The 56,891-nt window shown below is 31.5% G+C and overlaps 2 protein-coding genes across 4 annotated transcripts; one reads left to right on the forward strand and one right to left on the reverse strand.

The window, feature by feature from the left end:
• Positions 1–3,800: 3,800 nt before the first annotated feature.
• On the reverse strand, positions 3,801–19,124 carry LOC127278902 (synaptic vesicle glycoprotein 2B-like). The gene is made up of 10 exons (XM_051300843.1): positions 18,909–19,124; positions 12,116–12,175; positions 9,921–10,082; positions 9,512–9,674; positions 9,312–9,433; positions 8,860–9,098; positions 8,531–8,715; positions 8,109–8,377; positions 4,380–4,667; positions 3,801–4,296 (listed from the first exon to the last, which is right to left on the reverse strand). Exons 1-10 carry the CDS (start codon positions 18,943–18,945, stop codon positions 4,253–4,255), a joined length of 1,569 nt encoding a protein of 522 aa, XP_051156800.1. The 5' UTR covers positions 18,946–19,124; the 3' UTR covers positions 3,801–4,252.
• A 14,639-nt stretch (positions 19,125–33,763) lies between these two features.
• On the forward strand, positions 33,764–37,900 carry LOC127278903 (glutathione S-transferase 1-like). 3 transcript variants are annotated; one of them, XM_051300845.1, is made up of 7 exons: positions 33,764–33,813; positions 34,183–34,755; positions 35,499–35,646; positions 36,404–36,462; positions 36,760–36,901; positions 37,165–37,282; positions 37,539–37,900. In XM_051300845.1, exons 3-7 carry the CDS (start codon positions 35,512–35,514, stop codon positions 37,778–37,780), a joined length of 696 nt encoding a protein of 231 aa, XP_051156802.1. In that variant the 5' UTR covers positions 33,764–33,813; positions 34,183–34,755; positions 35,499–35,511; the 3' UTR covers positions 37,781–37,900. The 3 variants fall into 3 exon arrangements, with proteins under 3 accessions (XP_051156802.1, XP_051156803.1, XP_051156801.1); XM_051300846.1 differs by lacking the exon at positions 34,183–34,755 and having other exon boundaries at positions 33,794–33,813; XM_051300844.1 differs by lacking the exons at positions 33,764–33,813; positions 34,183–34,755 and adding an exon at positions 34,766–34,912.
• The last annotated feature ends 18,991 nt before the right edge of the window (positions 37,901–56,891 follow it).

Consider the following 56,891-nt stretch of genomic DNA (forward strand, 5'->3'; position numbering starts at 1 on the left):
TTCCTCAGGATAACATAAAACACATTTTGGGAACGCGAGTATACAATTTTTATATTAATCAAAATAATACGAGAGTGATTCGACGAGTTGGCAGGCTTAATTTATTATTTTACTTTAATTTTATTAATACAATCAAATAATTATTTATTTTCTCTAATCTCTTATTTTATTCATTTTAGGAAAAGGAAGATTCCCATTTTGATGGAGTGATTTTTAAATAATTTAATTATTGTGTGTGGCAAAATGCCACGTCACACAGTATATTACACACAATACCGAGCTAGTTTTCCTCTCAGCTACACTACACATACACAGTGTCGAGTTGGTTTTCCTCTCACACATCACTACTATATCGAGTTGGTTTTCCTCTCAATAGTAGTATATTGTACGACATAATACCGAGCTGGTTTTCCTCTCGGAACACTACACATACACGGTGTCGAGTTGGTTTTCCTCTCACACATCACTACTATATCGAGTTGGTTTTCCTCTCAATAGTAGTATATTGTGCGACATAGTACCGAGCTGGTTTCCCTCTTGGATACATTACACACCTACATTACCGAGCTGGTTTTCCTCTCGGCTACACTACAGATACACATAATCGAGTTGGTTTCCTCTCGATATTGGAATACAAACTACTTTCTCTTTTTTTTAAATTAAACAATCAAACAATCGCTCTTCTCTTTCTCTTTACCCAACTTTAATGAATTTAAAGTTACTTTGCCACTATTTCGCTGTACCTTTGAAAAACTCCCCATTGGCTATGAAGCAAAATAGATTTGGCCGTTGCCCAGTTACTCCCTCTACAGTGACCGGTGTCAGTATTTATTTGTTTTTAATATTAAATATTTTTATATTTAATATATAAACCACCTCAGATACATTTGCATTTGAATGTCACATCTAGCAGACGATATTTTAGAGGAAAATTCCATGTTCCTCCTTTCAACGTTACGAGCGCTAGTGTTGCTAACGCAACGCATTCGCAAAGAGAAAAGAAAATCCAGCTTCAACTTTTTTTCCCAAGAGGGAGCTCCTTATACTACTTCGTGTTTAAAACACTTGTTTATATTTTCCTAACCTTCAATTTGCTTTGGATTATTCTGACAGCTATTTTCGACATTAGCGCCTCCTAGTTGAATCTATTTAAAGTGAGTGTTTATTCACTGGATCAAAAGATAAAAACTGTTTGCACCAGTGAATGAACAGTGGCTATTTACTGAATCATTGAAAAAAATGTACCAGTGTTTGAACAGTTTAAAACTTTCAGTAATATAAATATTTCTTTGTAAAAAAATCGCATACAATTCGCCAGAGATATCACAATTTTTTCATAAATCATATATATATATATATATATATATATATATATATATAAACACTAATTTACCTTTATTTTTCACTTTTATATCATTTTTTTAACAATTTATCGATAAATTTTCACTCTTTCACTCCGCCAGCGTTTCAACTGACAATGAGACGTGAAATTCAATAAGGTTACGTTTTCTATGTCAAATTGAATAAAAAACGATTTTACATTTTAATTTTTTTCTCTGAATCCACTGAAAAGTCCATTATAATTTTTGGATGGAAGAAATTAGTGAATCTAAGCTTTAGAACTTAAAAGTTTGTTTTTACAAAGAAGTAAGGAAAATATTGCATTTCACAGGTATAATGGTTGAATTGGTACTGGAAAATTGAAACTGAGATCTCAGTACCAACTCAGTACTAATTTGGTGCATTTTGGTACTGAAATGGAACTGGGAAATTTACCTGCGAAAAGGGTCGAGTTACCGTTAATACCCTCATAAAAGTGAAAAGCGACTAGCATTTTCTCGGCATTTTCAATATGTTTAAACTAAAACTTTATATTTATTTCAATATTATATTTGTTTTTCATGGATTTATATTATTTTCATACATTATTATGCATATGATATTTCCTTTGTCAGCAAAATTCAAAAATGATATCCATTTTTTTATCAAACTTAAGGTATACGAGATAAATTATAACTTTTTTAAATGTAATTATTTTATGATAAATTTTAGATATTCATAATCTAGAAATATTAACGAATCTCAATATATATTTTTTAAAGTTGAGTTGTTAAAATTACAAATTTTTTAAGCAATAAAACTCGGATTAAAATTGTAATCCTTCAACAAAGGACCTGGGAGTCTATTGTTCAAGGAGGGATTGCAATATAATTTCCAAACTTAACTGAAATTTTCTACAAACTATTATGTTTTTTTGCTGTTTTACACGGATATCGTGAGAGACGTTTTGCTGTTCTAACATACCTTTAAAACTATTGTTAAAGTACTTTAAAAATGTCTTCTTATGGGTTATCAGGTAGTGGTACTGAAGTGGAACTCAAGCCAAGTCCAATTCAGTACCATTCCAGTACCACTCTTTCGGTAGGGTTTTGCAAGTGGTACGGTTTGAAATAGAATGCCCCATAAACAGTCCCCCTCAAACAATAAGCAATGACATTTTCTAAAATCCTCTACTTTTAGAACATCTAAAAAGTGAATTTGTTTGTTAATAAGATCAATTAAGCAATAAAAAAATTTTTTTATTCACTTTTTAGATATTCTAAAAGTTGAGGATATAAGCTTTAAAAGAGATTATTGTTTATTGTTTTATCTTTATTTGAAACAAAAATATAAAATTTGTAACACACCTAAAATTTTGTAGGGTGGACAAAAATAATAATAACAGCCGAAACATTAAAAAGGACAATTTAACTTCTACCAATATAAAAAACCATCCGTTTAAACCCAGCTAAAAGTTCCTGTACAGGATCCTTAAAAGATCCTTAGAGGTTCCTACATAGGATCCTTAAAAGTTCCCTGAGAGATCCTGATAAGAATTCTACGCATGATCTCACTAGGATCTCTTGCAGGATATTAGAATACGGATCCTATACAGGAACCTGTTATTGAAGAAAGATATGTACTTCTACAAAGTTCACGATCTTACTTCTCAAAGAAATGAATTTAACTTAGAAAAATTCCAATAGCTTTTATCTTCAGCAGTTTCTAAGTCCAAGTTGAACTTAGAAAATAACATTACCTACTAATGAAAATTTTTCTATTTTCAAAATTTTAAAAAAGACGTCTTTAAGACATCTTAAAGAAATCTAATGACCAAGAAATAGAACATTCTTATTGGGATCAGAAATCACGCGAAACTGACCCACCCCTGAGCCTTCTTGTGACAACCATCTTGGTTTTTTATCTCTTTCTTTTGTATTTGTTAGAGAAACACGGAATGAAAACATGGCCACCACAACAAGGCTCACACCAGATGGCGTATCGCAGTATTTCAGATCCCAATAGGGAATCTTTTATCACAAGTTCAAAAGACGTCCACAAAAAAAATCTTTAGGACGTTTTTTGAATAATTTTTCTTACTGGGTGGTTAATGTTTTGCCTCAAATACAATCTTTAATGTTTTAAATGTTTAGTATTCAATAGTTATTAACATCGCGATTCAATAACTACAATTTACTTTTGAAAAGTTTCTTTTAATTAATGTATAAATTTTGAAATTGTCCCCGGGAAAAACTGGGCCTAGTTTCCATTAATGTTTCAGCATTCTGTTTAATGTTTATGATATAAATTTATTAATTAATTTTATGTAAAATTTAATATAGTTAATTAACAAAATTTTTGTTCGAATTGGCGTAGTACCACATACCTGTCGATTAATAGTACCACATTGAGGCGAATACGTCAAATACTGTAAATAATTGTCATTGATTTTTTTAAAACCTAAAGTTCACATAAAAAAATTTCAATAATGATAAAGTATTTATTGTTGTAATTGTTTTGTACGATAATAATTATTAATAACTTGTAGACAATTGTATTATTAACTGAAACATTTTAATAACTAAAAATCATTTTGGGTAATCTGTCCAAAATTAAAATACAATAATAAATAGCTATCTTGTCACATAAATGTTGATAATATGAGAAATGAAGTACGCTAAGTGAAAGTGTATGAGAATTTACATATAAGTTATTCTAATATTAGTCTGAGAGTATCACAAATATTCTTCTACAACAAATTATTATTTTAGGCACTGTTTTTTTGTGTTATATGATATTCAAACAATACTTTTGTATTATCAAGTCTAAACATCAATGAAATCAGACTTTTAAGTCATGTTCTGTAGCTAACAGATTCTTCTCTTCACATTGTCGACGTCCCAAAAATATTTAAAAATGTCGAGGGCTATATTCAACTTTTGGATTGAGGAATCAGGAATCCCAGAAAACCACCAACTGTGTTTGATAAATATAAAAGATTAATATCAATAATTAAAGAAATATTATGATTAAAATAAAAGTGGATTTTCTTTACTTACGTAGGACCATAGACGCAACCAAGAAAATTGGAATATCACAACTAATGTCCAGGAGCATTCCAAAAATTAAATTACTAACTATTGCACCTATTCTGCCAAAACAGACGGATAAACAAATAGCCATTGCTCCAACATGAGTTGGAAAAATATCAACAACAGCACCACTTAGGGCAAAATTTGCTGTTGCAATTGCAAGAGAAAATATGCAAGATACAATGAGATTTTGTAGAGATGTTCTTACAAAATAAATTGCTAAACTAGCAATGCCAGCTACTAACATTGTCGTCACTAAAAATTAAAGCAAAATTTTATTAAATAGGAAGAAAAAAATTATGTAAGTATATTTTTATTGATAAAATGTCCTCTTACAGCAAGCTTGCAAAGCAAACTTGGCGCAAGTGTGCTGCAAGTTAGCAAAACTTGACACGATGCGCAGCCCGGTTTAAAATAACTTGTACAGGATCGTGTACACGATATTTAGCATGACCGTGGCCCGATATTACACATGTTCATTCACTAGGTTATGAACAAGTGCAACAAGTGAACATGTGAAAAGAATTGGAACAATGATCTTGTACAAGAACATACATATGAGGCATTTCATATGAGAATACGGGGTCATGTCTCGGATTTTTCTCAAAATTCGGTAAATTGTAGTGATAATGCTGCTAAATAAGTGTACAAATTTTGAATTTGAAATTTTTAATATTTTTCGAGATATTTACAATAACAAATTTGAGCAATATTTTTTTGAAAAAAAAACCTTACAGTAACCTTAAAGGAAGCTTACAACTACCTTACCGTGTAAGCTTACCACAACCTTACCATGTAAACTTACCACGACCTTACTGTGTAAGCTTACCTTAGCTTTACTGTGTAAGCTTACTGTAAGGCGGAAGTTTTAAGATGGCCTCAAGTTTACTGCAGGCTTACACAGTAACCTTACAAACCCTACAGATATCCTTACAGTAACCTCACAGCAAGAAGTCGTGCTATGTGGGAACTATTTCTAATAAACGGGTTTTAAATTAATAATTAATAATAAAAATTATTTAAATAATTAATAACATTTGAAGAAATAAAAATAAATCGTCAATTCTTTTTTTATTTGGAAGATCATCTAATTCTGTGTCAGATAAAACCAGTGTAAATAGCATTTTTAACAATCCAAATTAGTAACAGATGATTATTGAAAATCGTTGTTTCAGAACCCCACGGCACAACTCGTCAGAGTTTGCCTACCTACTAGGCATGGTATCTTTCAGTCTTTCTTTAAATAACATTTTATAATTAATTTTCGATTCTTAGTAATACCTAATATTCTTTTTTTGACTTAGAATTTGATGATCTTCCAAATAAAAAAAGAATAGACGATTTATCTTCATTTCATCAAATGTTATTAATTATTTAAATAATTTTTATTATTAATTATTAATTTAACACCCGTTTATCCAAAATAGTTCATATAGGGTTTGTTGGATGCGGATTTCGATATAATATAATTTTTTTCTAAAAGTTTAAGGTCTTCTGCGTAAAAAACATTTACAACATTTTTCTCTATTTTTAATAGGAAAAAAGTTATAAGTAAAGCAAAAAAATATTGCTCAAATTTGTTATTGTAAATATCTCGAAAAATATTAAAAATTTCAAATTCAAAATTTGTACACTTATTTAGCAGCACTATCACTCATCGATTGAGGGCAGAAACACGCCAATTCAGGCGAATGTTGAGAAACATGACAATCTAAAAAATATTAGGGAAACCTGCCATTCCAGTGAAGATTTCAAAAACATGCCATTTCAGATGTCAAATTTTTGTTGATTGTTTTAGGTTGGTAATACTTTCTTGAGAATGTTATATTATACTGCCCTACAACGGAAGAACACACATAAGCCACATTGTCGCTTTGGTCGAGTTCTGTATATAAACACTGCGAAAGAGCGACTGAAGCGACAATGTGGCTTATGTGTTTTCTTTCGTTGTAGAGCAGTATAGTTAACAAAATTTTATTCTTGAAATCAATATTAAAAATTAAGAAAAGTATAATTATTAATAATAAAATTATTAAAGGTTCTACCGACTTAACCATCAATATTCAACAAAATATTAATTATTTTGACTCATCAATTTTTCGTTTACAGTGTTACCAACCTAAAACAATAAACAAAAATTTGACATCTGAGATGGCATGTTTTTGAAATCTTCAAATTGGCGTGTTTCTGCCCTCAATCGACGCACTACAATTTACCGAATTTTGAGAAAAGCCGAGACATGACCCCGTATTCTCATATGAAATGCCTCATATGTTTATTCATGGTAACTAAAGAAATCAAGCTCTCGAGTCCATGCTCGTGTACTTGTATAAGATCGTGCGCAAGTTCATGTACATGATATTTTAAATGTTTTTAATTTTTGCAAAATTTATGGAAATTTTGAACATTGTTCATCAAGACTCTTTGTTCATACATGCGAAAAACAACTGCGCAGCCTTTAAAGATTTTGATTATAAACTGTATAAGGGAAAACTCAAGATCATGTACATGAACTTAGGCACGATCTTATATAAGCACACGAGCATGGACTCGAGAACTTGATTTCTTTAGTTACCATGAATAAACATATGCATTTTCTTGTACATATTCTTGTACATGTCCTTGTACAAGATAGTTGTTCCAATTCTTTTTACATGTTCACTTGCTGCTCTTATACATGACCTGGTGAATGAACATGTACAAGATCGGTGCACGATCGGGCACAAGATCGTGTACACGATCCTGTACAAGTTTTTTCAACCGGGAGTTGTAAACAGAAGTTCTTACGACTGCGCAATAAATTTTTTTAATGGTACACTCCAAAGCAGAATGCCCTTTATGTTTATTTAGAAACAAAGTGTTTGTAACAAAATTTTTTTTAATATTATACAAGCTTGCTTAACTACTTTGCAGTGAGAGGACATTTTGTTACTTGCACCACCCAGATAGCACATAAACTTGCAACAACCTTGCGGAAAGCTTGCCGCGCAATATTGCCAACCTTGTATGGCAAACTTACCGCAAGCTTCAAGTGTCTCACCTGGCTAAAGCTTGCATGGTAAGCTTACCGAAAGTTTGCTCAGTAATCCTATGGAAATATTGCAGTGTAAGGTTACTACAAGATTCACTGAAAAAAAATTCTAGTTAGAATAACCAGAATTCTAGTTAGAATAACCAGAATTCTGGTTAGGGTATATTTAACATTTTGATTCTGGTTAGGTTAACCAGAATTCTGGTTATTTTAACGAGAATTCTAGTTAATTTAACTAAAATTCTGGTTAACATAACTAGAAAGTAATGTTAAATATAGCCTAACCAGAATTTTTTTTTCAGTGTTGCTCAGTAAACTTGCACGGTAAGCTTGTAGCAAGGTTGCTGCAAGCTTACGTGCTATCTGGGCAGACTTGATGCATGTTTACACTGCAATCTTGCACAACTTGCACGGCAAGCTTCCAGCAAGTTTGCGTGCTGATTAGGATCAAACAAATAATTTTTAATTGTAGTAAGAAATAAAAATTTTATATTTTTAAAAAAATCATTTAGGAGTTTTTTAGCTCGTTTGGATTTTTAAATAAATTAATAAACTATTTTTGAACTAAAAAATTGGAGTTTAGAAATTTTTATAAAGACAATACTTATTCTCAACATGAAGAATTAATATCAATAAAATTAAATCAATTACTACAGATAATATACCTGGTATTGTACGCCGTCCTACTCGATCAGCGAGAAAGCCAGAAGTTATATTTCCCAATAAACAAATTGCGTTGATAATTAATGTATTTACAAACACCTGCTCATTCATTCCGGTGCAAGAAAGGTCTCGTTTACTCAGATTTAAAACATCACTTTTATTTGCGTTATTTATTAATTCGCAAACAGTTACGGAAATATTTGGATGATGTTTATAATGCGACTCAAAACGATTAAACAATTCAGGTAACCAAAGACCAAGACCATAATAACTGTAATAAAAATATAAAAAATAAAAACTGAAGAAATGTATGAGCACAAAAAATAATTTATAAAAAAATTCAAAAACTACAACTTCATTATTTTAATTTATTATTTTCATTATATTATTATTACTAAATATATTATAATATAAACTAACTTACCCAAACATGTTTAAGAAAAATATTAAACAACTAAGAAAAATATATTTTAATAGTGGAGGGCTACACAAAGCTCTAATTTGTTTCCAAATGTTCTTCAAAAATTTTGTTAAATTAAATTCTTCCTCTTCGGATTCTTTTCCTTTTGTATTTAAAATTAAACCGTCATCATTAATAAGATACTTTACCTATTTTTAACAAGAAAACACAATTTATTTATTCTTTTAAAAAAATAGATTAAAGACTTTTAATGAAAAAAAAGTATAAAAAACATTTTTGACAAAAATTTGATAGATACTGTTAATACTCCTATATGTTAAAATAATTCTTACTGGATAATCACTTTCATCGCGACCAGTGTTTCCAGCATAGATTTTTCTTAACACTCTAAGAGCTTCTTCGGGTTTATTTTTTGCCAGCAAAAACTTAGGACTTTCCGGATAATTCATACCTATGAAAGATATAATAAATGAGGGTATGCCAGTTAATAGTAGAAATAGCCGCCACGAGTTAAAAATATATCCATAAACCTTCAGTGAAAATGTTAATGGAATAATTATCCATGCTAAACCTGAAAAGAAAACAATAAAATATTAAACCTGAATTTATTATGGAAATTAAAGTTAACATTGTCCTTGTCAGTTAATAATTGAAAAACGATTTACACAGTATAGGAAGTTTAAATTTCATGTTATAAAGATTTTATTTTTTTAATAAATATTGACAATTTCAATTTTATTATTATTTATATATATATATATATATATATATAAAGCTTACTAACCAGGTAATATTAACCAAGAAATAGTCCAAAAAAATCCAACGTAACAAATGCTTTTTGAACGTTGTTTTTCTGAATGAAACTCTCCCAAGTAGGCAAATACAAGGGCACCAGGCGCACCAATGCTAAAAACAAAATTAAATTGTATATTTTTATTGTTCTCTAAGAGCATTAAAATGTATGAGTTTGATTTATTGACTCACGTGAATCCACTGATTGTTCTAAAACACAGAAGCATTGTGAAACTCTGTGACAAGCTTGCCATCAAGCAAACAAAACTGTCAGCCATTAATGTTCCTAAAAGTATATTTTTTCGTCCGTATACGTCTGAAGCTATACCCCAAACTAATGAACTGACCACACCACCTATTGACAAATGTTATGTTAAAAATTAAATTTTCAATAAATAATTTAAATATGTTTACTTTTATCATTTTGTTTTAAATTAAGTGGAAAATACATATAAATTTTCCATGAAAATTTTTTTAATTTTTAATTTAGTCTGAAAAAGGATTTGGTGAAAAGTTTAGAAACTATATATACTTCATCTTGAAGATTATATTAAAAGCAAGTTAACAAAGTAGATTTTAGAAAAATTATAAAGATACTAACCAACTAAGAACGCTACATTTAAAAATCCTTTTTCTTCAGACGATAGTTGTAAATCACATCCTGCTGCCGGTAAAATATAGGCGTTTACACCATTTTGAAGTCCAGCAGAAAGAAACATAATTCCGCACACAAAAACAAATTTGTAATGAAAGCTTCCATATCCTACAAGAAAAAAATTTATTACACAGGATCACAAAAAGAATTGAAATTTTTACAAAACAAGTATGAATATGATTTTCTGACGTGTCAGGATTTCTTTCTAACCTTAAAAATATATATGTTCAATCGAAGACGTGTCACAAAATTCTCTTGAAGTTGATATCAGAGGAATTTTTAGGGTCGTACGATACTAATTCTTTACCATTTGAAATTCGAAAAATTTGATCTGACATTTTGAATTTTTTTAAAACCTACCTCAGATTCGTAATCAGCGACCTCGAAAACCCCCGAGTAACGATTATCGAGTGGATTTGATGAATTTTTAACGATTTCGACGGACATATTGGATCCACCATTTTGAGTTTTTGAAAATCGTCCTCAGATTCGTAATCAGCGACCCCAAAAACCCCGTGTAACGACTTTCGAGTGAATTCAATGAGTTTTTAAATTTTTTGAAACTAGATGCATATTTGTTATTAAAAATTAAACTTTAATCGACAATATTGTTGCGCCATTTTGATTTTTTTTTAAATCTAGGTCACCATATCAAAGATCAGACATTTTTGACGCGATATTTGTACTTAGACAAAATATTTTAAAATGGTACATTATCTAAAAATATTATAAAGTAAAAAAAATCTTGAGAATTCATGTTTTTTATTAAATAATTGTCTGTCCCCAAGTAGCACGATATATCAACCAGATGTCACGGTGATATCACCGGGGAATGTCACCGTGACATCAGGAAAATGTCAAAATGTCCGCCTTACGGTGATATCACACGGTGACATCGAGGTGATATCATGGTGACATCAAGGTGATATTACAGTCATATCACGGTGATATCATGGTGATATCACCGTGATATCATGTTGATATTTTACAGGGACTTAAAATTTTTAATAATTTAAAAAATAATAATAAATAAAAAAAATAATAAAAATAGTAAAAAATAATAATTTTTAAAAAATTTTAAATCCCTGTAAAATATCAACATGATATCACGGTGATATCACCATGATATCACCGTGATATGACTGTGATATCACCTTGATGTCACCATGATATCACCTCGATATCACCGTGTGCCCTGTTGAAAATTCCTATGTGAGAACACATATGGGATCCCATCCAGGATCTCTTGTGAGTTCTTATGTGGGTTCCCATACAGGTTCACACATAAGATCCTGTATGAAAAGGTTCCTGGGATGAACTTGCGTGAGATCAAGCGCACGATCTTACGTCTCTGTAAAAGCAATAACACAGGATCCCATGAGGTTTCCTGTGTAGGTTCCTATATGAACAACACGATAAATAGGAACACACATGGGATCTTATCCGAGATCTTGTATGAGTTCTTACATAGGTTCTCACATATAAGAAGATTAATAGCAGCTTAATAAGATTTTATAGAATGCTTTTATATATATGCTATTAATCTTCTTATATGTGAGAACCTATGTAAGAACTCATACAAGATCTCGGATAAGATCCCATGTGTGTTCCTATTTATCGTGTTGTTCATATAGGAACCTACACAGGAAACCTCATGGGATCCTGTGTTATTGCTTTTACAGAGACATAAGATCGTGCGCTTGATCTCACGCAAGTTCATCCCAGGAACCTTTTCATACAGGATCTTATGTGTGAACCTGTATGGGAACCCACATAAGAACTCACAAGAGATCCTGGATGGGATCCCATATGTGTTCTCACATAGGAATTTTCAACAGGGTGATATCACCGTAAGGCGGACATTTTGACATTTTCCTGATGTCACGGTGACATTCCCCGGTGATATCACCGTGACATCTGGTTGATATATCGTGCTACTTGGGTCTATTGTTTATTTTTTAATTTACGGATTTTTCTGATGCACCATTTGAAAGAGCGCTTCCGGGGCCATAAAAAATATATATTGCTATTTTTTTATATTGCGGTTTGTTAGTTTAAAAAATTGCCAAACTTTAAGTTAAATTTTTGTACATTTCGTCCTTAAAGAGTTAACTTCAATTAATTACATATAATAGACTTACCACAAAGTTTTAATGCTTTTTCATAATCGGCTGTCTCTTCTTTTGAATGAGAATTATTTTCTGAAAAAGAAAAAATTTTTATTTATTTATTTTCTTTTGAATCATCAGTGTTTAATGAAGACTCTTTAGAAAGCCACCACATTCAATGGAGGTCTTTATCACAACCCGGAAGATTTTCTACTCATATAACATTTTACTGATAAAACGATTTAGTATACATTACTGCCTTGAAAACGTGAGTAAATCAGATATGCATCTCGAATGAACTTTTATAATTTAACATATATTTTATATTTTTGTATCATTTTGAAAACAGTATTATCAATTTAATTTCCTTCCCTAATTCTTTCACTCATCTTTCTTTGACTTAATATATTTTCATAATATTGTAATCACATTACAAAAAACGATTTTAAATAGATAAAAACGACAATTTTTTTCAAAAAGATATACTATTTAACTTTTAAAATGCTTTAGCGGTCTGTGGGGCCGCTATCTAAAATTATTTCGCTTATTACTTTTTTTCAAAATACAATAGAAGTTTGAGCTTTTCAGTAGCTTCTTTTTTTATAAAAAGCTATTACATGACAATTGTTTAAAAATTAAAAAAAATGGAAAAAACAGTATTGTAACAAATAAAAATAAAAAAAATTGCAACAAAATATTATAGAAGTAGTATTTTTAATGTAAAACAGACCGCTGAAAGCACTAAGCATGGTTTTATCCCAGGGTGCATTTTAAAGGTTAAACATGGATGTAAAATACTTCAAGAAAGTACTCTATAATTTTAAACAGTTTACGAGTGTATTTGGAAGTATTTTTGAAAATTATTCATAATTTTTACAAAGTACTTAACACTTTTAAAATATTGAGTAGAATTTAATAATCTATGCAAGAATAATTTATTTTAAATCCAAACAAGTAATATTAATTAATTGCGAGAATTATATGGAAACAATGTTCAATAGCGAAATTTTGTGTTGTTGTGTTATTGTTTGTTAGTTGTTTGGTAGAAAAATTGTTAGAATTGGGTTGTTAACACAATTTGTTTTGTTAGTTAATAAATTCAAAAATTATTTTTTTCATAAAAATTTTTTTCCGTATTTCATAAACTGTAATCGTTTATTATTTAATTAAAACTTAATTTATTATCCCCGATATAAAATCGTGTAGCACAACGTATATAAATTGGATTTGGTTCTCTGTTTGGTTTAAAAGAGCACCTTATTATCGTTAAAATAAAATTTTTGACAATATTCGCTGAACTAAAAAACTTTAAAAATGTATTTTTTAAATCAATAATATTTAATAGGTTAACATACTACTTAAAATTACTATATTTAAAACCAATTAATACGAATTGAATCGAATTTTAAAAGGCCGCATTTCTCTTTACCTAAATTTTATAAATTACAATTTCCAATTAACCGTTATATCATACTAGTTTTGTAATTATAAATTTTATCAAATACCAATTTTTTAAACAAATTTCTAATAAATAAAATATTTTTTATATTTCAAAAACCATAAACCTTTTTATTTATCATATAATAAGTGTGTGCTTCTTTCTTTAATCAGTAGTCGCAGAAATATTCATATATAGGATATAAGTGTATTTTTTGATAAAATGCATTTCGCATTTTTTACTTTTCTATTGTTCAATTGAATTAGTTTACAATTCGAAAATAGTTCTTACAATATTAATTTTATTACTTTGTCTAAGGCGGAAAATCGAAACTATTGTTTTCTCACTATTTGGAAACTTCCAGTAAATTCTTATCTTCACAATTCAACACCATGTTGAGAAATCAAAGATTAAATTGAAAAATTATAGCATTAGAATATTTTAAAAGCACAATTGTTAAGAATTATTGTTATTTAATGTTAATGATAAATTATTGATGGATATTTTAAAGGAATTACTTTAATTATTTTTAATTTTAAAAAAATCGGACAAGTGCGAGTTACACTCGAATTAAAAATACGCATGTATACCAAATATGAACTGTCTTGGTCAAATTGTGTGTGCGCTAGGAGGATTAAACAATTTTTTTCAAAATTTTTTATTTTTCCTTGACAACGCTATGTAAATCGATCCGAATCATGTTCGCTATATTTTTCCTGTAATTTTCACGTAAAAATGCATAAGTGTACCAAATTTGAGATCTCTATGTGAAAAGATGTAGCCACCAGTTGGGGGGTACATAGTCATTTTTAGGGGTTTTTCGTCAAAATTCATGGTTTTTCCTTGACAACGCTATGATAATCAATTCCTATGAGATTCGCTATATTTTTCCTGTAATGTACACGCCAAAATATATATGTGGACCAAATTTCAGCCCTCTAGATAAATTCGTGTGGCCGTTAGGGGGGGGGGGTACATGCCTTGCTTCACTAGTCTCATTAATAGGGTTCCCCCTTCGGGTACGGAACCCTAAAAAAATTGAATAAATTTCAAAATTTTATTAAGGACCCCTAATAGTTTTCTCAATTTATATATAGTAGCCCACTTAGTATTTTGCAGAATTTTCATTAAACCGATTTTCTATATTACAGAAATTTATATAACCGAAAATTCACTTCACATAATTTTTTTTTGTTCGAATTTTTATTTAACATAATAGGCATTTTAAAGAATTTTAATTGGGAAGAATTTCATTGAATTATTATTTTATATAATTTCCATATAACTAATTTTTCATACTACAGAATTATCACTTAACCGAAAAATCATTTAACAGAATTTCTAATTGATAGAATTTTCATTTGTCCAAAATTGGAAATGGCTGAGCAAACAATGGACAGAAAGATTTCGGTGCAATTTTTAAAATCAACCAATCAAAAATTACACAGAAAATTAAAAGGCATTAAAATAAGCTGCAACGCTTATTATTTTAATCCAATTTTGCTTATTTTAATCCATTTTGGTATTAAAATAAGCAACATTGGATTAAAATAAGAAGCGTTGCAGCTTATTTTAATGCCTTTTAATTTTCTGTGTAAGCATAAAATTGTGATTGATTGATTTTAAAAATCCAGTCGAAATCTTTCTGTCGATTGTTTGTTCGGCCATTTGTAATTTCGGACAAATGAAAATTCTATCAATTAGAAATTCTGTTAAATGATTAATTTTCAGTAAAGTAAAAATTCTGTAGTATGGAAAATTGGTTATATGGAAATTATATCAAATAATAATAATTCGAACAAATGAAAACCCAATTAAAATTCTTTAAAATGCCTATTATGTTAAATGAAAATTCGAGTAAATTTTTTCTAACCTCAAAAAACCTGACCAATTTTATGCGAAGGACACAATTTTTTTAAAATATTGACAGATTTACTTTAATTTATGTATCTAAAGGTTTTTGGGCTCACTGATTACGAATTTGAAATAAAATTTTTAGTATCCAAAATTGTGGATTTAATATGGTAGTAGAATTTTTAAAATAGTGAAACGACAGTTCCCATATTTAACTATATCTATATATATAAAAAACGTAACGCATGTTATTTGTTTTGGGCTTTAAAAAAGTTAAATAAGCTTGGTACCAAGAAAAATATTGAAAATATTATTTTGCACGAAATTTTGAATATGAATAATCTTGTACTGAAATTTCGGTAAAAATCATATTGCACAGGAAATTCAATAAGAATTATTTTGCACTGGTATTTCAATAAGCACTATATCAAATGGAAGCATCCATGTACAAATAATATAAGTATATATACACATATTATATAAATAAATAATACATTGTTTGTTTTTCTGCTTTGTAATATAAATCTTCATTTAAGAAAACAGTTATAGTGACATTTTCCAGATAATAAGAATAATTATATCGTAAATTACAAGAGTAACTTATATACTAACGTCAGTTTCGTTTTTGTCAGTTAGTCATGTGAGTTATATAGTTACGAAATTAAATTGTTTCGTGAAGATATTATTTTTACATACGTCAATTTTTACGCAATAATTTTCTTGTGATTGTTACTATCTTAATTAAAAATTGCACGTGCTAAAAAAGAAAAGACATTAAATATTGATATTAAATGTAGTATAAAACTTATCAAAAATTCCTGAAAATTATCTGAAAAACTGTATGGATATTGCATTATAAAAATAATATTTTGATAATTTTTATCTACATTGTAAACGAAATATTATTATATACATATTTAATTTATTTGATTTTTGATTTATAAAATTTTTCTGATGTAGACAATTTAATTTTTTTTAAATTAACTTTTTTGAAATTTAAAATGATACTTATACTCTAAAAATCGGAATTAATAGAAAACTTTAACAGCTAGTTGGAATAGTAACATTCTACTATAGCATATTAGTGAAATACAGTTAATTCCGTTTTACTATTGTTTCAGTAATGTTTCTACTAATAATTAGAAACATATCTAATTAAATATTCAGTTATTTTTCAGTATTAATCACTGTTTGTGTTTGCTGATTATATTATTTTATATTTGTTATTATTCTATATACCAGTTACACTGTGGAAAACATTTTGCTTTCACAGCAAAACATTTGGTTGATACTTGTGTAAAAAAACTTGTTTTATTTATTTTATTTTTGATTGCAACAGAGTAAAAAAAAAATTTTCGTTATAGTTGATTAAAATTTTGGACTTGCAGAAAATAAAATTTTTATTCATGTTTCTAAACTTTGGTTGAGCGACATGTAAATTTTTGTTAAGGTAATAACAACTAAATGTTTTGTTGTTTCAGACAAATATTTTTCTCAATGTATCATTAAAATTGTAATTAAAAAAAACAGCTTCTTGAAGTATAGTACAATAAGTAAGGATGTTAATAAAATCATCTGCTCTCTTATGTTACAATAGATTGTCGTATTATTGTGTATTGTGCAAGCAGACGCAAACGATTCTGTGACAATTTTATCATATTTACTGTCAAAGCTAGTAATTAAATTTAAAAAGACGTACTCCACACACGTATTATGCTGTACAATACATTAATGTAATTCATAATGGGTAAACAGACTTTTCAATTTATATATATATAACATTAAACCGTTTTATAATTTTTTATAAATATATCATGTTACCTTCACGGAAAGTCATATTGTATAAAAAAAATAATTTATTGTTAGTTTGTTTACAATATTAAATAATTCAACAATATAAGGAATTAAATTAACTATAGATTCTTCAGGATATTCAAAATTAAAGATTATAATTATTATTTTCATCTTCTATTTATATATAAAATATATAAAAGAGAAATTTACTTAAAATTTATATAAAACAGCTAAATATAAATAAATAAATACATAAATGAATGTAAATTCAATTTGCAGAAAATCTGTAAAATTTGTAGCAGACTTTTATCAGACTACTGTCTGAAGAAAGTCTTCAGAGAGAAATTATTGCATACGTTCTGACAAAATTATGGTTATTCAAAAATAATATAAAAAACATTTGTTTAAAGAAATTATATAATCAACTGTTTTTAATTTAAGTATAAACCTCACTGGAAAATTTAATTAATACAATTATTATTATTATTATCAATAATAATACTATAATATAATAATTAAAAAAATACAAAATTTTGGGGAAAATTCTTCTGATTTACCTAATTTCTGTTAATGTACTAGTAATTTCTGGCATACGCGTCAGGTAAAATCGAAATAATTTTAATAAATTTTTTTTTACGTGCATGAAGCGTTTTACAGAATACAAAAGTCTAAGAAAATTACAAAATGAACAAATTTTAAATAATGTATGAACAAATTGAATAGACACAATTCGTAATTTATTTTTTTACAGAAATTAAAAACAATCATTTTTATTATAATTTATAGACCAATTATAAATAGTCTATAAACTGGAATAAATATTCTCTCCTATACAGAAAAAGATTTAGAGAAATATGCATTATGAAAATTAAACTTGTATTTTAGAAAAATTCTCTATTAAATGAAGGTATACTCTTTAAAGTTGCAAGTTTTGAATTTTTTAGGCCTAAAAAGAACAACTATTTTCAAACAACAATTTTCGTTTTATACCTTATAACATAAATTTATTTTTACGGGTTTTAATATTTTCGATCGTCGGCTTTAGCTCATGAGAAAAATTGTCAGTCTATGAAATTTTTTAGAAAAGTACATCAATTATTTTAAAAAAAAAAATGATTGCGTATAAACCAATCTATCAGTATAAATTTTGTGAACTACATTTCACAAACATTTTTATTAGCTAAAATTGTTTCTAAAATTACTATTACAAAGTATTGAAGTATTGAATGTCAAATTTTTAAACTAAATAAATTAATTCACTTTCAAGAAAAATCTAAACTGTGTTATTAATATCTTAAAAGAAAATCTTTATTTCAACATAAATTCATTAAAAAAATGTTTAAAAATACAATTTAATAATGTAATGCATTTTTTTTATTAATCAACTTAAAAATTTGAAATGATTTGGAAAAAAAATATTGAAATTTCCTTCTAAAAGATACTTTCTATATTAATCGATAAAAAATGGAAATAATTTGAAAAAGAAACTTTTTTTTAATTATCCGAAAGATTTTCACTTTTCTCATTAGTCATTATAATGTTTAATGTTTTCAAGAAAGTATCGAACACAAAATTAATTTTATGCTTTGTTCTTTTATAAGTATTATATGAAATAAATTCGGTATATTTTATAAAAAGTTTTTCTAAAAAGAAATTTTTAAAACTTTTAATTGAAATTATTTAAAAACAATATAAATTGCGTTAAAATGTTCGAAAATAAAATTATATTTTTTTATTTACCAATGCTAAAAGAGATGGACGTAACTTGATTGACCATAATGCTTGTCTTAAAATTATTATCCCCTGAGATCTGAATGTATTGCAAAGGCACTATTTTATCACAAAACAAAAAAAAAATTAAAATTAATTGACAGATGCGTTCGTTCCGGAGCTTTGCTTGTATCAAACAAGTCGGCTTCTGTCAGTGAATATCGTTTAAATATTATGTCATGCGCGCTCAACATCTTTAGCATTATAAGAACCTGGGTGGGTATCAACCAGGTATCCAAAGTATGAATTCCCCTCTTTTTCTCAACTACCAACTTTCTTACAATTTATGTCTTCTTCAGTAAAGGGCGTTAATTGGACGCGACAAAATGACTTTCTTCGTTTATTAATACACTGAGAAAAAAAATTTAGTGTTTGCAACAAAATTGTTTGGTTAGGCAATTTTGGTTCTTGTAAACAAATTTTGGTTGGCTGAAACAAAGTCGTAGTTGGTTAGGCCAACAAAATTATTTGGTTGAACATTTTTAAATTCCAATCAAAATTTGGTGACAACCAAATAATTTGATTCGCTCTCAGCTCATAGCTTAAGAGAACAGTTAGTTTCAATCTCTCACAAGAATGGGTAGTCCAGTGGTCAGAGCTCCCGACCTTCAGTTTTAAAACAGAGGTTCGATCCCAGACGGAGATGAGATTTTTCAAAGTCCACAAATATTTCAATGGGATAAATATAAATTCAATGTTAAATTGATAATAAATATATAAAAAAGATAAAAAGAAAAGAGATAAGGTAGAATAAAATTTTTAATTTTACAAAAAAAACTGTTTGTTTGATCAACCAAACAGTTTTTTGACCTAACAAAAAAAACTGTTGGTTTGATCAACCAAACATTTTTGTTATGCCAACAAAAAACACTCAACCAAATTTTTTGGTTGACTCAAACAAATAGTTTGGTTGCTTAAATACCAACAAAAATTTTTTGTTGGTCCAACCAAATTTTGGTTGCTCTGACTAAACATTTTTCTCAGTGTATTGTCTGAACATCAGTATAAACTAATATGTTATTGTAATATATAATAATTTCAAAAAAATGTGTGCAGAATGCATCTTTATATAACAGCAGTGCGCGTAAAGTATTTACTTTATGTACTGCTAGCAATGCGTAAAGTGAATACTTTCCGCATTGTTATAATTGTTTAATTAAAGAGGAAGGTTAGAGGGCTACAAACTTATAATTTTAATACACATTTCTTCTAATTCAATGTTTTCAAACTTTTAATTTTAAAATTCCTCTACTCCACCTAAACCCAGGTGCGAATTAGGGTCGGCAGCCAGAGTTGGTCGGTCGGGCCATGGACGGCACATCTACGGCTGCCAAGACGTCGGCAGCCAAAGTTGTCCCTACTTTGGTTACTACTTTCACCCAAAGTTGGGCCGATTGTGGCTACCAAGGTTTAAAATCCAGAATTTTCAATGGTCGGGCCGACTCTGGCCAAAGTCGGGCCGATGGTCGGTTAAACTGCGGCAGCCGAAGTTCAAAATTCAGAATTTCCAATGGTTGGGCCGACTCTGGCCAAAGTCGGGCCGATGGTCGGTTAAACTGCGGCAGCCGGAGTTCAAAAATTAGAATTTCCAATGGTCGGGCCGACTCTAGCCAAAGTCGGGCCGCAGTTGGGCCGACCATCATATTCGTAAAGTAAATTTCTTTACATTCATGGCCAAAATAAAAAATTTTTGTGACATTTTATTTAACTAAAATGGATTAACTAAAAAATTACAAGGATTATCTGATTTATTTTTCATCATGAATTACAAACTGGATTTTTCTGAAGTTGGAGCTTATGAAATCATTTTTGTCCGTAGACTTTCATGTAAGCGTGGCGTAATGGATAGCGTGTTAGACTTCGGTGCGTTAGGTTGCGGGTTCGATCCTTGCGAGCGATAAATATTTTTAAAATGTATGTATGTATGTATAAGATTGTCTTAAATGTTAATGTGTATGCAATAAATAAATGATGAATTTCAGACTATACCCAATATATGTTAATTATATAATTAATAATTTTTACATTTTTTCCAAAGGAAAGTCTGAATTTCAGACTATACCCAATATATGTTAATTAATATAATTAATAATTTTTACATTTTTTCCAAAGGTCGGCCTAACTTTGGCAGCCATAGTTGGCCCGACTCTTTTAGCCATTGGTCGGTCCAACCATTTCTACCAAAGGTGGGCCAACAATGGTTACCAATGTGAAGCCGACCTTCATTGTTTGCCGACATGGTCGGCAAAACTTTGGCGTCCATGGATGGTCCGTCTTTGGTACCAATGGTCGGTCCAACTTTGTCAGCCATTGGTCGGCGGATGTTATCAATTCGCTAGTTCGGCCGACCATCGGCTGCCAAAGTCGGACCGAACATTCACATGGTTGGCCCGACCATGGCCCAACCGACAATTCGCACCTGGGAATTGGCATCTTCAAGTTTAGGTGATTTAGTGTTGCAAAAAATATTGTATGACACTCGTATAATCAATGATTTAACGCACTTGTATTACATAGAAAAAAAAGTTAGCTATTAGCTAACCCCATAATTGTTATTACATGGATAGCAATCATTGTTAGCTAATGCAGCTAACAATTAGCTTCCAAAGCTAATATGTTTTGCTGTCACAGCTAAACATTACCTATACGCCTATACCAAAGCTAAAAAATTAGCTATTCATATATATAATAGCAAACTCATAATTCTCTATGTACTGTAGACTTCAAATTGCTAATTAACCCCTTGACAGTCCAGGGCCCATATGTGGCCAGAAAAAGTCGTGCCACCTTTGTGCAAGTGGCCATATATGGCCATCGCAAAAAAATAATACTAAATTTAATTTGATTCGCCTGAAATTTGTTACTCGGGGATTTTTGGGGTCGCTGAATCCAAATTTGAAGTCAGATTTCAAAAAAACAAAATGGCGGACCCAAAATGGCGACCATGAAAACTTAAAATTTATCAGATTTACATGAAACTCGTTGCTCAGGGGTTTTCGGGGTCTCTGATTACGAATCTGAGGTCGGTTTTTCAAAATTCAAAATGGCGGATCCAATATGGCAACCCAATATGGCGGATAATTTAAAAATTAATGCGTTTTGACCACAAATTGTTACTCGGGGGTTTTCGTAGTCGCTGAATTCGAATTTGAGGTCAGTTTTTCAAAATTCAAAATGGCGGATCCAATATGGCGGACAAATTTTTAAAAAATCAAACCGATTTGCCTGAAATTTGTTACTCAGGGGTTTTTGTGGTCGCTGAATTCGAATTTGAGGTCAGTTTTTCAAAATTCAAAATAGCGGATCCAATATGGCGGACAAATTTTTATAATTTTTTTTTAAAATTTGTCCGCCATTTTGAATCCGCTATTTTGAATTTTGAAAAACTGACCTCAAATTCGAATTCAGCGACCACAAAAACCCCTGAGTAACAAATTTCAGGCAAATCGGTTTGATTTTTTAAAAATTTGTCCGCCATATTGGATCCGCCATTTTGAATTTTGAAAAACTGACCTCAAATTTGAATTTAGCGACCCCAAAAACCCCCGAGTAACAAATTTCAGGCAAATTGGATTGATTTTTTAAAAATTTGTCCGCCATATTGGATGCGCCATTTTGAATTTTGAAAAACTGACCTCAAATTCGAATTCAGCGACCACAAAAACCTTAAATATGATGAAGTCATATTTTTTTGGAAACTTTTTTTTCGGACCGTTTTAGGCCTACCAGCGATTTTTAACTGGACTGCGAAGGGGTTAATTACCACACCGAAAAAAGGTATGAAATTAATTATTTTATTAATAAATTTTGATAGTTAATTTTTTATGCTTGAATTATCTAAATTTTGAATAATAATTATGTTTAGAGAGTTATTGAACTTAAGTTATTGAAATTAATATGTCGCAGTACCTACTTTTTGGTTCAGATCTATCTATCTTTGTTAGTAAAATGTTTATTCCTGCGCAATTACACAGACAAATTGTAGAATTGCTTATGTTTCACGACGTGTCAATTTCATGTTCTGTTTAGTGGTGAATTCTCAAATTAAATCAGTAAAACTTGAAGTAAGGATGAGGGTCAATAAGGCCGTTTTTTGGGCCCTTCTCAAATCGGTTGATATTATGAAAAATTTGATCTCCTTAATATGCCAGATAGACAATCTCCCTAAACCGATTTTTGATTTATCAAAAAATACCGGAAATAACTCATCCTAAAAAATTGTAAAATACATATGGGATTTAGTATAACTTATAACAGTTAAGTGCCACAAAGAAGCACAAGTGGGAAATGAAACAAATGAATGACTACACAACTTATATTTTTTTCAACATATTAAATCCGCCATTTTGAATTTTGAAAATTTTGCATATCTGACACCAAATTCGTAATCAGCGACCCCTAAAACCCCCAAGTAACAATTTTGCAGCGAATTGGATTCGATTTTCAAAAATTCAATCTCCATATTGGATATTTTCTTTACTACATAATACAAAGTTTTTGGAAAGTTAAGTGACCGGGGCTTTTCAATGACAAATTAAAATTAACTAATCTTTGCTAAGATGTACTGATTCTCATATGTATTTTACAATTTTTAAGGATGAGTTATTTCCGGTATTTTTTGATAAATCAAAAAACGGTTTAGAGAGATTGTCTATCTGGCATACTAAGGAGATCAAATTTTTCATAATATCAACCGATTTGAGAAGGGCCCAAAAACGGCCTTATTGAACCTCATTCTTTTATTGAAAATTAAATAGTAGTACTTAGGAGACTTAGTGAAATTAGCTATATTCATATATACCTATACATATATAGTAAATATATTGTTTTCTATTCATCTTCTAAAGTTTTATAAACGCAAGTGTGTGATTAGAATCAATAAATACGCAAATTATTATTATAAAAGTTTCTAAAACTAACTTTCAAAAAACTATTCACTTGTGCTTTTTGCACATTACGTTTGATGTAATGAAGTTATTGAAAATATTTAAAGATAATATGAAATACTATGTTTCGTGACTTATCAAAAGAATTTTAATTTCAAGACAACATATGTAAAGAAAAATTAGAAATTGCGTCAGTGAAAAGTCACATTTTAAATAATTATTGCAGTGAAGTTAGTTAATTTCTAATCAATAAACAACTGTAGCAATTTTTTAAATTTTAAAAAAAATTTGTTTCCTGTAATAATAAAATAATATCGCGGTTTATATAATATGTAAATGTTTATAAAATATATAATTATTTAAATAGAATTTTTGTAAAAAAAGTTTCTAAAATCAATCTTTTATTCTATATTATCTTCTAAAAATAATGGTTTGTATGATTATCATTGCGACATTTTTTAAAAGAAAATGTACAATAATATATATTTTTGAATTAATAATGAACTATTAAAAAATAAGTATAGTTACAAATATAAATTTTTAATTAATTTCATTAAATAAAACACTATTAATAATAATGCAATTTTAAGTGCTGTGGAAATGATGATAAAGTTTAATAAATTGAAAATAAATAATAGTCAAAATTTTTTATTTTAATAAAAGATTTACATAAATTATAGTGTATAAGAATACGCAGTATAATTTTGAATAATTTTCTAAAAGAAATTGGTAAAAGTTTTATATATTTAGGTTAGTGAAACTTAGGATAGAAAATTTATTTCTTGTTGAAAATGATATAATAATTTATAGAATATATAATTATAAATTATAATTTAGTAAAGAAATTTTTTCAAAATTCTAGTAATGAGTTTTCAGGAATAGAATATATTATCACGTCTCCACATGACTTATTAAAAAAATATTATTATAATTATAAACAGATTCATTTAAGCTACTCTCTAAATTTGAATAAGTGAAAATTCACGTAGAAATGCACATTTAAACAATTACTAATTAAATTATTTGAGATCAAATTTTTTCCCTCGCCGTAATTGAAACATTTTTAATACTTCCATTGACTCCAATTTCGACGGGCAAATTATCTTCAAAATACACGTAATTTTGGTCACCGAAACTGATACAAACGCGCCACAATACACGGAGAGAAAAATCATACTATATTCACATGAGCCACTGTTGCTTTTTTCACATAACACTATTTCATGTAAAAATCGTTTATCACGCAAGATATTTTTTCATGAAATCTTGTGTTTATTGCATGAATAAACGTTGTGTGAAATTAGAAAGACATGTATACTAATTCTGATTGATCTGTAAACTATAAACGCTTAAGAAACATGATAAAATTGCCTTCCTTCTCTCTATATAAAATTTGCTTGAAATCCATGCGCTTTTCGGATGGATTTCAAGTAAATTTCGCATTGAGTAGAGGGGAGTATTTACTACATGGACTTGAAGCAAATATAGTACATGTTCCATACTTTTCTTGCATAGAAATCTACGACCCAATAAACACATGAATTTTGTGTAAAAAAAGCACGTCACAGGTGATGTGAATAATGAGTGACACAACCCATGTGAATATAGTATGATTTTTCTCTCCGTGTAGAAAATTACGGTATTTGTTTTAATTTCTCATATTTGTTTAAATAATCGATTTTTATAAAGTTAAACATTATTTTTTAAATCTAAATAACATAACCTTTTAGTTTAATAAATCTTAAATTGAGTTTATACAATAGAAGTGTCGAATTTTCTATTTCAAAGGTGTTTTGACTCGAATCGCGCCGCAATTAGTGCATTTACCCTACTTATAAAAGAAAATAATAATTTTCTCTTTTTTAAAACGTAAATAACTATTATTTCAAATGTTTAGGTGTAATTACAGGTGCAGATATCTTACTGTACTCAATTTTTTTTTACTTATTCCGATAAGGTAGCTAAAAGCTAAAATTCGGCTAATTACTAAAGAACTATCTACTGATTTGATTCTGTAAACATTCGATACCGCCACCTATGGCAAAGTTGCTATACTATAGCATCAACTCCCGCGCTACATTTGAACAAGTGTTTAAAATTTTTACTTATATTTTTAACATTTTTTGGTTTAATTTTTAAAAAAAATTTTAAAGTATTACACCATAATACCACAATATTACAAGTATTACACAGTATTACATGGTATTACACAATAATACTTATTATTACAAGACATTACAAAGTATTACAGCTATTACTGAGTATTACCAGGCAAGTGTACACTTGACTACCAGAGTAAATTCTCCCTCGGTGAAAACAAATTTTCTTCTATATAGAAACATGTTATATGAGATCCTGATCAATTATGATTCGCACTCAGCTCATAGCTTAAGAGAACAGTAAGTTTCAATCTCTTACAAGAATGGGTAGTCCAGTGGTCAGAGCTCCTGACCTTCAGTTTTAAAACAGAGGTTCGATCCCAGGCGGAGATGAGATTTTTCAAAGTCCATAAATATTTCAATGGGATAAATATAAATTCAATGTTAAATTGATAATAAATAAATAATGAAATAAATAAAAAAGATAAAAAGAAAAGAGATAAGGGAGAATAAAATTTTTAATTTTACAAAAAAAACTGTTTGTTTTATCAACCAATCAGTTTTTTGACCTAACAAAAAAACTGTTGGTTTGATGAACCAAACATTTTTGTTATGCCAACAAAAAACACTCAACCAAATTTTTTGGTTGACTCAAACAAATAGTTTGGTTGCTTAAATACCAACAAAATTTTTTTGTTGGCTTAACCAAATTTTGGTTGCTCTGACTAAACATTTTTCTCAGTGTATGTTACAGCCAAAATGAATTAAAATTTTCTTAATTTTTAAAAAAAATTTAATTAATTTAAAACAGTTTTCTATACTCGAAATGTTTTAAATCAATCAATTGAATTTCATAGCTTCCACGAGGAAGCAAATTTTTTGCTTCACACAATGAGGAAGCAAAATGTTTATGAAATAAACATAAGGAACCCCCTCCTTGTTTATATTCTTTATAAATTATTTCCCAGAAATGTGAAGCATTCATCGAAATATATTGGTAACGAATTAAAAAGATTGTCGGAGTATGTTGATCCATGGTTAACATTTTTTTTTCAAAAAGCTAAGATGTATAAAAATTTGTATAATCATTTTGTCAACATGTAATCATTAAAAAATTCAGTAAAGAACTTTTAAATGTCGACCGAGATGCCGCAGATAATTATTTTAAAAAAAACAATTTTGTTACGAATATGAATTAAAATTTAAAGCATATGTTTTTTTGTAATAACCTGATGTAAGAAGACTATCAACTGATGAAATTTAGATAATTTATTATGAACATTTAATCTCGTCAGAGACACTATTGTCTACAAAAAAATGATAATTTTAACTACTTTATCATAAAAAAGCCATATTTATTAAACTTGTCCTGGATAAAGTTATAAATATTTAGCTTTCTGTTTGTTAAATAAAAATTTGGTATTATTTAAATAATTAAAAGTTCAAATATACAGGTAAGATATTTTGCGCTCATGCTTTATGCGTAATAATATTGATAAAATGCAGCGTAACACTGTAGTATGCAATAATTGTTAGATAATTTATAATCCGTATACGCAAAACGAAAATAATAATTTTACATCACGCGCCTATCATTCAGAGATATTGCGTGTCTCCTCTAAAGTGATACTATTAACTTAATAGTTTAAATGTTTAAATAGTTTAAAAATAATTATTTTCTTAAAAAAAAAATTCTCTTTTAAGAAAATATTTAATTCTTATTATCTTATTATCTTATTATCTTGTGACCCAAATCGGGTAACACGGAAAAAAAGGTGGGTAAAAAGTTGTAAAGATAGAGGATAAAAGTCGTTAGGATACAGGGTAAAGGATAAATTTGTGCTGGATAAAAATGTTACTAAAATATTACTAGAAAAATGGATGTCATATTTGAGTAAACTGTCTAATTTTATTAAAAATATTAGTAATTTTACACTTAACTTATTAAATCCACAAATTTTATATAAATAACTAATTGCACGTGGAAATATTTTGCCTATAATTATTGTCTATTAATTGAGCTGAAGAACGTAACGTTAATTGTTTAACGGTTACAAAAACCAATTTATTAAAGTTTGTTCAAATTTTAATCATTACCAATCGAAAGAGCATAAAAAAATGTGTTAGAATCCATGAGTTTTATTCCAAATTTGATGTCGGAAAGATATGAAAAATCAAAATTAATTTAACCTTTCTCAAACGTTAACGATTGCGTTATCGGATGCTTAATTAAATTTTGATTTTTCATATCTTTCCGACATCAAATTTGGAATAAAACTCATGGATTCTGACACATTTTTTTATGCTCTTTCGATTGGTAATGATTAAAATTTGAACAAACTTTAATAAGCACCTATGATAAGCACCCATTAACGCGATCGTTAAGTTTGAGAAGCCATAACTTCTTCAATATTTTGATTTTTCATATCTTTCCGACATCAAATTTGGAATAAAAATCATGGATTCTGACACATTTTTTTATGCTCTTTCGATTGGTAATGATTAAAATTTGAACAAACTTTAATAAATTGGTTTTTGTAACCGTTAAACAATTAACGTTACGTTCTTCATCTCAATTGTCTATTAATAAAAATATCTTTGACTAATATAACTGACAGCTGACGACAGTGCGTAAATAATCAGAACTGGGAAATTACAACTCAACGTCTGTATTGTTGCACGAAAGCAGAGTTGGGTAGTAACTGAATTTTTTGTGCATATTAGGCTGTGTCAGTTCATCGAGATATTTCGATTCAAGATATGACGTCAGAGGCCTGGAGAGACAACAAACAGACGACACAATGTTATTCTTACACACATTTTAATTTTATTAGATGTCAACAAGCGTTTTCCGTGTTTAAAGTATGAATAAAATTGATGAAAATGGAAACAAATTTTCTTCTCCGTAAGAATAACATTGTATTGTCTGTTTGTTGTCTCTCCAGGCCTCTGACGTTATACAGGCGAACCTCTCATAAGACAACCTCTAATAAGACAAATTTCCCCTATCGTGTTTCCCTTCCCTAAAACTTTAGATACATATTGCGTCATGCGCAGTTACGTCATGCGGTGCATATGGCTGAGAATGTAAACAGAAAGAATTGTCAAAACCTATCAAAGCACAATAGCATAAACATAAGGCTAATTTTGGGTATGGACAAAATGCAAGAAAGAAATTTATGATTACTTTCTGTAATTTTTCTACTATTTTTTATATTCATCTCTTTATTTCTTCTAACATAATTTCCAATAAACTCCAACATTATTTTGAAATAGACCGCCATGTGCAAACGGTCACTGCGCATCAATTTCTCCTCTCGCGAAAAACCGGCTTTAAGAGAACCCCCCACTAAAATTGTCTTATGAGAGGTTTCGCTGTATCTTGAACTCGAAATATCTCGATGAACTGACACAGTCTAATATGCACAAAAAATTCAGATACTACCCAACTCTGCTTTCGTGCAACAATACAGACGTTGAGTTGTAATTTCCCAGTTCTGATTATTTACCCACTGTCGTCAGCTGTCAGTTATATTAGTCAAAGATATTTTTATTAATAGACAATAATTATAGGCAAAATATTTCCACGTGCAATTAGTTATTTATATAAAATTTATGGATTTAATAAGTTAAGTGTAAAATTACTAATATTTTTATTAAAATTAGACAGTTTACTCAAATATGACATCCATTTTTCTAGTAATATTTTAGTAAAATTTTTATCCAGCACAAATTTATCCTTTACCCTGTATCCTAACGACTTTTATCCTCTATCTTAACAACTTTTTGCCCACCTTTTTTTCTGTGAAGGCGTTTCATGCCAATTTTATGAACTCCCGATTTGGCCCAGGTTTGGACTATGACAAAATTTCTACCCGGGATTGTGAAGAAATTGTAAAGACCCATGGGGGTATACCAGTATTATTATTTGAAATTTATTTGATCTATGTTATTTCAAGATGGCGGACATGACAGGAAAAACAAAGTGTTATTTTATCACCAGAATTGGTGTTAAAATAACAGGCAACAAATTTTATCCTAAATCTGGGTTAAATCTTATGGGTTTTAGCATTGGAGAAAATTACCCGCAACAAAAATAACACTAACTTTTTTCTGTGATGTTTCATTTGGAAACAAGAATAAATGAATGATAATATGTAGGATAACAAAATTGTAATAATGAATAAGTGTTTAAATATTTAACGAATAGAGAAATTAGGTCGCGGTTAAAAATGAAGAATTTACTGTATAAGAATTGAATATAAGATGGAAATATTTTCATAAGGATAGATAAGGAGAAGTATATGTATACAATTTTGTAATGGACATAATAAAGATTTACTATTTAAATTAGAGAAGTAGCAGATTAAAAATATTATTGATTGTGAGTCTAAAAAAGTATTCAAAGACTAATTTTTCCTTTAAACTGTTAAGATTTGAATCTTTCTACTTCCAGAAGGGTTGACAACAAGCACAAAATTACAGCTCAATCCATTGAGAATTTTATGAGAAAACCAAAGAAGAAAGTGAAATTACCTAACCTATAACAGTCACATGTCTTTAAAGCATATAATGCATAGGTTCATATTTTCAGACAGTTCTTATATTTTTTTGAACATTATTCTTATGTTTTGCAAGGAAGTACTTTATATTACATTAAGGGGGGGGGGTAAGGTTAATTACATGAAAAAATGCATATTTTTACGAACTTTTTTTGGCTATACAGAAAGAGTTAATATATTTATTAAATTTTTATATAATAGTACAACATTTGAACAGTATTTCACCAAAGTTTCATTACAAAATATTGAGAATTGATCGAGTGACAGTACATTTCCTCTGGCTCCCCAAAAAAAAGTTTTTTTGCGGTGTTCACTGTAGAATCATCTAAAACAAAAGAATCAAAATGGATTTGTTAAAGGAGATGTTTTTCTAGGGATCCCTGGGAGGGTTTTTTTTTTATTTTTGAATTTTTTGTAGCACTTTGAAGCCAAAAACCCGATTTTCTCTATAAAAAATCAGCCGGGTTTTGACTTCAAAGTGCTACAAAAAATTCAAAAATAAAAAAAAAACCTAGAAAAACATCTCCTTTAACAAATCCATTTTGATTCTTTTGTTTTAGATGATTCTATTGCGAGTTACAGTGGACACCGCAAAATAATTTTTTTTTGGGGAGCCAGAGGAAATGTACTGTCACTCGATCAATTCTCAATATTTTGTAATGAAACTTTGGTGAAATACTGTTCAAATGTTGTACTATTATATAAAAATTTAATAAATATATTAACTCTTTCTGTATAGCCAAAAAAATTCGTAAAAATATGCATTTTTTCATGGAATTAACCTTACCCCCTCCCCCCCTTAATGTTTATATAGTTTCTTAGAAATAAATCTACAAAACTAGTAAATGTATATACGTATAAAAGATCTTGAAAAAGGTTTTTTACGGGTGTGGCCCTTCATGATTATATCGGCACATTGACCTATGAATTAGAACTAAATCGATATGCCTATTTAGTGACTGCAATTATTAGAACAGAAGTAAGAGGATTTTAACTTCCTTTTTTACATACTTTTCTGGAACTAACAGAAAACTTTTTAATACTGTAAAAAGAAAGAAAGAAAAATTCAATATACTTTTAAAAGAAGTTATTACAATAAAATTATCCATTATTATTTATTATTATTATTTTAAGTAACCCTATTGTCATGTAATATTAACACAATATTGTGGCCATATGTTATAACAATAATAATAAATAAAGATTATATTCTTTTACATTGTACAAATGTCTTCTTAAACTATCTTAAATTTTATGAAAATAGCTATCCCAGTGGGCACACTTGCTCAAAAGACGTCCTGAGGATGTCTTTTTGCGGACGTCTTTTAGACTTGTGACAAAAGACGTCTTCTGGACGTCTTAAAGATGTCTTTAATTTGTCCCCGTATGGTATATCTTAAAAATGTGAATACTACGTCTGAGGTAGGGGAGACCGAGGAGGAAAGTAACAGAGGAGGAAAGTAACAAAGCTTATAACTTTTAAACAAATTATCGGATAGACATGGTTCAAACATATTTTTAGTCGGCACTGTTCCCCCTTCCTCCTCCATAGTATGTCCGAGCCTGACAGGAAAGGTTAGGTCTGATTCCGGTGTGACGTGCAGAAAAAACGTCAAAAGTAAGTTTTCGTTCAAATTTTCAAAGTCTCGTATTTCTTTAATTTTATTGTTTTTCAAAATGTGCCTTTCGTTATTTTGTAGCCTTATTATCTGTCTTTAAGTTGTGCTTAAACAAACAATTTAACATTTGTGTAGTTTTAACTTTTTTGTTGACATACAAGAAAAAAGCGACCGAGGAGGAAAGTAACACGCTACTTTTCTCCTATTGTCGATATTGTCCATGTTTTAACTAATGATTGAAGCAAATCGTATTTAATTTTACGAATAACAGAGATTTATTTAAGAAAAACCTGTGATCTAGGTAAGCATAAAATATCTTTAAGAAAAAAAATGAGCTAAATTCATAAAATGTTCGAAATATGTGCTAAATATGTCCCAAATATGTGCCAAATAAGTATAAAGTGTACTTAAACTTTTATGTGTTCCTAATAAAAATATTTCTAATTAATAATAGTCATTAGTCTAAAGAATTTTACATAATTTTATACTGTTACTTTCCTCCTCGGGGGTGAGGAGGAAAGTAACAGATGAAGAGCTTGCGTAAAAGTTATACTGTGAACTGTCAATTTATTATAAATGTTTAATTCAAAATTTATTTAAAAGGTGAATGTCCAAGCTTTCATTTAATATATTGGACAAATTTATCCGACAAATATTTTTAATGCTAGCATAAAAAAACTGATTTTTGTTACTTTCCTCCTCGGTCTCCCCTACGTCAAAAAAAGGTTCTATGTCTGTTCATAAAGATGTCTTTATCATGTCTAAAGGACGTCGTTTTCAGATTTTGAAAATGGAAAATTTTTCTTAAAAGTTACTTTTATATTTTATTTTTTAAGTTCAACGTAAACATCGAAACTGTTTAAGATAAATCTTATAGAAATTTTTTAAGTTCGATTCATTTCATTGACAAATAAATTCGCAAACTTTGTAAAGAAATTTATCTGTCTCCGATGGCTCAGACGCTTAAGGCGTAGAGTTTCAACTCAGCGTATCGCGGGTTCGATCCCAAGTCCGGGAGGATTTTTTCATTCCTGATTTCTGTATAAGCGTGTAGAAAAAATACCAAAAAAAGTCAAAATTTAAATAAGATAATAAAATTAATGTGTTAAACTTAGAAAATATTCTGAAGAAAATACATCTATGTCCTAAAGACGTCCAAAACAAGTCTTTAGGACGTCTTTTAGACATCCATTTTGAATGTCTTTTAGACGTCTTTTGGCCACGACATTATACATGTTAAAGACGTCCTTTCGATGTCAAAGGTATGATGATGTCCATGATGTCATTATCATCAAAGTCCCCAGGATGTCCGCGGACAAAAAAAGACGTCTTTCAGACGTCCTGGTGCTCACTGGGATCTTTCTGCCTATGCTGAAAGATAAAAATCTCTCAAAATAAAAAAAATTATTTATATATCAATAGGCGCAGAATTAAATAAGCTTTAAAACAATCCAAGAATCAACTTTCTATTTATTTTCAAAATTAAAATATGTTAAATAAATTGCAGCAGCAATTTTTCTTTGCCCGCACGTCGTTTATACCGACAATTTCTGACGGTAGTGTATATATATATAATATGCAAAATATGGTTTGACTGTACCCTTAAAATAGGAATGAAACAGTCGACTTCGCTGTTAGTCGAAAGTAGACCAATGCTCACTGTAAACGAAAAGTTGACTTTTCGCAAATCAAACAAATTATTTTGATCGGTAAATTTTTTCATCCCACAGAGATACATAATTATAACGGTCATTTTTCGACATAAAATCATTTTTTTTAACATTCTGTCAATTTTTACAAGTCAGAAAATACTTTCGAGTTCTCGCTATATTGGGAAACCATAAAAAGTGCGTGTTAACGCGACCAACGTAGAATAATATGTACACTGAAAAAATTTATTTGATTCAAATAATCGGCTACTTGACTATTATCACATTACTTTTAAGTTATTTATTTTAAATTCAGAAATTAGTGATTCAAATACAGTTCATTTAAGTCAAATAAAAATTATTTGGTTCAAATAAATATTTATGTAGCAAGTAACCGACTGAACCAAGTAAATTTCTTTTTCTGTGTAGATCCGAAGAAGTTGTTATAGAACGTGATGCATATGATAAAAAAGGACACAATTGTTTCATAATTTTTTTTGTACCAATCTTATCAAATTATCATTGTTGACTTTACCGGTATCAACTCAATAAGAATGCGCCGGTATTATGCCGGCACTGCACCAGGATGATAGAAAAATGTGCGTTAATAGTTCATGGCCGGCTTAATGCCGGTCGTTAGTTTCTATTTAAGTAATATTATATTCAGAAGGAATTTATATTCTCCAAAAATAGTAAGCAATAGTGAAATTGTGGGAAAAGAAAAGTGTCTAATTTCTTAATTCAAAGCGAAGCCCATTTAGTTGAAATCTTCTAAGTGTCGATTTGTTATAAAAATTTTTTAATTCTTCTTTTCATATAGATAGTACTCAATGCTTTTTAATTTTACATCTTTTTTTGATTTTAGTATTACTCTCAAATTCTTTTCAATTTTTATAACAATTAAAAATTTTTAATTCTTTTCAAATTGTGTCCTTTTTACTGGGATTTATCAAATGTTATTGGATCCGTCGATGAAGAGGTGGTGTGCAAGACAAGTGAAAGGTAGTCTAGTGAAAGGAAAGATATCACATTTTCTGCCTCTTGTATCGTTTTCCTCTATAAAATATTTTCATTCTCAGAGCAAGTATTATAATTCAGTCGATCAGTTTATTCTGAAAAAAAGTTTTTATTATAAAAAGAAATTTATTTGAAATTAAAGGTAAAATTTTATATTTTTCTCTATTTTTGTTTACAATTAGTAAATAGGGTCCTAAAAAAGTATGCAAAATTTTAACATGATAAATCATTTTTGACATATTTGCATTACTATATTATTGTAATTTTTTCGACAGATTATAATATTGATTATAAATGTTATATTGTTATTATAACTGTAATTATATTGTTAGTTGTTAACACAAAAAAAATAATTCCAATGTTTTTTGTTTGAAAAATATTAAATTTTTCTTAAAAATTTTTAATTATTTATTTAAAAAGTAAATTTTAATTTTCAAAGGGGGTTTACATTTTGTTCAAGACTAAAAATATTGTGAATATTATTTGGTATGTAAATAAAAAATTTTATTTTTGTGAATACCATATTATTCAGGAGGAGTGAAATTAATTAAATTATGTGATTTAAATTTTAAACAATATAAAACTTAACAAAATAAGTCTTGTACTGTAATTTTACAATAAAATTATTTTGAAAATTAGAAAATTTCATTTAAATTAAAAGCATTCTCTATGAAATCGTAAAATTATTAAAAAATATATATATTTTTAATAAATTCCTAAATTTGTAGATTCCAAATCACAATGAAATTATATTCGGTTTCTGACGGTCCACCTTCTTTGGCATGTAGGCAAGCTTTAAAAGCTTTAAATATAGATTATATACTTGTTGATGTCAATTACGGAAAAGGAGAACATATGACTGACGAATATGCAAAGGTATGTTACACTACTTATTACAGATAAAGGAACGCAGTATCACCTTTAAGAGTTAATCTGGAATTGAGTAGTAAAAATTATTTCTACTACTATTTTTTCCCAAAATCTTTAATTATTTAATAATACTCACTCTCTTATTTTGAATAAGTTATAACCATCCCAGATAGCACGCAAGTCTCCTGCCAACTTGCAGCCGACTTGCATTGCAAGTTTGCTGCAAGCTTGCAATGTCCTACCCTTGGCAAATTGGAATGCAAGCTTGCGGCAAACTTGCAGAAGACTTGCAGCAAGCTTGAAGCTAGTTTTCTGCAAGCTTGCAGTGCAAGTTTGCTGAAAGTCTTCTGCAAGTTTTTTGCAAGTTTGATGCAAGTCTTCTGCAAGTTTGCTGCAAGCTAGCTGGAAACTATTATTAATTTATTATTCAATTTATTAATTAATTAATTATTAATTTAATTTTAGATACAAATTCCCTTTAATATGTATTTGGGACCATAGCTGGAAGGTAAAAAGAATGTACTGCGCAGCCCTATATATTATAGAATTGAACTGCGCATCGTTTTTTAGTTTTGCAAAATATACGGATGCAAACTTGCAGCAAGCTTGCAAAGCAAATTTGCAAAACTTGCAATGCAAGTTGGCAGCAGACTTGCTTGCTATCTGGGATATTATAACCACTTATTGAAATATGTGAAAATATAAAAATCAGTAAAATTCCATTAATGTATTTTTAAATTAATTCGTGTTTCTTTTTTTCTAGTTAAATCCACAGAAAGAAATTCCCGTACTTGTGGATGGTGAAACTGTAATGGGAGAAAGGTACATTAAATTACTCTATTTTCAATATTCAACAGACTTCCTTTGAAAAATTTGTGCATTTTGCGCACAGGCAAAAAAAGCCTGTGCCTTTAAATAATTAAGATAGTAGAGAATTGACCGGCATTTATAATTCTTTTTAATTTATACATTTTAATAGAGGATCTTAGAATTAAGCTGAGAACAGTTTTTAAGCCTCTTTTCATGTCTTATAACATTACTGTAAAAACTAACATTCATTTTATTTAATATCTATTAAAATTAAAAGTAATTAAAACAATAAATTTTTATTTTTTACAGCAATGCTATTTTACAATACCTTTGTGATATGTATGACAAATCGGGATCTCTCTATCCTAAAGATCCAAAAGCGCGAGCAGTGGTAAATCATCGCCTTTGTTTCAATTTGGCTATGTACTATCGCAATATTTCAGAATATGTTGTAAGTTCAATTTAAAGTGTTTTTTCTGCATCAAATTTTAAAACGGCATTGCAAATAATATTGAATTGAGCTTATTTTAAATTACTTCAATAATAATGGATACAAAAGAATTGAATAGATATATATTTAGAAGAATTACAAATTCTCAATTTTTCTTAATTTCTTCCTTCTTCGTAGGCGATCAACATATAAGTTCTTTATTTTTTGTTTAATTAATTAAACATGTCAAAATGCTTCAGTAAAAATAATAATTTTTTTTGCAGATGGCACCTATATTTTTTGATTATGAACGAACATCGTTAGGATTGAAAAAAGTTAATATGTCTTTAGACGTTTTTGAAACCTATATGAAAACTTTGAAGTCAACTTATTCTGCAGGAGGTAAAACCATTAAAAATTAATTCACCTCTTTGGCTAACTTCTTATATTCACTATATCCATGCTTTCTTTTCTGTGTCAATTCACAATATTCACATAAACATCTTTTATCTTGCGTCCATTTTAAACCCCTTTGTATTAACTTTCCTTTTAAAAAAATATTTTGTTCACAAACTGTATTATGCATCTATTATACCTCCTATTTTCTTAAGAGAAAGTAATAATTATTATAAAATAATTTTGTTTATATTTTCTGAAGATAACTTGACAATTGCTGATTTTCCTTTGATTACGGCCACAATGTGTTTGGAAGCAATAGATTTTAAACTAACGCCTTGGCCTTTAGTTGAAAAATGGTATGAAAATTTCAAAATAAAACATCCTGATTTATGGGAAATAGCTGCCGATGGATTACGTGAAATTGCTGCGTTTGAAAAAAATCCACCTGATCTTTCACATATGGATCATCCTATTCATCCTGTAAGAAAAATAAATAAATAGACTTTTAAAATTACAAATAAAACATCATTATCATCATAAGTCTATTCTAATGAAGAGTTTACTTTTTACAATTTGTATTTTTTGAATGTATTAATATCAATAAATCAATATTTCTGGCTCTTTACTGTCTTCAGTTATTTTTCCAAATTGGAGAAATAATAATAATAATATATCCCTAGTAAAAATGACTAATATATTTCTAAAACAATCCTGATAAATGTAGGTTTCTTATGGTACTTGTACATGAACACGTTCATGTTCTTGCACATGTATAGTTGTAAAATTTTTTTTTTAATAAAATTTGAGATTTTGATAATTTTTAACCACTAAGACTCATGCATGCTAAAAACTATTGCGCAGCTGTAAAGGTTAAAGTAAACTATTGCGCAGCCTTTGAAGTTTTTAATTTTTAGTAAAGAAAAACATGAATTAACATGTGCAAGAACATGGACGTGTTCATGTACAAGTACTTATACATGAAATTGTACAAGATCATGTATGTACATTTTCTTGTACAAGTATCTTTTTTGTACAAGATCTCACACATGAACTTGTTCCAAATTCGTATGCATTTTCCTGTACAGGAACTGGTCGGAACTTGTACAAGTTCAGTTGCTGATCCTGTACAGGAAATTGTACAAGATCTTGTACAGGGATTTTCAGTAGGGTGGTATTAAGTTTTGTAAACTTGCATCAACCTTGCGCCAACGTTGCCCTGCAAGCTTGCCACAAGAGGACATTTTGTTGCTTGCACCAAACTTGCTACATGTTAACACTGCAATCTTGCACGGCAAGCTTCTTGCAAGTTTTCGTGCTGATTGGGTAGGCATCGCCAGGGATATTTCTCACGATAATAAAAGAACCGCGATAACGAGACTGTAACTTCGTGCTCTCGCCTGTGTGAACTGGATTTACACTAATGTAAACAATATCACCTAATCTATACGTAATATTCACGTTTCGATGTTCGTCGTACCGTTCTTTGTATTTCAATTAAGATTTTTCAATTTCAACGCAAAATTTTTTTATTGAAGGATTCTCGGATATTGATAGGTTTCACAAATCGCGGTAAATTCACGCATAGTCCCCTGTACGAAACGCGGAAGACAAGTGTGTAGAGTCTCGCAGGGAGTTTCACCCGTAGTTTTATTTACTGACGAATTAATGTCCCGTGCGTTTTGTTTCTCCCAATCTTTCTTTCTTATGTTCCGCTTGCCCGTTAGCTAGTGGATGGCGGCTTGAATTAAATGTTAGTTTTATTCCGTGTTTTTGTAAAAACTCACGAAATTTTTCGGAGGTCAAACTAGTTCCTCGATTTGTTTCCTCGACCGCTTGAAGGAAACGGATCCATGTGAACCATAGCCAAGAGGCGTCATCCTGATGGACCCCAGAGCACCGAACCTTTTCTAAAGATTTATTTGAAATGTTCGGAATATGTAATTGCAAAGTTTAGTGAAAATTGTGTAAAGATTTAAGTGTCCCGATTAAATAAATGTTCAGGAAAGTTTCGCGCTAAACATTTATTCAAGTGGGACATTTAAATCTTTACACAATTTTCACTAAACTTTGCACTGAAATATTCCGAACATTTCAAATAAATCTTTAGAAAAATTTTGGTGCTGTGAGGGGGGGGATAGGATGCAACTCTCCAGGTTAACGTCCTCTTGGCTTTTTACTTATTATGTACGGCAAGCACCTCAAAATATGTCCCTTGATGTAAGATTTCATGTTCGGAAAATAGTAGTAACGCTGCTTCTTCGTGAGAACCTTGTCGATGCCCAAGTAACTACTGAGATTGTGATAGCGGATAGTGAGGCCCTTTCTCATTGCTGCAGGCATAACGTGCAACTTTTGTTTGGCTCTTGATCCTAAATGGGAGCTCTCGAAAGAGCGTCGACATGCTGCATATGTTCCTCCTTTCTGTGTCTCATCTCGAAGTTATACTCACTCAGCGAGTTTGCCTAACGCGCAACTTGAGAATATTTTGTACTAGAAGAATTTAAAAATATCAATGCCTGACAGTCCGTTATAATTATGTACTGCATGGACAACAAAAATTCCGAAGGCGCTCACATGCCCAAACTATAGCTTGCAGCTTAAATTTACTTGAGTGGTAACGCGATTCCACATCGGATACTCTTCTACTGATTAAGTAGGCCAAATTGAAATTTTTCGAATCATCTCCTTGAAAAAGCATTGCTCCAAGGAAATTGGGTGTAGTTTCAGTTATCGAAATGTATTTTCTTGGATCAATAATTTATTCCAGATTTTCGTGAAAAAAATGTTGTCCAGGTAAAACAACAATATTTTATTTCTGCGATTGCCTAACGTTAATTCCATCAATTTGGAAAAATTCCATAAAATCCATAAATTTCAAAATCCCTGACTTTTAAAAGTTTTCCAGGTCCTGTAGCAATCCTGCATTGTGGTATGAGCTCCCAGCAAAAAATGCAAAAGTTCACATTCTCATCAGATGACAAAGATTATCTTACCTTACCACGTTTAGCCGATGTTTTGGCTGAAGTTATATTGGCACATTTAGCACGTGGTTTGACTGCATGATTTCGATTTCTTCTAAGTCCACATGATTAAAAATTTTTTTTAAATCATAAAAACACTATGAAAAATTAATAATGTTGACATCAACGACGATATTTCACGATTTGTAAAAAAAAGAGGGGTAAACACAACCGAATTTGTCAGTCATATTAAAATGTCATAAATAAAATTTTATTTGTAAACATTGTGGTGGCGGTCGCTACTGAATTACTAAAAATTTAAAATAAAATTTTCAGGAAATGTTCGTCGCGAAAATTGAGTAAAAATTTAAATGAAATTTTTAGGAAATTTTTGTCGCAAAAATTGAGTAAAAGTTTCAATGAAATTTTCAGGAAATGTTCGTCGCAAAAATTTAAATGAAATTTTCAGGAAATGTTGGACGGAAATAACTGTAAAAAATACAAAAATAATATTTAAGAAGTATTAATATTATTATTATTAATAATAATAATAGATAGATATATAGATAGATCTTTATTATTATTATCAATAAAAAAAATTTACTATCTGGGAATAAAAATAAAATAAATAATATACAAACATTGTTGCTCTGCTTTAATGCTTTGTTTCACATTGAATCAAGCACTGCATGCTTAATTGAGCAAGAACTTTTGAAAATTTTTTTTATTTATTTATTTTTTTATTGATAATAATAATAAAGATCTATCTATCTATCTATCTATTATTATTATTAATAATAATAATATTAATACTTCTTAAATATTATTTTTGTATTTTTTACAGTTATTTCCGTCCAACATTTCCTGAAAATTTCATTTAAATTTTTGCGACGAACATTTCCTGAAAATTTCATTGAAACTTTTACTCAATTTTTGCGACAAACATTTCCTAAAAATTTCATTTAAATTTTTATTCAATTTTCGCGACGAACATTTCCTGAAAATTTCATTTTAAATTTTTAGTCAACTTTTACGCCAAATATTTATTTTGGTGGGACATTTAAATCTTTATGCAATTTTCATTAAACTTTTCAATTAAATATTCCCAAGATTTCAAGGAAATCTTTACGAAATTTTTAGAAAAGATTGGCTGCTGTGGGGGAAGATTGGAAACTGGGTCCCGGTGAATGTGATCAGGAAGTGATTGTAAACTGGAGTAATATGTTTTAAGTAAAGAAATAGATGTCTGAGTGTGCTGACTGTACAGAGGATGTATTTGGAAGGCCCAAAATATAACAAAATTAATGACCATGGAATTTTAAATTCATCATTTATACCATCAGGAAATATATGAAACTATCCTCGGATAATGAGATATAATCAAGGAAATTCGTTCACAACTTCAATTGAGACGATACAAACAAGCGGGTATTTATCTCCTTAATTTCTATTCCTTACATTATAATATATATTTTGAATTCAATATTGTACCCACATAGCACGACTTCTTGCTGGGAGGTTACTGTAAACATGGAATGTTGTTAATAAATTGTAATTGTAAAGTTTGACGTTGGCATTTATACTGGCGTTGCGCCGTGTATATCCAGCCATGACATGGTGACTAGTGAATAAGGCTTAAAGCCCGTGAACGAGTGAAGTTTGTCTGCGCGAATGGCGCGCACGCGCACGAGAACGCAGTTAGGGAGCCAATTGCAGCACCCAGTCTGCATCCCGATGAACCAATGGAATTTGAGTAGATGAATGTTTAATTTAAATAAAAGTGCGAGATTATAAAAAGTAAATAGATGATTATATTTTGATATTAGCTCGTTTCAAAAATCTAAAAACATGAGAGACGACCCTAGGATTAGGGTTAGTGAGAAATTGTACACTGCAAAATGGAGGGGGGCATTTTAAAGCTCTTGAAAGAGCTTTAATTAAATCTGGACGAAAAGAATTAAATCTGGGACAAGACCAGAGTATGTGATCTAGGTCTTCATCGATATTGGGGCAGTGTGGGCAGTCGCCGGATTTTATATAATTCTTTCTGGCGAGGCTGGCGTTAAGATTGTAGTGATTACTTCTTGCGCGACAAATAAAAGTGATCCAAAGTCTACGAGCCACAAAATTCGCAAACCATGGTTTCTTTCTGGGTTGGTAGAAACATTGTGTGTATTTAGCACCTTTGTTCTTACCTACATCCTGAAAGTATGAAATGCAGCTATCAGATAGCTGTTTGCGAGCGAGACCGAAAAAGTCGGAAAAAGCGAGAGGTATGTTTAATTGAGGAGGACTGGTGGATGCATCCTTGGCTGCTCTGTCTACTTCCTCGTTTCCGTCAATTCCTGAGTGACCAGGGATCCAAACGAGTGATGTTGGGCGATTTAAGTTGGAAAGAACTTTTAAGCGATTTCTAATAGCAAAAATTATATAAGATTTAATTTTGTAAATGTTTTTGGAAGCTAGGTTTTTAAGAACACTAAGGGAATCTGAAAAAATAACAGTATTGGGAAGATCTGAATTAATAATGAAGTCTAAAGTAAATAAGATTGCAAAAGCTTCAAGAGAAAAAATTGAGGCATGATTTGAAATTTTAAATTTAGATGTTAATTTTAAAGAGGGACAGACAAAGGCGCATCCAGCCAAGTTGTCCTTCTCTGATTTGGAACCATCGGTGAAAAAGAATGTGTGAGAAGGAAAGTTCATGTTCGAAAGGTCATTGAATAAGATTGAAGGGTTGGGGGAGTTTTGAAGTGATTTACCCCAATTAAGAATAATTTGGGGAGTAAATAAATGATCCTCAAAGAGGAATTCAAAGTAAGGGTCAAGATCCTTACTTCTTATTAGTTCGCTGTAGGCTTTCGATTTTTCGTAAGCAATTAAGAGAGGGTAGTTGAATTTGGTATTAGAGTTATTGGTGAGTCGAGAGAGTTCTGCAAGTTTAGCCGGGAGAGGGTGAGTTGAGTTTGAGAAAAGTCTGAAAAGGTAGGTTTTAGCAAGGTAATTAAATCTACTCCTTAAGGGAGGTTCACAACATTCTGCTAACATAACGTTAATTGGTGTACTCTGTCTGTAGCCTATGGCTAATCGCAGGGCTTGGTTGCGAATTTTTTCTAAGCGCGCAAAATTTTTATGCGACTTAAAGTTTGAGGCTTGTGAACCATAATCTATAGGGCTTCTAAGTAATGAGTCAAAAATGCGGAGTAGTAGGTAGGGATCTGCTCCCCACCAAGTCCCTCGGAGTACTTTTAGTACATTTAAAATTTTTCTGCTTTTATCACATAAGTAGTTAAAATGAGTGTCAGAGGAGGTAGATTGGTGAAAATATATGCCGAGGTATTTAACTGAAGGACATGGTTTAATGATGTGATTATTTAGTGATAACGAAAGGGCAGGATTATCTAGATCAAGATTTTTATTACTGAAAATAACAAATTTTGTTTTAACTGGACAAACTTCCAGACCTCTCTCAGACAAATGTTCTGAAAGAGAATCAAGACTATTTTGAAGGGAGGTAATTACTTGGTTCAGATCTGGGGAGCGACATGAAACAGATAAGTCATCGGCAAACTCGTAGATTTCGCAATCCGCAGGAATAATGGTATTAAGATTTCTTGTATAGATTGAAAAGTTAATTGGACTAAGAATGCTACCTTGTGGGAGGCCAACAGTGCTAGTTCTTGGACCAACAATCGTGCCGTTAATCTTGACATATATGTTTTTACATTTTATCGAGTTATAGATAAACCGAGATATTGATTCTGGGATGCCTATTGTTTTAAGGTCTTCTACTAAGATGTTTGGAATTACACTTGGGAAAGCGCCTTTTATATCTAAAAAGAGAGCACCAACAAATTCACGTTGGGCTATACCTGACCAAATTTCTGTCGAGATTAAAGCGAGATTGTCAGTGCAAGACCTACCCTTCCTGAAACCGAATTGATAGGGACTGAGGATTTTATCACGCTCTACTAGCCAAACAAGTCTATTGTAAGTAAGCTTTTCTGCAACTTTAAAGAGACAAGAGGCTAAGGAAATAGGACGGAATTTACCAGGTGATGATGAGGATTTTGGGAGAAAGAAAATAAGAAAGTTGTTCCATGAAGGAGGAAAGGTGCCGCTAGAAATGATTCTATTAAAAATTGATAAAAGAGGTGGTAATGATTCTTCTGGAAAATGTTGAATAATATTGTAGTCAATTTTATCGAGACCCGGGGAGGATTTAGTTTTACAGGATTTAATTACTATTGAGAGTTCTGATAAAGAAAGTGGTGATTCAAGAAAAGGATTATTGTCGAAGTTACTAGGAAAGTTGTCATGGAATACAGTAGGAGGATAGAGTTCATCCACAAGAGAGTGAAGTTTTTCTATCGTTTCCTTGTCTGCTGAACAAGAATCTGTCGGAGGTTGAGTAAATCGGTTTTTAAAAGACTTTATTACAGACCATACTTTTGTTAAAGGTGTATGTCTGTCCAGGGAATCGCAGAAGTTTTTAAAAGATTCACGTCTAGCTTCGCTAAGCGTGCGCTTAGCTATAGCTTCCGCCTTTTTATAAATAAGAAAGTTTGAGTAGTTCGATAATTTTTTGTAATTTTTAAAAGCTAATTTCCTGTTTTTAATTGCCTCATCACATTTATTATTCCACCAAGGTGCAGGGACAAAGGATTTTCTGGAAGAGGTAGCATTTTTAGATGTGTTAGTATTTTTTTGTTGAGGACAAACTGCTTTTATAGACATGTCAACGAGTTCTACAAAATTATTATAATCGGAAATGGGATCGTCAGTGTTTAATGTGTTCAAATTAGTCTCTATGGATGTACGCAGTATAGTGGAGAAGAGGGGCCAATTTATTTTTCTTAAATTATATTTGTGTGAGGAAAATGATGCAATTGGTATTGTAATACCTAATGAAGAGAGAATTGGAAAGTGATCACTACCTAACGGATCATCAAGGACATTCCAGGATGAGCATGTGAAAAGGTTCGAGGTGACGAAAGTAAGATCCAATGCAGAACCGGGATTGGGTGGACGACCTATTAAAGTAGGTGACCCATCATTTAGAAGGATGAGATCTGTTTCATCCAATTCTTCGCATAAGTTACGCACGTTGGGACATACATAAGAGCCTCCCCAAAGGGTACTATGACAGTTAAAGTCACCTCCAAGGAATACGGATTTGAAACCAGAATTTTTGATTGAATTGAATAAAAGTTTCCAAAAATTAGGGGGGGTTTGTTTACCAGGTACTCTGTAAACAGAAACTATTAGTAATTCACCCATGGAAGAGTCAATTGAAACAGCAAGTGATTCAAGTTCGTCTTCCTGGGTGAAAATTGTTGTAATTTTTGAGAATACTAAATTTTTACGAATGGCGATGATAAGACCGCCACCCTTGTTTATCAGTTTATCATTTCTAATAATATTAAATTGATTAAAAATTTTAAGGTTGTCGGTTTTATTAGGTTTTAAGAAGGTTTCGGAAAGAAGGAGGAGGTCGAATTTATTTGAAAGTTTTTGAATTTCAGGTGTCTTTTTAGAGACACCTCGACAATTCCACTGTAAAATGTTTAATTTAGATACCTTGTCCATTATTGTTATTATTATTAATGCTAACGGAGTTAAATAAGGAGTGAATATTCTCTGTAATTATTTTGAGTAAACCTTGGTTGTGTTTAACCGTTTCCGGGGAAGAATTGGATGAATGTTGTGAAACATGATCATTGATCATAGAGATGAGGATTGAAGAGAGGGATTCAAAATTGGTAGTTGGGTCAGTTGTGTTCGAGGTCAAACGATTGGACCACTGTTGTAAACTAGATAAAGCAGAGCCATTAGGAAGGCCACTATTGTCTCTACCATTGTTCCAGTGAGTAGCGTAAAAGGAATTGGTTCTTTTACGTGATTGAGAAGTGTTTATTTGTTGATTGTGAGGTGTCGTTTTGAAGTTTCTTTGTTTTTCAGAAGGAGTGTTTGTTATGTCTGAAAAGAGACGTTGAGATGAGTTTTGAGCTGTAGAAGAGGGAGCTGGAGTTTCTCCAAATTGTGGAAAGTTCGAGAAATTGAAAGAGCTGGAGGCTGTAACCGTATTCTTAGGACGGAGGATAGCTTTTGCTTCTATGAATGAGAGTTTGTGTAATGTGGCGTAGGTGCGGATTTCTTTTTGAAGGGTAAATTCTGGGCAATCTTTAGAGGTAACCAGATGGGGACCAGAACAGTTTACACATTTCGGTGTGTTTGATGTGTTTAAACAGGGGTTAGCTGAGTCGTGAGTAGTGTTTTCACCACATGATTTGCAACGCGGTTTAGAGCGACAGTGTTTGGCGATATGGCCAAATCTAAGGCATTTCATGCACATTCGTGGATTCGGGAAGTATGGGCGAACTGGGCTTGACCCTTTGTAAACTGCTACTCTCTGAGGGAGTACAGTTCCCTGAAAAGTCAGTAAAACGGTTCTAGATGGAACGTATTTGTATTCGTTTGTTTTTTCGTCCAAGATTTTTCGATTAAAGCGTCGTGCTTCCAGTATTTTTATTTTATTGACATGTGGTCCCATGACCTCACCATGTTCAATTATTTCTTCAATTGAAATATCAGACTCGACATTGTTCATAATTCCTTGGCAGGAAACGAAACTTGCGGGAATAATACCGATTAAACCTTTAAATGATAATTGAGGGTGGTTGAGAAGCTGATTTGCAACTTGACCCGATTTGACGGTTACTCTTACTTTGCCTCGACCGCTTTGGGTAATTTCTACAATTTTACCTGGGAACATTGGGTGAAGGACACGACCGACAGACATTGATCCAAGGTCTTTTTTGACATCAACCGATTTGGGATCTCGTTGAATGAAGATCACACAATTGCTTTTCAAAGAATTTTCATAAAAGAGAGAGATATTAGATTTAATGGTGTTAGTCTGGTTTGGTGGAACTGAATTGTCCGACGTTATTTGGTTGTTGTGTTGAGATGATGGATGTGTGTCTTTAAATGCATCAAAATGTGCTGTTTGAGTTGTGTTTTGAATGTGAGAATTATTGTCACAATGTTTTTTCGAGGTGCGATTCGATAAATCGTCTTGACTTGTGTTTATTCCCTTCAGAATTATTAAGTTGTTCGCAGCGTTTTCTATTTCCATTTGAGATTGTGGGGAAAAGGGTTCGTGAAATTCATTTCCAGGGTCATCACTCATGTTTGAAGAACCGGAGGTAAAACCTCCGGTTAATATACTTTTATGCCAAGACAGATCCTACAAAAAAAATTATTAATAATAAAATAAAAAAAAAAAACTACTCAAATTCCAAGATGGCCACGCCGGCCAGCGGTTGAGGTGGTACGCAGTATCGCAACGTTGGAGTGGTCGCGTTCAACACAAAAAAAAAAAAAAAAAAATCCGAAAGTCTTCTTCACACTACACTGGAATTGACCAACAATTGACAGGTAGCAAAAACTCGGTTCACAAAGGTCGATAGAATGCGTAAATAGCGTGAACTTTCACTACGAATCTTGTTAATAAATAAATTTTATTAATATTTATGAGCAGTAGTTTTCTATGGCACATACAGCTGCGCTGTAACTTTTATTTGACAAACCCTGTTGGGGTTCATAAAGTACTTTACCAAATATATAATTTTTTATACAAAAAAAATTTATAATATAATATATATTATAATATAATTATTTTTAATATATTTTCATATTACTTTATATTAACAGTAACCTTACAGCAACCTTACAGTAACCTTACGGGAAGCTTACAACAACCTTACCGTGTAAGCTTACCACATCCTTACCATGTAAACTTACCACGACGTTACTGTGTAAGCTTACCCTGCTTTACTGTGTAAGCTTACTGTAAGGCGAAAGTTTTAAGATGACCTCAAGTTTACTGCAGGCTTACACGGTAACCTTCCAAACCCTACAGATATTCTTACAGTAACCTCACAGCAAGAAGTCGTGTTATGTGGGTAACCTTTAGATCTTAAAGTTCGAAATTATATTATTCTTTACAAGATTTTGCTAAAATTAAATAGAATTTTAGATGTGTCACTTGAAATGCACGCAATGTGTCAAACAGAAAAACGGAGGTCGAAACTCTGGCCTATAAATTTAATCTGGACATCATTTCAATTACAGAGTCATGGCTTAATAATAACAAAATGGATTGGCACCTTAGAGGCTATAGGACATTTATATACGATAGACAAAGACTTAGAACTGGAGGCGGAGTGCTGACATTGGTAAAGAAAGTCAATATTTTTGAGAGAATACAGCTCAAAGGGTCGTGGATCGGTTTCATGGATGCGGTGGGAAACAAGGTTAAAACAGAGGACGGACCAATCTATATTGTCACAATATATATTCCACCAAATATCAAGGTCACACAGGATCACTGGATAGACCTGTTGGAATCGATTCCCCGGGATAAAAAATTGGACATTATGGGTGATTTAAATGCTCACACACCGATGTTTAACCCATATGGAATTAATTCTTCTGGAAGAGCTTTTTTGGGTACCATTAGAATAAATAATTTAACTTAATTGAATAATGGCCAGCCAACGTTTGGGGATCAACGGGGTGGAACAAGACGTTTTTTGGACATGGTCATCATCACACCCTCGCTTAGCGTCATTTCAGAGTGTTCGACTTCTACAGATGCGTATGGAAGTGATCACTTTCCAGCATTTCTCACAGTTAATTTGAGACTATCCCCTATTGAAAATTCCTACAAAGTTTCTCACGTGTAATCCTTTAAAATGAATCTATTAGGAATTCTCATAAGATCCTTCGTAAGATCTTACGTAGGATGCGTTAAAGGAAGCTCCCAGACAACATACGACATTACTGTATGAATTTGATTCAGGCAATGTTTTGGAGGCTGGAGAGCCCCCACTAAAGGTGAGAAGGGATATAATCCTGAAAAGGTATTTATTTCGAATTTCCACATAGAGAGATAATCCACAGGTCCGAGAATTAAAGGTTTAAAAAAGAAGCTGCAGAACAACCCAAAGCCAGCTAAATACTTGTCTAAATTTTCCTTGTTTTAAGGAAAAAGTCAACTGGTCAACGGTACTCCGAGGATTGGATAATATTAAGCCTTTTTTTCATATGTAATCACCTGCATATGAATGGAAAAATTCTACCTTTGCCGTGTACGAGCACTGTTAAGCATTAAGTTTAATTCTTCAATATCCACATAAAAATATTCCGAGAAATTTTCGCGAGTTAGCTACCGGGAATATTCTCACGAGAGTAAAAATCTTTACATTTAAAATTTTTTTTTGCACTATAACTAGTCTACGAGAAAATACTTATTACAATAAATTAGTTTTATTTAGGTACGTATCTCTAATGGAGACACCCTGTGGTTTTAATCAACAAATTTTTGAATTGTTGGCTACGGCGCTTAGTGGAAAACCAGAAATTCAACGTCATGGAATTCTTCTCCTTGATGATATGGCAACTCTAAAGGGAGTTCAGCTGGACCATAAGTCTATGACCTACAAGGACCTTGTTGACTTTGGAGACAATCAGGAAAGAAACGTTGATGAAATGGCTGATCACGGATTAGTTTTTATTAATGTGCGATTTTGCACAACCGATTGCAGTCTTTACATTGAAGGGATCTACTCCTGGAATAACGTTAGCAAAATTAGTTGTTCAGGCTATCGTTTTATTAGAAAGGTCTGGTGCGAAGGTCCATGGTGTAGTAACGGACAGAGCTGCAACAAATAGAAAATTCTGGAAAGAAGTTGGAGTATCTGGAAACTTAAAAAACACCAGACACTGTTTTCCCAACCCCATAGATCCGGATAGAGTGATCTACGTGTTTTCTGACACGCCACATTTAATTAAGTGTGTTCGAAATATATTATTAACAAGAAAAGTACTGGAGGTATATTATACATTTGCATCTATACAACTTATTTTTAAATAATGTGTAACGATTTTACATGAGAAGAATTTAAATATTATTTTAGAAAATTAGACAGGCAAAGATTTATTATTAACTTTATAAATTCGCGAATTATATTAATGTAAAGCAAATGAAATAGAAAGAAAACACTGAATTACTCCGTAATTAGACACATATATTGACCAAGTAAATTTCGATTAAACAGATATTTCGTATATATATATAAAATGATCACACTTAAATCAATTACGGAACGAAACGCGACTCGCACTCTTGCACACTTCGTAATAAAAACAATAACGAGACGCGTCAACAAAAGTCGAATAATAAATACATGTTAGGCGAAATAAATAATATGACCAACAATTGAATATATATAATGCGTAGGCAACACAAATAATTTAAATAAAATCGTCGAACCCGAAATGCAAATATGAATGGATCAAGATGAGTTCGACGGATGGTCAAATTGAGAAGATGAGTAAAAAAGGAAAATGATAAAATAAACAAATAAAATAAAACTTATCCAGTTGGCGATTGTGAGTCTGGCGATGGAAAAGGGTAGCGTCGGTGTGGAATTCGGTCCGAGGAGGTCCGGATACTGCTGACGGTGCACTCGTCAATAATTTGGCCTCTTTATGCTTTCAGCAAAATCGTAATTATCTCCGGGGCAGGTTCCTCTCTCGTCAAATTGGGCCCAATATTCGAGGGAATGCTTCCTCGTGAGATTTCCCCTAAATCCAAAATTCCGCACGCCTTGTCCCCAAATACCACTCGTATAATGCGCCACACTATTTTTATAAAAACAATAATTTAATCTCCAAATAAAACGATACATACCAAAAACTTTACTCTTCCTTTTTTACAAAACACGATTTTAATGAAGTGAAATTTAACAAAGAATTGAATTGAATAATTCATACCTTCGTGCTGTCGGCGACACGCGAAAATGTGGCTTTTCAAAATTGATCGCAATTTTCCACCGGACTGGAATAAGTGAGGACAAGACGTGCTCGTGGTTCCCTTTTATTAATTGACCCACGCGAACTCCCCCCCAGGGAAATATTCCCCACCGTCCAGCAGTATTCCGGCCTAATCGTGCCTTTTGGCGCTCTTTCGTCGAAATTCATCGAATTTCCACGAAAGAGTCCACGTTAGTGGTACCGACCCCCCCAGACTGCACAATTGCTCAAAGCGCGAATATTCAAAAACATTTTGATCCTTTCATCACCCCCCTGCTATGAGATTACTCACAGAGATCTCACAGCATAATCTTTACCTAAACAATATTCGCTATACGAGGCATAGTACAATTTTCTTAACAACGCTGATCCATGATCACAGCAAATTAACAAATCAATATCAGTTATTTGTCGCATGACAGAGTCATCCCTTTCTATCCACGAATGCGCTCTATGCAGACGATACATTTAACCCTATCAAATATGCCCATTATTTCGTTACTTTAAAACAATGCACATCATTTACATACGGAACGATCGCTACATATTCGTTATCATACAAAGTTCAATCTCCTATCATCGACAAATCATTATTTAATTATCATACAAAATCAAATTTTTCTTTCACGAATTTCATGACACGGACGATTACAAAACAGTTTCGAAAAATTAAGCTCGCTTTTTTTTTATAACATTAAAAATCACAGTATTTAAAATGCTTCGTATTTTTCTCAATTAGCAGTCGAGACAGAACCCTTCACGAAAACTCCGAAATCAATAATCTTCAATTTATTTCTGAAATATTTTATCTTTTTTTTTTTTTTTTTTTTTTTAAATCGGTTTTATATATTTTTTTAAATGACATTGGTTATATATTCCCAAAATTCGATGAACGTCATTGACATCCGCCAGCTCATAAGCATTATTTTCAAAAGATTGCGCGATCTGATATGGCCCGTAAAAAAGATGGAAGAATTTCATTGTCACTTTTGCCATCGCGTCCGAGCGTTTTGGCACACGCAATAATACCCAATCCCCCTCTGAAAATAACGCTTTGGACGCGGTTCCCTGAGATCGCGCTCTCTGTTCAAACGCCTTATTTAAACGATCTTTAGCAATCATGATTTTCACGTCCCTTGATGGCTCAACCGAATCGGGAAAATTTAAAATTTCGAGAATCCTATCAGTCGGTCTCTTCCCAAACTGTAGTTCGCACGGCGAGAATCCCGTGCTCATATGCGTCGTTATGTTAAAAAAAAATTCCATATCGGGGATACATTTAGCCCATCGGGTGTGTCGATCGGCACACAGCGTTCGAAAAAGTCGTCCCAGTTCCCGCATGACTCTCTCAACCGGGTTACTCTGGGGATGACGAATCGAAGAAAAAACGGCCTTTATCCCCTCTTGTTGCAATCGTTCCCCCCACTTCGGCGAGGTAAATTGCGTACCATGGTCGGACAAAATACGCTTGGGTCGGCCCATTTCAGGTACGTAGCAATTGAAAACTTTTCCCAGAATTGTGTCTGTGGTTTCGCGCTTAATCGGATATAGTTTTACGTATTTCGAAAATACGTCCATCATTACGAAAATATATTCAACTCCTCCTATCGAACGGGGAAGGGGCCCGTAAAAGTCAACACTAACTAAATCCCCCGGCCCTGACGATTCAACCCTACCAAAAGGACCTGTCATCTTCATATTTGGACATTTGACTCTTTGGCACAAATCACATGCCAAGACGAATTTTTTTATCTCTTGGGGCATCAATCTCCAAAAATAAAACTGACGAATGTACATAGTGGTCTTGTAGACCCCTGGGTGGCCTAATTTTGAATGTATGCAGTCGATAAGATTTCTTGTTAAATTCTCGGGAATCACGACTTGCCATACATCCAAATGCCTATCTCTACGGAACAAAATTTCATTCTTTAGAATAAAGAAATCGATTCGATGTCCTTCCTCCAGTTGTTTCACAATTCCACCAATGAACGCATCCTGTCGCTGCAAAATTTCTAAATTTTTGAGGGATTGCTCGAGTTCACCGGGAATTTCCAACCTCGCACACGACAAACCTGGCCCCGGTGGATCCTCCACCTCAATCACATCGATCGCCAACTGGTTCGGCTGGGCCGATTCAAATCGATTCTCCGGATTCCGGCTAAAAAAATCGGCAACCACGTTGTCGACACCCCTGCAATACTCGACATCAAAATCATATAACTGCAAAAGAATGCTCCAGCGAATGAGTCTCGAATTCAGATATTGCGTTGTATTCAAGAAAATCAGCCCTTTATGATCGGTAATTATTAAAAAACGTCTTCCCAACAAATGAATTCGCAATTTCATGACCGCATACACAATGGCCAACAACTCCTTCTCAGTCGTTGAATAATGAACCTCGGCCTCGTTCAAACATCGACTAACTAGCGAAATTATGCGATGGTTCCCATCGAGATCAATTTGGTAGAGAACACCACTAACCCCAAAATCGGACGCATCGGTTTGTAATCGGAAGATTTGTCCCGGGACATAGTGTTTCAACTGTACACAGTCGACGAACGCGGCCTTCATATCGGCAAAAGCTCGTTCGTGACTCTCGTCCCACGACCACGTATTTTTTGATTTTAAAATCTCGCGAAATGGTGCAATCAGATCCGCATGCTTTACCGTAAATTGACGGTAATAGGTGCACATGCCAAGGAACTGTTGCAATTGTTTTCTATTTTCAGGTCGGGAAAAATTGAAAATCCCCTCAAGCTTATCCTGCAACGGGCGAATACCATCGATCGACAATTCATGGCCCAGAAACTTCATTGTTTTCCTACAAAAAATTGATTTACTAAGCTTCAATGTAAAATTTCGCGCTTGAAGAATATTAAAAATGCGACAAATTGCCATCAAATGATCTCGGAAAGAACCCCTCGTCGCGATCAAAAAATCGTCGACGTACATTGTCAAAATATCGTCAAATTCCGATCCCATAACTAAACGGAGAACGCGCATAAAAATTGAACCAGAAGTTTTAAGGCCAAAAGGCAAACGACAAAACTGATAAACTTTCGAATCGTACACAAACGCGGTATATTTCCTGCTATCCGGATGCAATGGAATCTGCCAATATCCGGTAGCGAAATCGGTCGCAGTCATAAAGTCGACCCCATGAAATTTTTGCATTAATTCCGCAATCAATGGCGGTGCTTCATGATCGGACTCGAGAATCGAATTAATAAAACGAGCATCTAAACATAACCGAACAGTACCGTCATTCTTTATCGCAACACGAAGAGGGTTGCAGTACCGACTATTAGAAGGCTCGATGATCCCGTCCGCACGCATCTGGTCCATGGCTCCATCAACACGCGGACGATGAGCAATTGGTACCGGATATGATTTTCGAATCTCAACGTCATGAGGCTTAATATTCAATCGATACGGCTCTACTGCAGCCGCAGTGCGCTTCGGGGTAAATAATGCTCGATAATTCAACATCACCTTGACAAAAAATTCTTTATCCGCGTCCTTAATGTCGGTCATACTCGCTGCAATCACACGGAGATCATTCATGAACTGATCACCTGACTTTCCATTCAGCAACTCTTCAGGATCCATTCGATCCATTTCACATAGAACACAAGCATCCACAAAATCATCACCATTCAACTCATTTTCGCAAATTAAATTACCAAACACACTTGAGGATTCAGGTTGCTCCAATAACAACCCCTGATTATCCTCATGCAACGAACTCTTAACTGAGGAATTCTTTTCATCACAATTGTCAATCACTACACTTTGATTTTCACGAAGAGCAAACAAACGCGCGATTGAATCGTCATCATCATTGTCGTCGTTCGACCTCGAAAAATTATCCTCTACAAACGAACGAGATCGATCATTCCTACACTGTATCACTTGAATGTGAAGAATATCATCGTCCCTTCCCCGGCATAAAGTCCTCTCTTTATTTTTCCGACTAAATGCAATGGCAGAATTAGGGACTTTTTTACCTCGAACAGTAAATGAGAAGTTTTGATAATCGATCACTACTTTATTATTCGTAAGCCAATCGTTCCCTACGATCACTGAATTTGAAAGCCCTGGCACCACCAAAAAATGAGATCGATAGATACCATCACCAATTTGAATGTCACAGCCGACCTGTCTCTTTATCGTTGTCGCCTTTCTACCAATCGCCGTGTATAATACGACGTTGGAAACTGGCAGCTCGTCAAGTTTACCATGCACAGTGGCCGATTTCCCGAAAAACCTGGCCAAAAGTCAAAAAATTTTTTTTAGAAATTTATACTTTTTATTGTTGAATATTATAAAGGAGGGTTCACTGCATAATTTTGCGAAAAAAAATTACACTTTTTTTATCACCAATTTATTATGTGAACAAGTAAAAGTGATCTTTGCCAGAGATTTACTCAGAACGTTTCATAACTATAAATTTTCGTCACAGTTAAAATAGTGAAAATATACTAATATACAGCAGATTTTTGAATATCTTTTTTTGGGAATTATTAACAAAGGTGTATGAAATAGGTTGAATGTATTTATCATCACATTTAAAACGTACAGTTTTTAAAAAATGACATTAAACATCGCTATTCATGGCGACGATTTTTGTATTGTTTTATCAACGTAAATCAAGAAAATAGTTGTGAAATCCACCGATATCCGCGCTCTACCTGGTATTATCATAAACTAGAATATATTTTTAATTCATTTTAATTGAAATCAGTTGCCCCAAGCTGCCCCTGCAGTTTTGGTATCACTTTTTATTTCACTAAGCGCGGTTTACCGACAGCGCGTTGCACCGGCCGGCGGTGCAACTGAACGTGAAAGACTGACTTTTTCTTCATTCGCATTCGCTTTAAACTAAAATTTAAGCACTGTCTGTAATTAAAAAAAAATAAGCTCTAACACATTTACGCAATTTTATAATACCAGCAAATATTTTGGATCCGCCATATTGAATTTGATAAAACAAATGTAAAATTTGATTTCAGAAACCCAGTAAACGTAAGTATACTAAGTTTGGTTAAAATCGTACCATTTTTTAATTTTTAGCAAAGTTTTTTAAAATCTAAACGGCCATTTTGGATCCGCCATTTTGAATTTGACACAACCAATGTAAAATTTGAATTCAGAAGCCCAAAAAACATGGGTATATCAATTTTGGTTGAAATCGCATCATTTTTCGATTTTCAGCAAAGTTTTTTAAAATCTATACGGCCATTTTGGATCCGCCATTTTGAATTTGACACAACCAATGTAAAATTTGAATTCAGAAGCCCAAAAAACATGGGTATACCAATTTTGATTGAAATCGTATCATTTTTCGATTTTCAGCAAAGTTTTTTAAAATCTAAACGGCCATTTTGGATCCGCCATTTTGAATTTGACACAACCAATGTAAAATTTGAATTCAGAAGCCCAAAAAACATAAGTATACCAATTTTGATTGAAATCGCATCATTTTTCGATTTTCAGCAAAGTTTTTTAAAATCTAAACGGCCATTTTGGATCCGCCATTTTGAATTTGACACAACCAATGTAAAATTTGAATTCAGAAGCCCAAAAAACATGGGTATACCAATTTTGGTTGAAATCATATCATTTTTCGATTTTTGGCCAGGTTTTTCGAGAAATCGGCCACTGTGCCATGCAGCGAAATATAACTGAAAAACTCGTCAGAAATGGCAGTAATTTGACTGCCAGTATCGACGAGAGCTTGAATCGGGACTGAAAAAAAGGACAAAATTACT

Source organism: Leptopilina boulardi, unplaced genomic scaffold, assembly GCF_019393585.1.
Source record: "Leptopilina boulardi isolate dan_hultmark-lab unplaced genomic scaffold, ZJU_Lbou_2.1 LbouV2_213, whole genome shotgun sequence".
Taxonomy (NCBI): Eukaryota; Metazoa; Arthropoda; class Insecta; order Hymenoptera; family Figitidae; genus Leptopilina; species Leptopilina boulardi.

Excerpts from the sequence above, each read along its gene's own strand:
- LOC127278902 (XM_051300843.1), bottom strand. The coding sequence starts at position 18,945 with ATGGTCAATCAAGTTACGTCCATCTCTTTTAGCATTG. Across the intron at positions 10,083-12,115 it reads AAAAGCATTAAAACTTTGTG|GATATGGAAGCTTTCATTAC; the intron begins GTAAGTCTATTA and ends TTTTTCTTGTAG. Across the intron at positions 8,716-8,859 it reads GCGATGAAAGTGATTATCCA|GTAAAGTATCTTATTAATGA; the intron begins GTAAGAATTATT and ends TGTTAAAAATAG.
- LOC127278903 (XM_051300845.1), top strand. The coding sequence starts at position 35,512 with ATGAAATTATATTCGGTTTCTGACGGTCCACCTTCTTTGGCATGTAGG. Across the intron at positions 35,647-36,403 it reads TGACTGACGAATATGCAAAG|TTAAATCCACAGAAAGAAAT; the intron begins GTATGTTACACT and ends CTTTTTTTCTAG. Across the intron at positions 36,463-36,759 it reads GAAACTGTAATGGGAGAAAG|CAATGCTATTTTACAATACC; the intron begins GTACATTAAATT and ends TATTTTTTACAG.